General features: G+C 46.1%; 28 non-coding genes and 2 pseudogenes across 28 annotated transcripts; 1 reads left to right on the plus strand and 29 right to left on the minus strand.

Moving 5' to 3' along the window:
- Positions 1-22,283: 22,283 nt before the first annotated feature.
- TRNAN-AUU (transfer RNA asparagine (anticodon AUU)) lies at positions 22,284-22,357 on the minus strand. Its single transcript has one exon. It is a non-coding gene; the product is annotated as a tRNA-Asn (tRNA).
- Positions 22,358-23,917: 1,560 nt separating this feature from the next.
- LOC135007808 (U1 spliceosomal RNA) lies at positions 23,918-24,059 on the minus strand (annotated as a pseudogene).
- A 152-nt stretch (positions 24,060-24,211) lies between these two features.
- LOC135007700 (U1 spliceosomal RNA) lies at positions 24,212-24,375 on the minus strand. The gene has a single exon (XR_010207626.1). It is a non-coding gene; the product is annotated as a U1 spliceosomal RNA (small nuclear RNA).
- A 671-nt stretch (positions 24,376-25,046) lies between these two features.
- Positions 25,047-25,209, minus strand: LOC135007791 (U1 spliceosomal RNA). The gene has a single exon (XR_010207713.1). It is a non-coding gene; the product is annotated as a U1 spliceosomal RNA (small nuclear RNA).
- Positions 25,210-25,361: 152 nt separating this feature from the next.
- On the minus strand, positions 25,362-25,525 carry LOC135007726 (U1 spliceosomal RNA). The gene has a single exon (XR_010207651.1). It is a non-coding gene; the product is annotated as a U1 spliceosomal RNA (small nuclear RNA).
- Positions 25,526-26,196: 671 nt separating this feature from the next.
- On the minus strand, positions 26,197-26,359 carry LOC135007753 (U1 spliceosomal RNA). Its single transcript, XR_010207677.1, has one exon. It is a non-coding gene; the product is annotated as a U1 spliceosomal RNA (small nuclear RNA).
- A 152-nt stretch (positions 26,360-26,511) lies between these two features.
- On the minus strand, positions 26,512-26,675 carry LOC135007679 (U1 spliceosomal RNA). The gene has a single exon (XR_010207606.1). It is a non-coding gene; the product is annotated as a U1 spliceosomal RNA (small nuclear RNA).
- Positions 26,676-27,346: 671 nt separating this feature from the next.
- Positions 27,347-27,509, minus strand: LOC135007800 (U1 spliceosomal RNA). Its single transcript, XR_010207722.1, has one exon. It is a non-coding gene; the product is annotated as a U1 spliceosomal RNA (small nuclear RNA).
- Positions 27,510-27,661: 152 nt separating this feature from the next.
- LOC135007736 (U1 spliceosomal RNA) lies at positions 27,662-27,825 on the minus strand. The gene has a single exon (XR_010207660.1). It is a non-coding gene; the product is annotated as a U1 spliceosomal RNA (small nuclear RNA).
- Positions 27,826-28,496: 671 nt separating this feature from the next.
- On the minus strand, positions 28,497-28,659 carry LOC135007823 (U1 spliceosomal RNA). Its single transcript, XR_010207737.1, has one exon. It is a non-coding gene; the product is annotated as a U1 spliceosomal RNA (small nuclear RNA).
- Positions 28,660-28,811: 152 nt separating this feature from the next.
- Positions 28,812-28,975, minus strand: LOC135007671 (U1 spliceosomal RNA). Its single transcript, XR_010207598.1, has one exon. It is a non-coding gene; the product is annotated as a U1 spliceosomal RNA (small nuclear RNA).
- Positions 28,976-29,648: 673 nt separating this feature from the next.
- LOC135007781 (U1 spliceosomal RNA) lies at positions 29,649-29,811 on the minus strand. The gene has a single exon (XR_010207704.1). It is a non-coding gene; the product is annotated as a U1 spliceosomal RNA (small nuclear RNA).
- Positions 29,812-29,963: 152 nt separating this feature from the next.
- Positions 29,964-30,127, minus strand: LOC135007715 (U1 spliceosomal RNA). The gene has a single exon (XR_010207640.1). It is a non-coding gene; the product is annotated as a U1 spliceosomal RNA (small nuclear RNA).
- Positions 30,128-30,798: 671 nt separating this feature from the next.
- On the minus strand, positions 30,799-30,961 carry LOC135007792 (U1 spliceosomal RNA). Its single transcript, XR_010207714.1, has one exon. It is a non-coding gene; the product is annotated as a U1 spliceosomal RNA (small nuclear RNA).
- Positions 30,962-31,113: 152 nt separating this feature from the next.
- On the minus strand, positions 31,114-31,277 carry LOC135007727 (U1 spliceosomal RNA). Its single transcript, XR_010207652.1, has one exon. It is a non-coding gene; the product is annotated as a U1 spliceosomal RNA (small nuclear RNA).
- Positions 31,278-31,948: 671 nt separating this feature from the next.
- Positions 31,949-32,111, minus strand: LOC135007754 (U1 spliceosomal RNA). The gene has a single exon (XR_010207678.1). It is a non-coding gene; the product is annotated as a U1 spliceosomal RNA (small nuclear RNA).
- A 152-nt stretch (positions 32,112-32,263) lies between these two features.
- On the minus strand, positions 32,264-32,427 carry LOC135007680 (U1 spliceosomal RNA). Its single transcript, XR_010207607.1, has one exon. It is a non-coding gene; the product is annotated as a U1 spliceosomal RNA (small nuclear RNA).
- Positions 32,428-33,098: 671 nt separating this feature from the next.
- On the minus strand, positions 33,099-33,261 carry LOC135007801 (U1 spliceosomal RNA). The gene has a single exon (XR_010207723.1). It is a non-coding gene; the product is annotated as a U1 spliceosomal RNA (small nuclear RNA).
- A 152-nt stretch (positions 33,262-33,413) lies between these two features.
- On the minus strand, positions 33,414-33,577 carry LOC135007737 (U1 spliceosomal RNA). The gene has a single exon (XR_010207661.1). It is a non-coding gene; the product is annotated as a U1 spliceosomal RNA (small nuclear RNA).
- A 671-nt stretch (positions 33,578-34,248) lies between these two features.
- Positions 34,249-34,411, minus strand: LOC135007824 (U1 spliceosomal RNA). Its single transcript, XR_010207738.1, has one exon. It is a non-coding gene; the product is annotated as a U1 spliceosomal RNA (small nuclear RNA).
- A 152-nt stretch (positions 34,412-34,563) lies between these two features.
- On the minus strand, positions 34,564-34,727 carry LOC135007672 (U1 spliceosomal RNA). Its single transcript, XR_010207599.1, has one exon. It is a non-coding gene; the product is annotated as a U1 spliceosomal RNA (small nuclear RNA).
- A 673-nt stretch (positions 34,728-35,400) lies between these two features.
- LOC135007783 (U1 spliceosomal RNA) lies at positions 35,401-35,563 on the minus strand. Its single transcript, XR_010207705.1, has one exon. It is a non-coding gene; the product is annotated as a U1 spliceosomal RNA (small nuclear RNA).
- A 152-nt stretch (positions 35,564-35,715) lies between these two features.
- LOC135007681 (U1 spliceosomal RNA) lies at positions 35,716-35,879 on the minus strand. Its single transcript, XR_010207608.1, has one exon. It is a non-coding gene; the product is annotated as a U1 spliceosomal RNA (small nuclear RNA).
- Positions 35,880-36,571: 692 nt separating this feature from the next.
- LOC135007818 (U1 spliceosomal RNA) lies at positions 36,572-36,713 on the minus strand (annotated as a pseudogene).
- A 152-nt stretch (positions 36,714-36,865) lies between these two features.
- LOC135007738 (U1 spliceosomal RNA) lies at positions 36,866-37,029 on the minus strand. Its single transcript, XR_010207662.1, has one exon. It is a non-coding gene; the product is annotated as a U1 spliceosomal RNA (small nuclear RNA).
- A 670-nt stretch (positions 37,030-37,699) lies between these two features.
- On the minus strand, positions 37,700-37,862 carry LOC135007767 (U1 spliceosomal RNA). Its single transcript, XR_010207690.1, has one exon. It is a non-coding gene; the product is annotated as a U1 spliceosomal RNA (small nuclear RNA).
- A 152-nt stretch (positions 37,863-38,014) lies between these two features.
- Positions 38,015-38,178, minus strand: LOC135007743 (U1 spliceosomal RNA). Its single transcript, XR_010207667.1, has one exon. It is a non-coding gene; the product is annotated as a U1 spliceosomal RNA (small nuclear RNA).
- Positions 38,179-38,849: 671 nt separating this feature from the next.
- On the minus strand, positions 38,850-39,012 carry LOC135007777 (U1 spliceosomal RNA). Its single transcript, XR_010207700.1, has one exon. It is a non-coding gene; the product is annotated as a U1 spliceosomal RNA (small nuclear RNA).
- A 152-nt stretch (positions 39,013-39,164) lies between these two features.
- On the minus strand, positions 39,165-39,328 carry LOC135007707 (U1 spliceosomal RNA). The gene has a single exon (XR_010207633.1). It is a non-coding gene; the product is annotated as a U1 spliceosomal RNA (small nuclear RNA).
- A 15,850-nt stretch (positions 39,329-55,178) lies between these two features.
- TRNAN-AUU (transfer RNA asparagine (anticodon AUU)) lies at positions 55,179-55,252 on the plus strand. Its single transcript has one exon. It is a non-coding gene; the product is annotated as a tRNA-Asn (tRNA).
- Positions 55,253-69,287: the final 14,035 nt, after the last annotated feature.

Below are 69,287 nucleotides of genomic sequence, written 5' to 3' on the forward strand. Positions count from 1 at the left end.
AAGGGATTAGGTACTTGGTTTGTCTTTTTTGGAGGCACAAGTATTATTTATATATTTTTTAAAAGATTATTATTATTATTATTATTATTATTTTTTAAATGGAATGTGAAAAACCCGGAAAAGAAAAATTGCGTGGGGTCCCCCCTCCAAAGCATAACCAGCCTCGGGCTCTTCGAGCCGGTCCTGGTTCTAAAAATCCGGGGGAAAAACGGACAGGGGATCCCCCGTATTTTTAAAACCAGCTCCGGGCTCTGCGCCTGGTGCTGGTGCAAAAAATACGGGGGACAAAAAGAGTAGGGTCCCCCATTATTTTTACACCAGCATCGGGCTCCACTAGCTGGACAGATAATGCCACAGCCGGGGGTCACTTTTATACAGTGCCCTGCGGCCGTGGCATTAAATATCCAACTAGTCACCCCTGGCCGGGGTACTCTGGGGGAGTGGGGACCCCTTCAATCAAGGGCCCCCCCCCCCCAGCCACCCAAGGGCCAGGGGTGAAGCCCGAGGCTGTCCCCCCCATCCAAGGGCTGCGGATGGGAGGCTGATAGCCTTGAGAAAATTGAAAGAATATTGTTTTTTCCAGTAGTACTACAAGTCCCAGCAAGCCTCCCCCGCAATCTGGTACTTTGAGAACCACAAGTACCAGCATGCGGGAGAAAAACGGGCCCGCTGGTACCTGTAGTTCTACTGGGGAAAAAATACCCAAATAAAAACAGGACACAGACACCGTGAAAGTATAACTTTATTTCACACCTGCCGACACACACATACTTACCTATGTTGACACGAAGCAGTCGGTCCTCTTCTCCAAGTAGAATCCACGGGTACCTGAAAATAAAAGATAATTATACTCACCTGATCCAGGTTCCAGATTAACTCCACGTACTTGGCAAAACAACAAACCGAACACCCGGACCAGACGGACTGAAAGGGGTCCCATGTTTACACATGGGACCCCTTTCCACGAATGCAGACATCCGAATCTCGCGGGAATCCGACAGCGGGATGATGACGTTCGGGCGCGCTCGGGTTAGCCGAGCAAGGCGGGAAGGTTCGAACCTGCCTCGGACCCATGTAAAATGGGTGAAGTTCGGGGGGTCCGGATTCCGACGAACCGAACCCACTCATCACTAGTATGTACGTGTGTGTCAGGTGCCGTGCGCGTACGTACGTGTGTGTCAGGTGTCGTGCATGTACGTGTGTGTGTGTGTGTGTGTGTCAGGTGGCGCATACCTACATGTGTGTATGTCAGGTGCTGTGCATGTGTGTACGTACACGCGTGTATGTGTCAGGTGCCGCGCGTGTACGTGTGTGTGTGTGTGTGTGCCAGTGAGCCACGCGTGTACATGCGTGAGGGTGTCAGGAGCCGTGCGTATACGTACATACGTGTAGGTTTCAGGTGCCGCGCGTATACATACGTGTGTGTGTCAGGAGCCGAGCGCGTACGTACATGTGTGTGTGTCAGGAGCAACGCGCGTGTGTGTCAGGAGCCACACGTGTGCATACGTGTGTGTGTCAAGTGCCACACATGTACGTACGTACGTACGTACGTACGTATACGTACGTACGTACGTGTGTGTGTGTGTCAGGTGCCGCGCGTGTACGTGTGTGTGTCAAGTGCCGTGTGTGTACGTACGTATGTGTGTGCCTGGAGCCGCGCGTGTACATACATGTGTGTGTGTGTGTCTCAGGTGCTGTACGTGTATGTGTGTGTCTCAGGTGCTGCACGTGTATATGTGTGTATTTCAGGTGCTGCATTTGTATGCGTCAGCTGCCACGTGGGTGTCAGGTGTTGAGCGTGTATGTGTTTGTGTCAGCTGTCGCATCTGTATGTGTGTGACTGTCAGGTGCTGCGCGTGTATGTGTGTGTCAGGTGCTGTTCATGTATGTGGGAGTGGCAGGTGCTGCATGTGTATATATGTGTGAGTGGCAGGTGCTGCGTGTGTATACGAGTGTGTGTGAGGTGCTGCGAGTGTATGTGTGTGTTAGGTGCTCTGAGTGTATATGATTGTGTGTCAGGTGCTGTGCGTGTGTGCGTTAAATGCCACATGTATATATGTGTGTCAGGCGCTGCATGTCTGTGTGTGTGTGTGTGTCAGGTGCTGCATGTCTGTATATGTGTGTGGGTGTGTCAGGTGATGCATGTCTGTGTGTGTGGGTGTGTCAGGTGATGCATGTGTGTGTGTGTGGGTGTGTCAGGTGCTGCATGTCTGTGTGTGTGTGTGGGTGTGTGTGGGTGTGTGTGTGTCTGTCAGGTGCTGCATGTGTGTGTCAGGTGCTGCATGTCTGCGTGTGTGTGTGTGTGTCAGGTGCTGTATGTCTGCGTGTGTGTGTCAGGCGCTGCATATCTGTGTCAGGTGCTGTGTGTGTGTGTGTGTGTGTGTGCGTGTGTGTCAGGCGCTGCGTGTCTGCGTGTGTGTCAGGCGCTGCGTGTCTGCGTGTGTCAGGCGCTGCGTGTCTGCGTGTGTGTCAGGCGCTGCGTGTCTGCGTGTGTGTCAGGCGCTGCGTGTCTGCGTGTGTGTCAGGCGCTGCGTGTCTGCGTGTGTGTCAGGCGCTGCGTGTGTGTCAGGCGCTGCGTGTGTGTCAGGCGCTGCGTGTCTGCGTGTGTGTCAGGCGCTGCGTGCCTGCGTGTGTGTCAGGCGCTGCGTGTGTGTCAGGCGCTGCGTGTGTGTCAGGCGCTGCGTGTGTGTCAGGCGCTGCGTGTGTGTCAGGCGCTGCGTGTCTGCGTGTGTGTCAGGCGCTGCGTGTCTGCGTGTGTGTCAGGCGCTGCGTGTCTGCGTGTGTGTCAGGCACTGCGTGTCTGCGTGTGTGTCAGGCGCTGCGTGTCTGCGTGTGTGTCAGGCGCTGCGTGTCTGCGTGTTTGTGTGTCAGGTGCTGCGTGTGTGTGTCAGGTGCTGCGTGTGTGTGTGTCAGATGCTGCGTGTCTGCGTGTGTGTCAGGTGCTGCATGTGAGTATGTCAGGTGCTGCGTGTGTCAGGAGCATGTGAGTGTCAGGTGCGTGTGTGTGTCAGGCGCTGCGTGTGTCAGGCGCTGCGTGTGTCAGGCGCTGCGTGTGCGTGTGTGTCAGGCGCTACCTGTGCGTCAGGCGCTGCGTGTCTGTGTGTGTCAGGCGCTGCGTGTCTGTGTGTGTCAGGCGCTGCGTGTCTGTGTGTGTCAGGCGCTGCCTGTGCGTGTGTGCCAGGCGCTGCCTGTGCGTGTGTGCCAGGCGCTGCCTGTGCGTGTGTGTCAGGCGCCGCGTGTGCGTCAGGCGCCGCGTGTGCGTCAGGCGCCGCGTGTGCGCCAGGCGCCGCGTGTCTATGTGCGTCAGGCGCCGCGTGTGAGTGTGTGCGTGTGTGTCAGGTCCGTGTGAGTGTCAGGTGCTGCGTCTGTGTGTGCGTGTGTCAGGTGCTGCGTGTGTGTCAGGTGCTGCGTGTGAGTGTATGCGCGTGTGTCAGGTCCGTGTTAGTGTCAGGTGCTGTGTGTGTGTGTCAGGTGCTGTGTGTGTGCGTGTATGTCAGGTGCTGTGTGTGTGCGTGTGTGTCAGGCGCTGCATATGCGTATGCGTGTCAGGCGTTGCATGTCTGTGTGTGTCAGGCGCTGCGTGTCTGGGGGGGGTGGCCGGACACACAGCAGAGAGGGGGGGGGGTGGCTGGACACACAGCAGAGAGGGGAGGGTGACCGGACACACGGCAGGGAGGGGAGGGGGTAGGGGGTGGCCGAACACAGCAGGAAGAGGGGGGAGTTGCCGAACACACAGAGGGAGGGGAGGGGATGGTGGCCAGACAAACAGCAGGGGAGGGGAGGGGGGGAGGGTAGGCCGGACACACAGCAGGTGAGGGGGGGGGGCTGGACACACAGCAGGGAGGGGGGGTAGGCAGGACACACAGCAGGGAGGGGGGGTAGGCAGGACACACAGCAGGGGAGGGGAGGGTGGCCGGACAAACAGCGGGGGGGGGGGGGGGGGTAGGCCGGACAAACAGCAGGGGAGGGGGGGTGGCTGGACACACAGCAGGTGAGTTGGGGGGGGCTGGACACACAGCAGGTGAGGGGGGGGGGGCTGGACACAGCAGGTGAGGGGGGGCTGGACACACAGCAGGTGAGGGGGGGCTGGACACACAGCAGGTGAGGGGGGCGGGGCTGGACACACAGCAGGTGAGGGGGGGGCTGGACACGCAGCAGGTGAGGGGGGGGGCTGGACACGCAGCAGGTGAGGGGGGAGCTGGACACGCAGCAGGTGAGGGGGGGGCTGGACACGCAGCAGGTGAGGGGGGGGGTAGGCCGGACACACAGCAGGGGAGGGGAGGGTGGCTGGACACACAGCAGGGGAGGGGAGGGTGGCTGGACACACAGCAGGGGAGGGGAGGGTGGCCGGACACACAGCAGGGGAGGGGAGGGTGGCCGGACACACAGCAGGGGAGGGGAGGGTGGCCGGACACACAGCAGGGAGGGGGGGGTAGGCCGGACACACAGCAGGGGAGGAGGGGGGGGCTGGACACACAGCAGGTGAGGGGGGGGCTGGACACACAGCAGGTGAGGGGGGGGTAGGCCGGACACACAGCAGGGAGGGGGGGGGGTAGGCCGCCGGACACACAGCAGGGGAGGGGAGGGTGGCCGGACAAACAGCAGGGAGGGGGGGGTAGGCCGGACACACAGCAGGTGAGGGGGGGGGGGCTGGACACACAGCAGGTGAGGGGGGGTCTGGACACACAGCAGGGAGGGGGGGTAGGCCGGACAAACAGCAGGGAGGGGGGGGGTAGGCCAGACGCACAGCAGGTGAGGGGGGGGGGTGGACACACAGCAGGGAGGGGGGGTAGGCCAGACGCACAGCAGGTGAGGGGGGGGTGGCTGGACACACAGCAGGGAGGGGGGGAGGTAGGCCAGACGCACAGCAGGTGAGGGGGGGGTGGCTGGACACACAGCAGGGAGGGGGGGGTAGGCCGGACACACAGCAGGTGAGGGGGGGGGGGGGCTGGACACACAGCAGGTGAGGGGGGGGGCTGGACACACAGCAGGTGAGGGGGGGGGTAGGCCGGACACACAGCAGGTGAGGGGGGGGGGTGGCTGGACACACAGCAGGGAGGGAAGGGGGTAGGGGGGTGGCCTTATTATAATAACCGTGTGGGGGAGGAGTCTGCGGCGGTGGGTGAATGAGATGTGGGGGCAGGCTGCTAAGGGTGCAGGGGAGGAGGGGAAGGGAGCCGGATGGATCTGAATGTGAGCCGCACGTAAGGGACCATACTGATCCTCCCCACCTCAGCCCGCTGGTGCTGCTGCCTGACTTCTTCCGTGCAGCACAGCTGTCTTCTCCGGCTGCCGCTGCCGCTCCCGCACCCGCTTCAGGTGTGGGGGTACCACACCGCTCAGTAGGCAAGCGCTGTCAGTCAGGAGTCAGCGCTGCACCGGATGTCTCTTCTGGATGTCCTCTGACTTTCTCCTGCGGCGCAACTCCAGCTATTCCTCCCGCTGCGGCTCCCACTTCGGGTAAGGGGACCATATTGCTCAGTAGTGAGCACTTTCGGTAAGCCTGCGGCTGCTATGCCGCTACCCCTCTCCTCCACAGTCCTAATGGGTCGCTGCAGTCTGTAAGGGACCGCAGGTGCACACACCCAGGAACCGCTGGCTCTCCTCCTGCCGCCAGCAGCTACTTTTATAACCTCAGCCTGCACGAGACCCCTTCCCTCACTCACTCTCGCTCTCCTGGCGGCCACTGCGCAGCCGCAACAAATTGAAAAGCCCTATCTCTATAATGGGGCATATTTCTCTTAATTAAAAAAACCCTATAACTTTCTGAAAAACCACAACCCCAAAAGGCACTACACTGGGGCATACTCTATCTAGTAAAACAAACCCCAAGTCTTAATTCGTCCTCTATCCGGAGTTATGCCTTCCCAAAAAATATCTAATTCACTCTATAGGAAAACGGTGTCAAAAAGCCACAAAGGAAGTCACAGAAAAAAACTGACAGTTGGAACTTTAGGTTACTCCCAATTCCTCATTTTTTATTATTTTGCCCTGAAATTTGGCATGCAGCACCGGGTGACGATTCTACACGCCCAGGCCAAATTTCAGCTCAGTACGTCCAATCAGTTTTGAGGTGTAGCCCCTCAAACACCATGCCCCCATCTCAGAAGTTCCCTATGGGAGAATTCCGTTTGTTCGATTCAGCCTTAATATAAGGGCACGACCGTGCCCTTATAATATGTATCTATCTATCTATCTATCTATCTATCGTATGTGTGTGTATATATACATCTATACATACATGCGCTAACACCTGGACATACACTGATGTACCCACACCTAATATCCATACATACACGCCCTGACACCTGGACATACACCAACATTCCCACACCTGCATCTATACATACACATGCTGACACCTGGACATACACCAACATACAAGCACCTGCATCTATATATACACGCGCTGACAAATGGACATACACCGACGTACCCACACTTGCATCTATACATACATGCACTGACATCCGGACATACAAGCACCTGCATCTATACATACACGCGCTGACACCTGAACCTACACTGACCTTCCCACACCTGCATCTATACATACACATTCTGACACCTGGACATACACAGACGTACCCACACCTGCATCTATACATACACGCGTTGACACCTGGACGTACACTGACGTACACACACCTACATCTATATATGCATGGATGCAAATGTGGGTACGTCTGTATACGTCCAGGTGTTAGCATGTGTATGTATAGATGTTAGGTGTGGGTACATCAGTGTATGTCCAGGTGTCAGCACATGTATGTATAGATTCACATGTGGGTAAGCCGGTGTACGTCCACGTGTCAGCATGTGTAGGTATAGATGCAGGTGTGGGTACGTTGGTGTACGTTTAGGGGTCAGCGTGTTAATGTATAGATGTTGGTGTGTGTATGTCAGTGTACGTACAGATATAGGTGTGTGTGTGTGTGTGTGTGTGTGTGTGTGTGTGTGTGTGTGTATGTATGTATGTATATGTATAGAGGAAGGTGTGATACATACATATAACACATACATGATAGATACATACATATATCACACACACGATAGATAGGATAGATAGATAGAACACATACATACAAGTTAGATACATACATACATTATAGATACATATATATACACACACACACACACATACGATAGATAGATAGATAGATAGATAGATAGATAGATAGATAGATAGATAGATAGATAGATACATATATATATATATATATATATATCACAAACATATATGATTCATACATATATCACACACACATACATGATACATACATGAGAAAGACCTGGGATGGTGATGAGGCCAGGGCCCCCTGCTGATGTTGCGTTGAGGAAGGCAGTGTTCCAGGGCGGATGCCAGTCGGGGAGAGCGCCGCGCAGCCCGGGAAAAATACTGCTGAGGAGCTACATCTGGAAGAGCCCCTGGGAGGGAGAGTGCCACATGCCCCATCCTGCGCGGCAGACTCTGCAGGCCTGCACATGGGAAGGGAGGTCTCTGGCCACACGTACTCACCCTTCTGCTGAAGCCCCGCTGCTGTCCCCATCAGCGCTCTCCAGCGGGGAGCGGGTCCAGGATGAACCTCAACCTGTGAGAACTATCTTCATGATCAAGAGATCTCATATGCAAGATAAGTATGTGTTGGGATAGGGCTGGGGAGGGTGGCTGCTCGGGCACACCCCCGTCAAGTTAAGGAGATTTAACTGAGGAAGCACAAGGGAACTCTCGTCTGGGGACAACAACTGCAGGGAGACCACATCTTTTCAGATGAACATGGGAGGGCGGAAGGCTGCCTAATACTGAAGCACCCTCAGACATTAAACCATATGCAACAACTATTGCAAGCATTCCTGGGGGAAGGTCTGCAGCAGACGGATTTGCATACGGTGATGTCATCCAAGCAATGGGCCAAAGTTGGCTGGAACCCTCATCTGTATATGAAAAGAGAAAAGGGGCATGCAGGGCATGGCGGCCTTTTGCGGCGCTTGGATAACCCCAAGTTTGCATTAAACACCCCCACCCTCCTTCGGTGTGGGGCTCATGTTGGCCATGCCCAAGCCCCTGAAGCATTCAAGCTGATTTCTTGCAGCAGCTGGGCACTGTAACAGCTTCAGAGCTGCTCTACAAGACAAGTAAAAGGGTGTGGGCCCTGCAGCACCACCTGTAGTTTGCATACACACATATATAGGACAGCATCTCTTATATGCCCCAGGGTCAATAAAATAGTATCCTTGTCTAGGCTATCCATCCCCTCAGATAAGGTATTTGTCCATGCCGCTACAGCACTACACACCCAGGCCGACGCAATTGCCGGTCTGAGTAAGGTACCTGAATGTGTATAAATGGACTTCAGGGTAATCTCCTGTTTGCGGTCAGCACACTCTTTGAGGGTAGCTGTATCCTGGGACGGGAGGGCTACCTTCTTGGATAAGCGTGTTAATGCTTTGTCCACCCTAGGGGAGGATTCCCATCGTAACCTATCCGTTGATGGGAAAGGATACGCCATAAGAATTCTTTTGGAAATCTGCAGTCTTTTATCTGGAGATTCCCAAGCTTTTTCACATAACTCGTTCAGCTCGTGTGAGGGGGGAAAGGTTACCTCAGGCTTCTTTCCCTTGTACATATGTACCCTCTTGTCAGCGACGGGGTTCCTCTGTGATGTGCAAAACATCTTTTATTGCCATAATCATAAATCGAATGGATTTTGCCAATTTTGGCTGTAACTTTGCATCATCGTAATCGACACTGGAGTCAGAATCCGTGTCGGTATCTGTGTCAACAATCTGGGATAGTGGGCGCTTATGAGACCCTGACAGTCCCTGCAACATAGGATCAGGCATGGGTTGAAACCCTGACTGTCCCAAAGCTTCTGCCTTGTCTAATCTTTTGTGCAATGAGTTTACACTAGCATTTAAAACATTCCACATATCCATCCAATCAGCTGTCGGCGGAGACACCACATTCATTTGCTCCCGCTCCTCTCTAATATAGCCTTCTTCCTCAGACATGTCGACACACGTGTACCGACACACTTCACACACAGGGAATGCTTTTTCTGAAGACAGTTTCCCCACAAGGCCCTTTGGAGAGACAGAGAGAGAGTATGCCAGCACACCCCCCAGCGCTATATAACCCAGGAATAAAACAGTAACTTAATGTTTGCCCAGTAGTGCTGCTGTATGTAATTTGCGAATTATGTGCCCCCCCCCCCCCCTCTTTTCAACCCTCTTGTCTAACGTGGTATAAGCAGGGTAGAGTCCGGGGAGCTTCCTCTCAGCGGTGCTGTGGAGAAAAAATGGCGCTGGTGAGTGCTGAGGGAGAAGCCCCGCCCCCTCGGAGGCGGGCTTCTGTCCCGCTTAAACTGTAAAATTGGTGGGGGCTTATACATATATAAAGTGCCCAGCTGTATATATGTTATATTTTTGCGAAAGAGGTTTATATTGCTGCCCAGGGCGCCCCCCCTGCGCCCTGCACCCTTACAGTGACCGGAGTATGTGAGGTGTATGGGAGCAAAGGCGCACAGCTGCAGTGCTGTGCGTTACCTCAGTGAAGATCATGAAGTCTTCTGCCGCCTCTGAAGTCTTCTTTTCTTCTCATACTCACCCGGCTTCTATCTTCCGGCTCTGCGAGGGGGACGGCGGCGCGGCTCTGGGACGGACGGCGAGGGTGAGATCCTGCGTACCAATCCCATTGGAGCTAATGGTGTCCAGTAGCCTAAGAAGCAGGACCTTGCAACTCAGAGAGTAGGGCTGCTTCTCTCCCCTCAGTCCCTCGATGAGGGAGTCTGTTGCCAGCAGTGCTCCCTGAAAATTAAAAACCTAACAAAATACTTTCTGTCAGAAAGCTCAGGAGAGCTCCTGAAAAGCACACAGTCTCCACTGGGTACAGTATTGTTTTCTTTCAAAAATCCACTTCATTTTCTTTACCCTATTATTAAAATGGTAATTGACAAAAACAAACTACATTGTCACCAGAAGAGCAATACAAAATGTACAAGTGATATATTAAAATCATCTTTCCAGCTTGAATTTCAATGATGCATTGGGTCAACAATTTTGTGAGAAACATCTTCACCCTTAAATAAAGATTTTCTTAATTCCTTACCTGTGTGCTAATTAGATATCACCTTGTGTTCACATTAAACAGACTTCCACATGAGAAAGCAGCAAGGATGCAGTGGCGTTAATGTTTCCTGGTGTCAACCTGTATTATTTCAGTAGACATTGAAATGAGGATACATCTTGCTGCCTTTCCAATGAAGCAAGTTTAATTTAGTAATAGGTGAAAAACCATCCCTACAAAGGTGTTAATCAGAGACTTGGCTTTGTGGACACTTTTCAGAGAACAAATTTGTTAGCATAAAAATAAAGCCAGAAAATGAAGAGCTGTTTAATCACGCAATTTGATTTTTTTGCCAGCATATTTCTTTTTCTCTGCAACCCACTGCTAAATTGTGCTTCCTAGATGTTTTTATAAAATCACTGAATCAAATCTAACTCTGATTACATCAGAGAAGGCCAGGTACCCTACACCATAACAGGGGGTATGAAATTTGACTTGTCTACTTAAAGATCACCAAAATCTGATAACAAGGTCAATTACGTCCCTGGGTGGGATTGAACCACCAACCTTTTGGTTAATAGTCGTACACACTAACTGATTGCGCCACAGAGACACTTTGCAAAACAACATACTGACAAATGCTAATAAGCATTCATCTAAAACGTTTCCTAGAAAAACTTAAAAAAGTCAATAATCTGGAGAGTTTTTGTAAGATGTTTCTTCTATCAACCAACGAAGAAACACATTGGTACTTTCCCATGATGAGTGAGTGCTTCAGGATCTCTTGCACTTACATGTGCAGCAGAGTACAGCAATGGAAGCATGCTGGGCCCATAACCCAGAGGTAGGCAGCTTGAAACTATCCTCTGCTATATGCATTTTTTTGTTTGTTATTTCAAGTAATCCAAAACTGGGATTGATATTTTGGCTCTTTTATTTTTACTTAAAGTACAATAACTTTTACCATTTTAATTTGTTTTAATAGTATATTGACAGTATTGTTTTCTTTCAAAAATCCACTTAATTTTCTTTACCCTATTATTAAAATGGTAATTGACAAAAACAAACTACATTGTCACCAGAAGAGCAATACAAAATGTACAAGTGATATATTAAAATCATCTTTCCAGCTTGAATTTCAATGATGCATTGGGGCAACGATTTTGTGAGAAACATCTTCACCCTTAAATAAAGATTTTCTTAATTCCTTACCTGTGTGCTAATTAGATATCACCTTGTTTTCATATTAAACAGACTTCCACATGAGAAAGCAGCAAGGATGCAGTGGCGTTAATATTTCCTGGTGTCAACTTGTATTATTTCAGTAGACATTGAAATGAGGATGCATCTTGCTGCCTTTCCAATGAAGCAAGTTTAATTTAGTAATAGGTGAAAAACCATCCTTACAAAGGTGTTAATCAGAGACTTGGCTTTGTGGACACTTTTCAGAGAACAAATTTGTTAGCATAAAAATAAAGCCAGAAAATGAAGAGCTGTTTAATCACTCAATTGGATTTTTCTGCCAGCATATTTTTTTTCTCTGCAACCCACTGCTAAATTGTGCTTCCTAGCTGTTTTTATAAAATCACTGAATCAAATCTAACTCTAATTACATCAGAGAAGGCCAGGTACCCTACACCGTAACAGGGGGTTTGAAATTTTGACTTGTCTACTTAAAGATCACCAAAATCTGATAACAAGGGAAATTAGGTCCCTGGGTTGGATTGAACCACCAACCTTATGGTTAATAGCCGTACATACTAACTGATTGCGCCACAGAGACACTTTGCAAAAGCCCGTACTGACAAAGGCTAATAAGCATTAATCTAAAACGTTTCCTAGAAAAACTTTAAAAAGTCAATAATCTGGAGAGTTTTTGTAAGATGTTTCTTCCATCAACCAACGAAGAAACACATTGGTACTTTCCCATGATGAGTGAGTGCTTCAGGATCTCTTGCACTTACATGTGCAGCAGAGTACTGCAATGGAAGCATGCTGGGCTCATAACCCAGAGGTAGGCAGATTGAAACTATCCTCTGCTATATGCATTTTTTTTTGTTAATTAAAGTAATCCAAAACTGGGATTGATATTTTGTCTCTTTTATTTTTACTTAAAGTACAATAACTTTTACCATTTTAATTTGTTTTAATAGTATATTGACAGTATTGTTTTCTTTCAAAAATCCACTTCATTTTCTTTACCCTATTATTAAAATGGTAATTGACAAAAACAAACTACATTGTCACCAGAAGAGCAATACAAAATGTACAAGTGATATATTAAAATCATCTTTCCAGCTTGAATTTCAATGATGCATTGGGTCAACAATTTTGTGAGAAACATCTTCACCCTTAAATAAAGATTTTCTTAATTCCTTACCTGTGTGCTAATTAGATATCACCTTGTTTTCACATTAAACAGACTTCCACATGAGAAAGCAGCAAGGATGCAGTGGCGTTAATGTTTCCTGGTGTCAACCTGTATTATTTCAGTAGACATTGAAATGAGGATACATCTTGCTGCCTTTCCAATGAAGCAAGTTTAATTTAGTAATAGGTGAAAAACCATCCCTACAAAGGTGTTAATCAGAGACTTGGCTTTGTGGACACTTTTCAGAGAACAAATTTGTTAGCATAAAAATAAAGCCAGAAAATGAAGAGCTGTTTAATCACGCAATTTGTTTTTTTTTGCCAGCATATTTCTTTTTCTCTGCAACCCACTGCTAAATTGTGCTTCCTAGATGTTTTTATAAAATCACTGAATCAAATCTAACTCTGATTGCATCAGAGAAGGCCAGGTACCCTACACCATAACAGGGGGTATGAAATTTGACTTGTCTACTTAAAGATCACCAAAATCTGATAACAAAGTCAATTACGTCCCTGGGTGGGATTGAACCACCAACCTTTTGGTTAATAGCCGTACACACTAACTGATTGCGCCACAGAGACACTTTGCAAAAGTACATACTGACAAATGCTAATAAGCATTCATCTAAAACGTTTCCTAGAAAAACTTAAAAAAGTCAATAATCTGGAGCGTTTTTGTAAGATGTTTCTTCTATCAACCAACGAAGAAACACATTGGTACTTTCCCATGATGAGTGAGTGCTTCAGGATCTCTTGCACTTACATGTGCAGCAGAGTACAGCAATGGAAGCATGCTGGGCCCATAACCCAGAGGTAGGCAGATTGAAACTATCTTCTGCTATATGCATTTTTTTTTTTGTTAAAGTAATCCAAAACTGGGATTGATATTTTGGCTCTTTTATTTTTACTTAAAGTACAATAACTTTTACCATTTTAATTTGTTTTAATAGTATATTGACAGTATTGTTTTCTTTCAAAAATCCACTTAATTTTCTTTACCCTATTATTAAAATGGTAATTGACAAAAACAAACTACATTGTCACCAGAAGAGCAATACAAAATGTACAAGTGATATATTAAAATCATCTTTCCAGCTTGAATTTCAATGATGCATTGGGGCAACGATTTTGTGAGAAACATCTTCACCCTTAAATAAAGATTTTCTTAATTCCTTACCTGTGTGCTAATTAGATATCACCTTGTTTTCACATTAAACAGACTTCCACATGAGAAAGCAGCAAGGATGCAGTGGCGTTAATGTTTCCTGGTGTCAACTTGTATTATTTCAGTAGACATTGAAATGAGGATGCATCTTGCTGCCTTTCCAATGAAGCAAGTTTAATTTAGTAATAGGTGAAAAACCATCCCTACAAAGGTGTTAATCAGAGACTTGGCTTTGTGGACACTTTTCAGAGAACAAATTTGTTAGCATAAAAATAAAGCCAGAAAATGAAGAGCTGTTTAATCACTCAATTGGATTTTTTTGCCAGCATATTTCTTTTTCTCTGCAACCCACTGCTAAATTGTGCTTCCTAGCTGTTTTTATAAAATCACTGAATCAAATCTAACTCTGATTACATCAGAGAAGGCCAGGTACCCTACACTATAACAGGGGGTTTGAAATTTTGACTTGTCTATGTAAAGATCACCAAAATCTGATAACAAGGTCAATTAGGTCCCTGGGTGGGAATGAACCACCAACCTTTTGGTTAATAGCCGTACATACTAACTGATTGTGCCACAGAGACACTTTGCAAAAGTCTATACTGACAAAGGCTAATAAGCATTCATCTAAAACGTTTCCTAGAAAAACTTTAAAAAGTCAATAATCTGGAGAGTTTTTGTAAGATTTTTCTTCCATCAACCAACGAAGAAACACATTGGTACTTTCCCATGATGAGTAAGTGCTTCAGGATCTCTTGCACTTACATGTGCAGCAGAGTACTGCAATGGAAGCATGCTGGACCCATAAACCAGAAGTAGGCAGATTGAAACTATCCTTTGCTATATGCATTTTTTTTGTTAATTTAAGTAATCAAAACTGGGATTGATATTTTTGCTCTTTTATTTTTACTTAAAGTACAATAACTTTTACCATTTTAATTTGTTTTAATAGTATATTGACAGTATAGTTTTCTTTCAAAAATCCACTTAATTTTCTTTACCCTTTTATTAAAATGGTAATTGACAAAAACAAACTACATTGTCACCAGAAGAGCAATACAAAATGTACAAGTGATATATTAAAATCATCTTTCCAGCTTGAATTTCAATGATGCATTGGGGCAACGATTTTGTGAGAAACATCTTCACCCTTAAATAAAGATTTTCTTAATTCCTTACCTGTGTGCTAATTAGATATCACCTTGTTTTCACATTAAACAGACTTCCACATGAGAAAGCAGCAAGGATGCAGTGGCGTTAATGTTTCCTGGTGTCAACTTGTATTATTTCAGTAGACATTGCAATGAGGATGCATCTTGCTGCCTTTCCAATGAAGCAAGTTTAATTTAGTAATAGGTGAAAAACCATCCCTACAAAGGTGTTAATCAGAGACTTGGCTTTGTGGACACTTTTCAGAGAACAAATTTGTTAGCATAAAAATAAAGCCAGAAAATGAAGAGCTGTTTAATCACTCAATTGGATTTTTTTGCCAGCATATTTCTTTTTCTCTGCAACCCACTGCTAAATTGTGCTTCCTAGCTGTTTTTATAAAATCACTGAATCAAATCTAACTCTGATTACATCAGAGAAGGCCAGGTACCCTACACTATAACAGGGGGTTTGAAATTTTGACTTGTCTATGTAAAGATCACCAAAATCTGATAACAAGGTCAATTAGGTCCCTGGGTGGGAATGAACCACCAACCTTTTGGTTAATAGCCGTACATACTAACTGATTGTGCCACAGAGACACTTTGCAAAAGTCTATACTGACAAAGGCTAATAAGCATTCATCTAAAACGTTTCCTAGAAAAACTTTAAAAAGTCAATAATCTGGAGAGTTTTTGTAAGATTTTTCTTCCATCAACCAACGAAGAAACACATTGGTACTTTCCCATGATGAGTAAGTGCTTCAGGATCTCTTGCACTTACATGTGCAGCAGAGTACTGCAATGGAAGCATGCTGGACCCATAAACCAGAAGTAGGCAGATTGAAACTATCCTTTGCTATATGCATTTTTTTTGTTAATTTAAGTAATCAAAACTGGGATTGATATTTTTGCTCTTTTATTTTTACTTAAAGTACAATAACTTTTACCATTTTAATTTGTTTTAATAGTATATTGACAGTATAGTTTTCTTTCAAAAATCCACTTAATTTTCTTTACCCTTTTATTAAAATGGTAATTGACAAAAACAAACTACATTGTCACCAGAAGAGCAATACAAAATGTACAAGTGATATATTAAAATCATCTTTCCAGCTTGAATTTCAATGATGCATTGGGGCAACGATTTTGTGAGAAACATCTTCACCCTTAAATAAAGATTTTCTTAATTCCTTACCTGTGTGCTAATTAGATATCACCTTGTTTTCACATTAAACAGACTTCCACATGAGAAAGCAGCAAGGATGCAGTGGCATTAATGTTTCCTGGTGTCAACCTGTATTATTTCAGTAGACATTGAAATGAGGATGCATCTTGCTGCCTTTCCAATGAAGCAAGTTTAATTTAGTAATAGGTGAAAAACCATCCTTACAAAGGTGTTAATCAGAGACTTGGCTTTGTGGACACTTTTCAGAGAACAAATTTGTTAGCATAAAAATAAAGCCAGAAAATGAAGAGCTGTTTAATCACTCAATTGGATTTTTCTGCCAGCATATTTCTTTTTCTCTGCAACCCACTGCTAAATTGTGCTTCCTAGCTGTTTTTATAAAATCACTAAATCAAATCTAACTCTGATTACATCAGAGAAGGCCAGGTACCCTACACAATAAGAGGGGGTTTGAAATTTTGACTTGTCTACTTAAATATCACCAAAATCTGATCATAAGGTCAATTACGTCCCTGGGTGGGATTGAACCACCAACCTTTTGGTTAATAGTCGAACACACTAACCGATCGCACCACAGAGACACTTTGCAAAAAGTACATACTGACAAAGGCTAATAAACATACATCTAGAACGTTTCCTAGAAAAACATTAAAAAATAAATAATCTGGAGAGTTTTTGTAAGATGTTTCTTCCATCAACCAACGAATAAACACATTGGTACTTTCCCATGATGAGTGAGTGCTTCAGGATCTCTTGCACTTACATGTGCAGCAGAGTACTGCAATGGAAGCATGCTGGACCCATAACCCAGAGGTAGGCAGATTGAAACTATCCTTTGCTATATGCATTTTTTTTTGTTAATTTAAGTAATCAAAACTGGGATTGATATTTTTGCTCTTTTATTTTTACTTAAAGTACAATAACTTTTACCATTTTAATTTGTTTTAATAGTATATTGACAGTATAGTTTTCTTTCAAAAATCCACTTAATTTTCTTTACCCTATTATTAAAATGGTAATTGACAAAAAAAACTACATTGTCACCAGAAGAGCAATACAAAATGTACAAGTGATATATTAAAATCATCTTTCCAGCTTGAATTTCAATGATGCATTGGGGCAACAATTTTGTGAGAAACATCTTCACCCTTAAATAAAGATTTTCGTAATTCCTTACCTGTGTGCTAATTAGATATCACCTTGTTTTCACATTAAACAGACTTCCACATGAGAAAGCAGCAAGGATGCAGTGGCGTTAATGTTTCCTGGTTTCAACCTGTATTATTTCAGTAGACATTGAAATGAGGATGCATCTTGCTGCCTTTCCAATGAAGCAAGTTTAATTTAGTAATAGGTGAAAAACCATCCCTACAAAGGTGTTAATCAGAGACTTGGCTTTGTGGACACTTTTCAGAGAACAAATTTGTTAGCATAAAAATAAAGCCAGAAAATGAAGAGCTGTTTAATCACGCAATTTGATTTTTTTGCCAGCATATTTCTTTTTCTCTGCAACCCACTGCTAAATTGTGCTTCCTAGATGTTTTTATAAAATCATTGAATCAAATCTAACTCTGATTACATCAGATAAGGCCAGGTACCCTACACAATAACAGGGGGTATGAAATTTGACTTGTCTACTTAAAGATCACCAAAATCTGATAACAAGGTCAATTACTTCCCTGGGTGGGATTGAACCACCAACCTTTTGGTTAATAGCCGTACACACTAACTGATTGCGCCACAGAGACACTTTACAAAAGTACATACTGACAAATGCTAATAAGCATTCATCTAAAACGTTTCCTAGAAAAACTTAAAAAAAGTCAATAATCTGGAGAGTTTTTGTAAGATGTTTCTTCTATCAACCAACGAAGAAACACATTGGTACTTTCCCATGATGAGTGAGTGCTTCAGGATCTCTTGCACTTACATGTGCAGCAGAGTACAGCAATGGAAGCATGCTGGGCCCATAACCCAGAGGTAGGCAGATTGAAACTATCCTTTGCTATATGCTTTTTTTTTGTTAATTAAAGTAATCCAAAACTGGGATTGATATTTTGGCTCTTTTATTTTTACTTAAAGTACAATAACTTTTACCATTTTAATTTGTTTTAATAGTATATTGACAGTATTGTTTTCTTTCAAAAATCCACTTAATTTTCTTTACCCTATTATTAAAATGGTAATTGACAAAAACAAACTACATTGTCACCAGAAGAGCAATACAAAATGTACAAGTGATATATTAAAATCATCTTTCCAGCTTGAATTTCAATGATGCATTGGGGCAACGATTTTGTGAGAAACATCTTCACCCTTAAATAAAGATTTTCTTAATTCCTTACCTGTGTGCTAATTAGATATCACCTTGTTTTCGCATTAAACAGACTTCCACATGAGAAAGCAGCAAGGATGCAGTGGCGTTAATGTTTCCTGGTGTCAACCTGTATTATTTCAGTAGACATTGAAATGAGGATGCATCTTGCTGCCTTTCCAATGAAGCAAGTTTAATTTAGTAATAGGTGAAAAACCATCCCTACAAAGGTGTTAATCAGAGACTTTGCTTTGTGGACACTTTTCAGAGAACAAATTTGTTAGCATAAAAATAAAGCCAGAAAATGAAGAGCTGTTTAATCACTCAATTGGATTTTTCTGCCAGCATATTTCTTTTTCTCTGCAACCCACTGCTAAATTGTGCTTCCTAGCTGTTTTTATAAAATCACTGAATCAAATCTAACTCTGATTACATCAGAGAAGGCCAGGTACCCTACACCATAACAGGGGGTTTGAAATTTTGACTTGTCTACTTAAAGATCACCAAAATCTGATAACAAGGTCAATTACGTACCTGGGTGGGATTGAACCACCAACCTTTTGGTTAATAGCCGTACACACTAACTAATTGCGCCACAGAGACACATTGCAAAAGTATATACTGACAAGGGCTAATAAGCATTCATCTAAAACGTTTCCTAGAAAAACTTTAAAAAGTCAATAATCTGGAGAGTTTTTGTAAGATGTTTCTTCCATCAACCAACGAAGAAACACATTGGTACTTTCCCATGATGAGTGAGTGCTTCAGGATCTCTTGCACTTACATGTGCAGCAGAGTACAGCAATGGAAGCATGCTGGGCCCATAACCCAGAGGTAGGCAGATTGAAACTATCCTTTGCTATATGCTTTTTTTTTGTTAATTAAAGTAATCCAAAACTGGGATTGATATTTTGGCTCTTTTATTTTTACTTAAAGTACAATAACTTTTACCATTTTAATTTGTTTTAATAGTATATTGACAGTATTGTTTTCTTTCAAAAATCCACTTAATTTTCTTTACCCTATTATTAAAATGGTAATTGACAAAAACAAACTACATTGTCACCAGAAGAGCAATACAAAATGTACAAGTGATATATTAAAATCATCTTTCCAGCTTGAATTTCAATGATGCATTGGGGCAACGATTTTGTGAGAAACATCTTCACCCTTAAATAAAGATTTTCTTAATTCCTTACCTGTGTGCTAATTAGATATCACCTTGTTTTCACATTAAACAGACTTCCACATGAGAAAGCAGCAAGGATGCAGTGGCGTTAATGTTTCCTGGTGTCAACCTGTATTATTTCAGTAGACATTGAAATGAGGATGCATCTTGCTGCCTTTCCAATGAAGCAAGTTTAAATTAGTAATAGGTGAAAAACCATCCTTACAAAGGTGTTAATCAGAGACTTGGCTTTGTGGACACTTTTCAGAGAACAAATTTGTTAGCATAAAAATAAAGCCAGAAAATGAAGAGCTGTTTAATCACTCAATTGGATTTTTCTGCCAGCATATTTTTTTTCTCTGTAACCCACTGCTAAATTGTGCTTCCTAGCTGTTTTTTATAAAATCACTGAATCAAATCTAACTCTGATTACATCAGAGAAGGCCAGGTAGCCTACACAATAAGGGGGGGTTTGAAATTTTGACTTGTCTACTTAAATATCACCAAAATCCGATCACAAGGTCAATTACGTCCCTGGGTGGGATTGAACCACCAACCTTTTGGTTAATAGTCGAACACACTAACCGATCGCGCCACAGAGACACTTTGCAAAAAGTTCATACTGACAAAGGCTAATAAGCATACATCTAGAACGTTTCCTAGAAAAACATTAAAAAATAAATAATCTGGAGAGTTTTTGTAAGATGTTTCTTCCATCAACCAACGAATAAACACATTGGTACTTTCCCATGATGAGTGAGTGCTTCAGGATCTCTTGCACTTACATGTGCAGCAGAGTACTGCAATGGAAGCATGCTGGACCCATAACCCAGAGGTAGGCAGATTGAAACTATCCTTTGCTATATGCATTTTTTTTTGTTAATTTAAGTAATCAAAACTGGGATTGATATTTTTGCTCTTTTATTTTTACTTAAAGTACTATAACTTTTACCATTTTAATTTGTTTTAATAGTATATTGACAGTATAGTTTTCTTTCAAAAATCCACTTAATTTTCTTTACCCTATTATTAAAATGGTAATTGACAAAAAAAACTACATTGTCACCAGAAGAGCAATACAAAATGTACAAGTGATATATTAAAATCATCTTTCCAGCTTGAATTTCAATGATGCATTGGGGCAACAATTTTGTGAGAAACATCTTCACCCTTAAATAAAGATTTTCGTAATTCCTTACCTGTGTGCTAATTAGATATCACCTTGTTTTCACATTAAACAGACTTCCACATGAGAAAGCAGCAAGGATGCAGTGGCGTTAATGTTTCCTGGTTTCAACCTGTATTATTTCAGTAGACATTGAAATGAGGATGCATCTTGCTGCCTTTCCAATGAAGCAAGTTTAATTTAGTAATAGGTGAAAAACCATCCCTACAAAGGTGTTAATCAGAGACTTGGCTTTGTGGACACTTTTCAGAGAACAAATTTGTTAGCATAAAAATAAAGCCAGAAAATGAAGAGCTGTTTAATCACGCAATTTGATTTTTTTGCCAGCATATTTCTTTTTCTCTGCAACCCACTGCTAAATTGTGCTTCCTAGATGTTTTTATAAAATCATTGAATCAAATCTAACTCTGATTACATCAGAGAAGGCCAGGTACCCTACACAATAACAGGGGGTATGAAATTTGACTTGTCTACTTAAAGATCACCAAAATCTGATAACAAGGTCAATTACGTCCCTGGGTGGGATTGAACCACCAACCTTTTGGTTAATAGCCGTACACACTAACTGATTGCGCCACAGAGACACTTTGCAAAAGTACATACTGACAAATGCTAATAAGCATTCATCTAAAACGTTTCCTAGAAAAACTTAAAAAAGTCAATAATCTGGAGAGTTTTTGTAAGATGTTTCTTCTATCAACCAACGAAGAAACACATTGGTACTTTCCCATGATGAGTGAGTGCTTCAGGATCTCTTGCACTTACATGTGCAGCAGAGTACAGCAATGGAAGCATGCTGGGCCCATAACCCAGAGGTAGGCAGATTGAAACTATCCTCTGCTATATGCATTTTTTTTTGTTAATTAAAGTAATCCAAAACTGGGATTGATATTTTGGCTCTTTTATTTTTACTTAAAGTACAATAACTTTTACCATTTTAATTTGTTTTAATAGTATATTGACAGTATTGTTTTCTTTCAAAAATCCACTTAATTTTCTTTACCCTATTATTAAAATGGTAATTGACAAAAACAAACTACATTGTCACCAGAAGAGCAATACAAAATGTACAAGTGATATATTAAAATCATCTTTCCAGCTTGAATTTCAATGATGCATTGGGGCAACGATTTTGTGAGAAACATCTTCACCCTTAAATAAAGATTTTCTTAATTCCTTACCTGTGTGCTAATTAGATATCACCTTGTTTTCACATTAAACAGACTTCCACATGAGAAAGCAGCAAGGATGCAGTGGCGTTAATGTTTCCTGGTGTCAACCTGTATTATTTCAGTAGACATTGAAATGAGGATGCATCTTGCTGCCTTTCCAATGAAGCAAGTTTAATTTAGTAATAGGTGAAAAACCATCCTTACAAAGGTGTTAATCAGAGACTTGGCTTTGTGGACACTTTTCAGAGAACAAATTTGTTAGCATAAAAATAAAGCCAGAAAATGAAGAGCTGTTTAATCACTCAATTGGATTTTTCTGCCAGCATATTTTTTTTCTCTGCAACCTACCGCTAAATTGTGCTTCCTAGCTGTTTTTATAAAATCACTGAATCAAATCTAACTCTGATTACATCAGGGAAGGCCAGGTACCCACACCATAACCGGGGGTTTGAAATTTTGACTTGTCTACTTAAATATCACCAAAATCTGATCACAAGGTCAATTACATCCCTGGGTGGGATTGAACCACCAACCTTTTGGTTAATAGCCAAACACACTAACCGATTGCGCCACAGAGACACTTTGCAAAAAGTTCATACTGACAAAGGCTAATAAGCATTCATCTAGAACGTTTCCTAGAAAAACTTTAAAAAGTCAATAATCTGGAGAGTTTTTGTAAGATGTTTCTTCCATCAACCAACGAAGAAACACATTGGTACTTTCCCATGATGAGTGAGTGCTTCAGGATCTCTTGCACTTACATGTGCAGCAGAGTACTGCAATGGAAGCATGCTGGGCCGATAACCCAGAGGTAGGCAGATTGAAACTACCCTCTGCTATATGCATTTTTTTTTTATTAAAGTAATCCAAAATTGGGATTGATATTTTAGCTCTTTTATTTTTACTTAAAGTACAATAACTTTTACCATTTTAATTTGTTTAATAGTATATTGACAGTATTGTTTTCTTTCAAAAATCCACTTAATTTTCTTTACCCTATTATTAAAATGGTAATTGACAAAAACAAACTACATTGTCACCAGAAGAGCAATACAAAATGTACAAGTGATATATTAAAATCATCTTTCCAGCTTGAATTTCAATGATGCATTGGGGCAACGATTTTGTGAGAAACATCTTCACCCTTAAATAAAGATTTTCTTAATTCCTTACCTGTATGCTAATTAGATATCACCTTGTTTTCACATTAAACAGACTTCCACATGAGAAAGCAGCAAGGATGCAGTGGCGTTAATGTTTCCTGGTGTCAACCTGTATTATTTCAGTAGATATTGAAATGACGATGCATCTTGCTGCCTTTCCAATGAAGCAAGTTTAATTTAGTAATAGGTGAAAAACCATCCCTACAAAGGTGTTAATCAGATACTTGGCTTTGTGGACACTTTTCAGAGAACAAATTTGTTAGCATAAAAATAAAGCCAGAAAATGAAGAGCTGTTTAATCACTCAATTGGATTTTTTTGCCAGCATATTTCTTTTTCTCTGCAACCCACTGCTAAATTGTGCTTCCTAGCTGTTTTTTTTTATAAAATCACTTAATCAAATCTAACTCTGATTACATCAGAGAAGGCCAGGTACCCTACACCACAAGAGGGGGTTTGAAATTTTGACTTGTCTACTTAAAGATCACCAAAATCTGATAACAAGGTAAATTACGTCCCTGGGTGGGATTGAACCACCAACCTTTTGGATAATAACCGAACACGCTAACTGATTGCGCCACAGTGACACTTTGCAAACTTACATTCTGACAAACGCTAATAAGCATTCATCTAGAACGTTTCCTAGAAAAGCTTTAAAAAGTCAATAATCTGGAGAGTTTTTGTAAGATGTTTCTTCCATCAATCAACGAAGAACATTCAAGCTGATTTCTTGCAGCAGCTGGGCACTGTAACAGCTCCAGAGCTGCTCTGTAAGGCAACTAAAAGGGTGTGGGCCCTGCAGCACTACCTGTAGTTCGCATTGTGCGTTGGAAGGCACAAAGTAAGCAGACGGGAGAAGTCAGGATAGTGCGCAAGGGCATAGAAAGGAGCGGCTCAAGAAAAGAGAAGTGGAAACAGACAGCAAACTAGGCTGGAGAGAGACCTGAGACAAAGAGATCTGAATTATATGAGAGCCGACCAGGGGAAACACAAATTATGCAGTCGAGTTTCCCACATTTGGGGAAATCGCTGGAGCAGCACACACAGAGTGCAATGGGTGAGCCTTGCCCTGGGAGAAGCACCTTCATGATCATAGTATCTCACCTGGCAGGTAAGTAGGAGTTGGGCAAGAGCTGAGGAGGGTCGCTGCTCGGGCACCCCCCTGTCAAGTGAAGGAGATCCAACTGAGGCAGCACAAGAGAACTCTCGAAAGAAGAACAAGGCTAGAGGAAGATCTGAGACACAGAAATCTGGCTTTTACCAGAGCTGACCAGAGGAAAGCACAAACACAGTCCCCCTCTACCACAAATAATGCAGTCGAGTTTCCCACATTTGGGGAAATCACAGGGGTCAGCATACCCAGAATGCAATGAATGAACCTCACCCTGGGAGAACAATCTTCATGACCATGGTATCTCCTATGCAAAATAAGTATGATTTGGGATAGGGCTGGGGAGGGCCGCTGCTCAGGCACATCTCTGTCAAGTAAAGGAGATTCAACTGAGGCAGCACAAGGGAACTCTCATCTGGGGACAACAACTGCAGGGAGAACACATATTTTCAGATGAACATGGGAGGGCAGAAGGCTGCCTAATACTGAAGCACCCCCAAACAACAAACCAAATGCAACAACTAGTACAAGCATTCCTGGGGGAAGGCCTGCAGCAGATGGATTTGCATATGGTGATGTCATCCAAGCAGTGGGTCAAAGTTGGCTTCAACCCTCGTCTGCATATGAAAAGAGAAAAGGGGCGTGCAGGGCATGGCGGCCTTTTGCGGCGCTTGGATGACCCCTAGTTCGCATTAAACACCTCCACCCTACTTCGGTGTGGGGCTCATGTTGGCTATGCCCCAGCCCATGAAGCATTCAAGCTGATTACTTGCAGCAGCTGGGCACTGTAATAGCTCCAGAGCTGCTATGTAAGGCAAGTAAAAGGGTGTGGGCCCTGCAGCACTACCTGTAGTTCGCATTGTGCATTGGAAGGCACAAAGTAAGCAGATGGGAGAAGTCAAGATAATGCGCAAGGGCATAGAAGGGAGCGGCTCAAGAAAAGAGAAGTTTAAACAGACAGCAAACTAGGCTGGAGAGAGACCTGAGACAAACAGATCTGAATTATACGAGAGCTGACCAGGGGAAACACAAATTATGCAGTCAAGTTTCCCACATTTGGGGAAATCGCAGGAGCAGCACACCCAGAGTGCAATGGGTGAGCCTTGCCCTGGGAGAAGCACCTTCATGATCATAGTATCTCACTTGGCAGGTAAGTAGGAGTTGGGCTTGAGCTGGGGAGGGTTGATGCTAGGGCACCCCCCTGTCAAGTGAAGGAGATCCAACTGAGGCAGCACAAGGGAACTCTCGAAAGAAGAACAAGGCTAGAGGAAGATCTGAGACAAATAAATCTGACTTTTACCAGAGCTGACCAGAGGAAAGCACAAACACAGTCCCCCACTACCACAAATAATGCAGTCGAGTTTCCCACATTTGGGGAAATCATAGGAGTCAGCATACCCAGAATGCAATGAATGAACCTCACCCTGGGAGAACAATCTTCATGACCATGGTATCTCCTATGCAAAATAAGTATGATTTGGGATAGAGCTGGGGAGGGCCGCTGCTCAGGCACATCTCTGTCAAGTAAAGGAGATTCAACTGAGGCAGCACAAGGGAACTCTCATCTGGGGACAACAACTGCTGGGAGAACACATATTTTCAGATGAACATGAGAGGGCAGAAGGCTGCCTAATACTGAAGCACCCCCAAACAACAAACCAAATGCAACAACTAGTACAAGCATTCCTGGGGGAAGGCCTACAGCAGATGGATTTGCATATGGTGATGTCATCCAAGCAGTGGGTCAAAGTTGGCTTCAACCCTCGTCTGCATATGAAAAGAAAAAAGGGATGTGCAGGGCATGGCGTCCTTTTGTGGCGCTTGGATGACCCCTAATTCACATTAAACATCTCCACCCTCCTTCGGTGTGGGGCTCATGTTGGCTATGCCCCAGCCCCTGAAGCATTCAAGATGATTTCTTGCAGCAGCTGGGCACTGTAACAGCTCCAGAGCTGTTCTGTAAAGCATGTAAAAGGGTGTGGGCCCTGCAGCACTACCTGTAGTATGCATTGTGCGTTGGAAGGCACAAAGTAAGCAGACGGGAGAGGTCAGGATAGTGCGCAAGGGCATAGAAGGGAGCGGCTCAAGAAAAGAGAAGTGGAAACAGACAGCAAACTAGGCTGGAGAAAGACCTGAGACAAAGAGATCTGAATTATACGAGAGCCGACCAGAGGAAACACAAATTATGCAGTCAAGTTTCCCACATTTGGGGAAATCGCAGGAGCGGCACACCCAGAGTGCAATGGGTGAGCCTTGCCCTGGGAGAAGCACCTTCCTGATCATAGTATCTCACCTGGCAGGTAAGTAGGAGTTGGGCTAGAGCTGGGGAGGGTCGCTGCTCGGGCACCCCCCTGTCAAGTGAAGGAGATCCAACTGAGGCAGCACAAGGGAACTCTCGAAACAAGAACAAGGCTAGAGGAAGATCTGAGACAAAGAAATCTGACTTTTACCAGAGCTGAGCAGAGGAAAGCACAAACACAGTCCCCCACTACCACAAATAATGCAGTCGAGTTTCCCACATTTGGGGAAATCACAGGGGTCAGCATACCCAGAATGCAATGAATGAACCTCACCCTGGGAGAACAATCTTCATGACCATGGTATCTCCTATGCAAAATAAGTATGATTTGGGATAGGGCTGGGGAGGGCCGCTGCTCAGGCACATCTCTGTCAAGTAAAGGAGATTCAACTGAGGCAGCACAAGGGAACTCTCATCTGGGGACAACAACTGCAGGGAGAACACATATTTTCAGATGAACATGGGAGGGCAGAAGGCTGCCTAATACTGAAGCACCCCCAAACAACAAACCAAATGCAACAACTAGTGCAAGCATTCCTGGGGGAAGGCCTGCAGCAGATTGATTTGCATATGGTAATGCCATCCAAGCAGTGGGTCAAAGTTGGCTTCAACCCTCGTCTGCATATGAAAAGAGAAAAGGGGCATGCAGGGCATGGCGGCCTTTTGCGGCGCTTGGGTGACCCTTAGTTCGCATTAAACACCCCCACCCTCCTTCGGTGTGGGGCTCATGTTGGCAATGCCCCAGCCCCTGAAGCATTCAAGCTGATTTCTTGCAGCAGCTGGGCACTGTAACAGCTCCAGAGCTGCTCTGTGAGGCAAGTAAAAGGGTGTGGGCCCTGCAGCACTACCTGTAGTTTGCATTGTGTGTTGGAAGGCACAAAGTAAGCAGACGGGAGAAGTCAGGATAGTGCGCAAGGGCATAGAAGGGAGCGGCTCAAGAAAAGAGAAGTGGAAACAGACAGCAAACTAGGCTGGAGAGAGACCTGAGACAAAGAGATCTGAATTATACGAGAGCCGACCAGGGGAAACACAAATTATGCAGTCAAGTTTCCCACATTTGGGGAAATCACAGGGGCAGCACACCCAGAGTGCAATGGGTGAGCCTTGCCCTGGGAGAAGCACCTACATGATCATAGTATCTCACCTGGCAGGTAAGTAGGAGTTGGGCTAGAGCTGCGAAGGGTCGCTGCTCGGGCACCCCCCTGTCAAGTGAAGGAGATCCAACTGAGGCAGCACAAGGGAACTCTCGAAAGAGGAACAAGGCTAGAGGAAGATCTGAGACAAAGAAATCTGATTTTTACCAGAGTTGACCAGAAGAAAGCACAAACACAGTCCCCCACTACCACAAATAATGCAGTTGAGTTTCCCACATTTGGGGAAATCACAGGGGTCAGCATACCAAGAATGCAATGAATGAACCTCACCCTGGGAGAACAATCTTCATGACCATGGTATCTCCTATGCAAAATAAGTATGATTTGGGATAGGGCTGGGGAGGGCCGCTGCTCAGGCACATCTCTGTCAAGTAAAGGAGATTCAACTGAGGCAGCACAAGGGAACTCTCATCTGGGGACAACAACTGCAGGGAGAACACATATTTTCAGATGAACATGGGAGGGCAGAAGGCTGCCTAATACTGAAGCACCCCCAAACAACAAACCAAATGCAACAACTAGTGCAAGCATTCCTGGGGGAAGGCCTGCAGCAGATGGTTTTGCATATGGTGATGTCATCCAAGCAGTGGGTCAAAGTTGGCTTCAACCCTCGTCTGCATATGAAAAGAAAAAAGGGATGTGCAGGGCATGGCGTCCTTTTGTGGCGCTTGGATGACCCCTAATTCGCATTAAACATCTCCACCCTCCTTCGGTGTGGGGCTCATGTTGGCTATGCCCCAGCCCCTGAAGCATTCAAGATGATTTCTTGCAGCAGCTGGGCACTGTAACAGCTCCAGAGCTGCTCTGTAAAGCATGTAAAAGGGTGTGGGCCCTGCAGCACTACCTGTAGTATGCATTGTGCGTTGGAAGGCACAAAGTAAGCAGACGGGAGAGGTCAGGATAGTGCGCAAGGGCATAGAAGGGAGCGGCTCAAGAAAAGAGAAGTGGAAACAGACAGCAAACTAGGCTGGAGAAAGACCTGAGACAAAGAGATCTGAATTATATGAGAGCCGACCAGAGGAAACACAAATTATGCCGTCAAGTGTCCCACATTTGGGGAAATCGCAGGAGCAGCACACCCAGAGTGCAATGGGTGAGCCTTGCCCTGGGAGAAGCACCTTCCTGATCATAGTATCTCACCTGGCAGGTAAATAGGAGTTGGGCTAGAGCTGGGGAGGGTCGCTGCTCGTGCACCCCCCTGTCAAGTGAAGGAGATCCAACTGAGGCAGCACAAGGGAACTCTCGAAAGAAGAACAAGGCTAGAGGAAGATCTGAGACAAAGAAATCTGACTTTTACCAGAGCTGACCAGAGGAAAGCACAAACACAGTCCCCCACTACCACAAATAATGCAGTTGAGTTTCCCACATTTGGGGAAATCACAGGGGTCAGCATACCCAGAATGCAATGAATGAACCTCACCCTGGGAGAACAATCTTCATGACCATGGTATCTCCTATGCAAAATAAGTATGATTTGGGATAGGGCTGGGGAGGGCCGCTGCTCAGGCACATCTCTGTCAAGTAAAGGAGATTCAACTGAGGCAGCACAAGGGAACTCTCATCTGGGGACAACAACTGCAGGGAGAACACATATTTTCAGATGAACATGGGAGGGCAGAAGGCTGCCTAATACTGAAGCACCCCCAAACAACAAACCAAATGCAACAACTAGTGCAAGCATTCCTGGGGGAAGGCCTGCAGCAGATTGATTTGCATATGGTAATGCCATCCAAGCAGTGGGTCAAAGTTGGCTTCAACCCTCGTCTGCATATCAAAAAAGAGAAAAGGGGCGTGCAGGGCATGGCGGCCTTTTGCGGCGCTTGGATGACCTCTAGTTCGCATTAAACACCTCCACCCTCCTTCGGTGTGGGGCTCATGTTGGCTATGCCCCAGCCCCTGAAGCATTCAAGCTGATTTCTTGCAGCAGCTGGGCACTGTAACAGCTCCAGAGCTGCTCTGTAAGGCAAGTAAAAGGGTGTGGGCCCTGCAGCACTACCTGTAGTTTGCATTGTGCATTGGAAGGCACAAAGTAAGCAGACGGGAGAAGTCAGGATAGTGCGCAAGGGCATAGAAGGGAGCGGCTCAAGAAAAGAGAAGTGGAAACAGACAGCAAACTTTACTGGAGAGAGACCTGAGACAAAGAGATCTGAATTATACGAGAGCCGACCAGGGGAAACACAAATTATGCAGTCAAGTGTCCCACATTTGGGGAAATTGCAGGAGCAGCACACCCAGAGTGCAATGGGTGAGCCTTGCCCTGGGAGTAGCACCTTCATGATCATAGTATCTCACCTGGCAGGTAAGTAGGAGTTGGACTAGAGCTGGGGAGGGTCGCTGCTCGGGCACCCCCCTGTCAAGTGAAGGAGATCCAACTGAGGCAGCACAAGGGAACTCTTGAAAGAGGAACAAGGCTAGAGGAAGATCTGAGACAAAGAAATCTGACTTTTACCAGAGCTGACCAGAGGAAAGCACAAACACAGTCCCCCCCTACCACAAATAATGCAGTCGAGTTTCCCACATTTGGGGAAATCACAGGGGTCAGCATACCCAGAATGCAATGAATGAACCTCACCCTGGGAGAACAATCTTTATGACCATGGTATCTCCTATGCAAAATAAGTATGATTTGGGATAGGGCTGGTGAGGGCCGCTGCTCAGGCACATCTCTGTCAAGTAAAGGAGATTCAACTGAGGCAGCACAAGGGAACTCTCATCTGGGGACAACAACTGCAGGGAGAACACATATTTTCAGATGAACATGGGAGGGCAGAAGGCTGCCTAATACTGAAGCACCCCCAAACAACAAACCAAATGCAACAACTAGTACAAGCATTCCTGGGGGAAGGCCTGCAGCAGATGGATTTGCATATGGTGATGTCATCCAAGCAGTGGGTCAAAGTTGGCTTCAACCCTCGTCTGCATATGAAAAGAGAAAAGGGGCGTGCAGGGCATGGCGGCCTTTTGCGGCGCTTGGATGACCCCTAGTTCGCATTAAACACCTCCACCCTACTTCGGTGTGGGGCTCATGTTGGCTATGCCCCAGCCCATGAAGCATTCAAGCTGATTACTTGCAGCAGCTGGGCACTGTAATAGCTCCAGAGCTGCTCTGTAAGGCAAGTAAAAGGGTGTGGGCCCTGCAGCACTACCTGTAGTTCGCATTGTGCATTGGAAGGCACAAAGTAAGCAGATGGGAGAAGTCAAGATAATGCGCAAGGGCATAGAAGGGAGCGGCTCAAGAAAAGAGAAGTTGAAACAGACAGCAAACTAGGCTGGAGAGAGACCTGAGACAAACAGATCTGAATTATACGAGAGCTGACCAGGGGAAACACAAATTATGCAGTCAAGTTTCCCACATTTGGGGAAATCGCAGGAGCAGCACACCCAGAGTGCAATGGGTGAGCCTTGCCCTGGGAGAAGCACCTTCATGATCATAGTATCTCACTTGGCAGGTAAGTAGGAGTTGGGCTTGAGCTGGGGAGGGTTGATGCTAGGGCACCCCCCTGTCAAGTGAAGGAGATCCAACTGAGGCAGCACAAGGGAACTCTCGAAAGAAGAACAAGGCTAGAGGAAGATCTGAGACAAATAAATCTGACTTTTACCAGAGCTGACCAGAGGAAAGCACAAACACAGTCCCCCACTACCACAAATAATGCAGTCGAGTTTCCCACATTTGGGGAAATCATAGGAGTCAGCATACCCAGAATGCAATGAATGAACCTCACCCTGGGAGAACAATCTTCATGACCATGGTATCTCCTATGCAAAATAAGTATGATTTGGGATAGAGCTGGGGAGGGCCGCTGCTCAGGCACATCTCTGTCAAGTAAAGGAGATTCAACTGAGGCAGCACAAGGGAACTCTCATCTGGGGACAACAACTGCTGGGAGAACACATATTTTCAGATGAACATGGGAGGGCAGAAGGCTGCCTAATACTGAAGCACCCCCAAACAACAAACCAAATGCAACAACTAGTACAAGCATTCCTGGGGGAAGGCCTACAGCAGATGGATTTGCATATGGTGATGTCATCCAAGCAGTGGGTCAAAGTTGGCTTCAACCCTCGTCTGCATATGAAAAGAAAAAAGGGATGTGCAGGGCATGGCGTCCTTTTGTGGTGCTTGGATGACCCCTAATTCACATTAAACATCTCCACCCTCCTTCGGTGTGGGGCTCATGTTGGCTATGCCCCAGCCCCTGAAGCATTCAAGATGATTTCTTGCAGCAGCTGGGCACTGTAACAGCTCCAGAGCTGTTCTGTAAAGCATGTAAAAGGGTGTGGGCCCTGCAGCACTACCTGTAGTATGCATTGTGCATTGGAAGGCACAAAGTAAGCAGACGGGAGAGGTCAGGATAGTGCGCAAGGGCATAGAAGGGAGCGGCTCAAGAAAAGAGAAGTGGAAACAGACAGCAAACTAGGCTGGAGAAAGACCTGAGACAAAGAGATCTGAATTATACGAGAGCCGACCAGAGGAAACACAAATTATGCAGTCAAGTTTCCCACATTTGGGGAAATCGCAGGAGCGGCACACCCAGAGTGCAATGGGTGAGCCTTGCCCTGGGAGAAGCACCTTCCTGATCATAGTATCTCACCTGGCAGGTAAGTAGGAGTTGGGCTAGAGCTGGGGAGGGTCGCTGCTCGGGCACCCCCCTGTCAAGTGAAGGAGATCCAACTGAGGCAGCACAAGGGAACTCTCGAAACAAGAACAAGGCTAGAGGAAGATCTGAGACAAAGAAATCTGACTTTTACCAGAGCTGAGCAGAGGAAAGCACAAACACAGTCCCCCACTACCACAAATAATGCAGTCGAGTTTCCCACATTTGGGGAAATCACAGGGGTCAGCATACCCAGAATGCAATGAATGAACCTCACCCTGGGAGAACAATCTTCATGACCATGGTATCTCCTATGCAAAATAAGTATGATTTGGGATAGGGCTGGGGAGGGCCGCTGCTCAGGCACATCTCTGTCAAGTAAAGGAGATTCAACTGAGGCAGCACAAGGGAACTCTCATCTGGGGACAACAACTGCAGGGAGAACACATATTTTCAGATGAACATGGGAGGGCAGAAGGCTGCCTAATACTGAAGCACCCCCAAACAACAAACCAAATGCAACAACTAGTGCAAGCATTCCTGGGGGAAGGCCTGCAGCAGATTGATTTGCATATGGTAATGCCATCCAAGCAGTGGGTCAAAGTTGGCTTCAACCCTCGTCTGCATATGAAAAGAGAAAAGGGGCGTGCAGGGCATGGCGGCCTTTTGCGGCGCTTGGGTGACCCTTAGTTCGCATTAAACACCCCCACCCTCCTTCGGTGTGGGGCTCATGTTGGCAATGCCCCAGCCCCTGAAGCATTCAAGCTGATTTCTTGCAGCAGCTGGGCACTGTAACAGCTCCAGAGCTGCTCTGTGAGGCAAGTAAAAGGGTGTGGGCCCTGCAGCACTACCTGTAGTTTGCATTGTGTGTTGGAAGGCACAAAGTAAGCAGACGGGAGAAGTCAGGATAGTGCGCAAGGGCATAGAAGGGAGCGGCTCAAGAAAAGAGAAGTGGAAACAGACAGCAAACTAGGCTGGAGAGAGACCTGAGACAAAGAGATCTGAATTATACGAGAGCCGACCAGGGGAAACACAAATTATGCAGTCAAGTTTCCCACATTTGGGGAAATCACAGGGGCAGCACACCCAGAGTGCAATGGGTGAGCCTTGCCCTGGGAGAAGCACCTACATGATCATAGTATCTCACCTGGCAGGTAAGTAGGAGTTGGGCTAGAGCTGCGAAGGGTCGCTGCTCGGGTACCCCCCTGTCAAGTGAAGGAGATCCAACTGAGGCAGCACAAGGGAACTCTCGAAAGAGGAACAAGGCTAGAGGAAGATCTGAGACAAAGAAATCTGATTTTTACCAGAGTTGACCAGAAGAAAGCACAAACACAGTCCCCCACTACCACAAATAATGCAGTTGAGTTTCCCACATTTGGGGAAATTACAGGGGTCAGCATACCCAGAATGCAATGAATGAACCTCACCCTGGGAGAACAATCTTCATGACCATGGTATCTCCTATGCAAAATAAGTATGATTTGGGATAGGGCTGGGGAGGGCCGCTGCTCAGGCACATCTCTGTCAAGTAAAGGAGATTCAACTGAGGCAGCACAAGGGAACTCTCATCTGGGGACAACAACTGCAGGGAGAACACATATTTTCAGATGAACATGGGAGGGCAGAAGGCTGCCTAATACTGAAGCACCCCCAAACAACAAACCAAATGCAACAACTAGTGCAAGCATTCCTGGGGGAAGGCCTGCAGCAGATGGTTTTGCATATGGTGATGTCATCCAAGCAGTGGGTCAAAGTTGGCTTCAACCCTCGTCTGCATATGAAAAGAAAAAAGGGATGTGCAGGGCATGGCGTCCTTTTGTGGCGCTTGGATGACCCCTAATTCGCATTAAACATCTCCACCCTCCTTCGGTGTGGGGCTCATGTTGGCTATGCCCCAGCCACTGAAGCATTCAAGATGATTTCTTGCAGCAGCTGGGCACTGTAACAGCTCCAGAGCTGCTCTGTAAAGCATGTAAAAGGGTGTGGGCCCTGCAGCACTACCTGTAGTATGCATTGTGCGTTGGAAGGCACAGAGTAAGCAGACGGGAGAGGTCAGGATAGTGCGCAAGGGCATAGAAGGGAGCGGCTCAAGAAAAGAGAAGTGGAAACAGACAGCAAACTAGGCTGGAGAAAGACCTGAGACAAAGAGATCTGAATTATATGAGAGCCGACCAGAGGAAACACAAATTATGCCGTCAAGTGTCCCACATTTGGGGAAATCGCAGGAGCAGCACACCCAGAGTGCAATGGGTGAGCCTTGCCCTGGGAGAAGCACCTTCCTGATCATAGTATCTCACCTGGCAGGTAAATAGGAGTTGGGCTAGAGCTGGGGAGGGTCGCTGCTCGTGCACCCCCCTGTCAAGTGAAGGAGATCCAACTGAGGCAGCACAAGGGAACTCTCGAAAGAAGAACAAGGCTAGAGGAAGATCTGAGACAAAGAAATCTGACTTTTACCAGAGCTGACCAGAGGAAAGCACAAACACAGTCCCCCACTACCACAAATAATGCAGTTGAGTTTCCCACATTTGGGGAAATCACAGGGGTCAGCATACCCAGAATGCAATGAATGAACCTCACCCTGGGAGAACAATCTTCATGACCATGGTATCTCCTATGCAAAATAAGTATGATTTGGGATAGGGCTGGGGAGGGCCGCTGCTCAGGCACATCTCTGTCAAGTAAAGGAGATTCAACTGAGGCAGCACAAGGGAACTCTCATCTGGGGACAACAACTGCAGGGAGAACACATATTTTCAGATGAACATGGGAGGGCAGAAGGCTGCCTAATACTGAAGCACCCCCAAACAACAAACCAAATGCAACAACTAGTGCAAGCATTCCTGGGGGAAGGCCTGCAGCAGATTGATTTGCATATGGTAATGCCATCCAAGCAGTGGGTCAAAGTTGGCTTCAACCCTCGTCTGCATATCAAAAAAGAGAAAAGGGGCGTGCAGGGCATGGCGGCCTTTTGCGGCGCTTGGATGACCTCTAGTTCGCATTAAACACCTCCACCCTCCTTCGGTGTGGGGCTCATGTTGGCTATGCCCCAGCCCCTGAAGCATTCAAGCTGATTTCTTGCAGCAGCTGGGCACTGTAACAGCCCCAGAGCTGCTCTGTAAGGCAAGTAAAAGGGTGTGGGCCCTGCAGCACTACCTGTAGTTTGCATTGTGCATTGGAAGGCACAAAGTAAGCAGACGGGAGAAGTCAGGATAGTGTGCAAGGGCATAGAAGGGAGCGGCTCAAGAAAAGAGAAGTGGAAACAGACAGCAAACTATACTGGAGAGAGACCTGAGACAAAGAGATCTGAATTATACGAGAGCCGACCAGGGGAAACACAAATTATGCAGTCAAGTGTCCCACATTTGGGGAAATTGCAGGAGCAGCACACCCAGAGTGCAATGGGTGAGCCTTGCCCTGGGAGTAGCACCTTCATGATCATAGTATCTCACCTGGCAGGTAAGTAGGAGTTGGGCTAGAGCTGGGGAGGGTCGCTGCTCGGGCACCCCCCTGTCAAGTGAAGGAGATCCAACTGAGGCAGCACAAGGGAACTCTTGAAAGAGGAACAAGGCTAGAGGAAGATCTGAGACAAAGAAATCTGACTTTTACCAGAGCTGACCAGAGGAAAGCACAAACACAGTCCCCCACTACCACAAATAATGCAGTCGAGTTTCCCACATTTGGGGAAATCACAGGGGTCAGCATACCCAGAATGCAATGAATGAACCTCACCCTGGGAGAACAATCTTCATGACCATGGTATCTCCTATGCAAAATAAGTATGATTTGGGATAGGGCTGGTGAGGGCCGCTGCTCAGGCACATCTCTGTCAAGTAAAGGAGATTCAACTGAGGCAGCACAAGGGAACTCTCATCTGGGGACAACAACTGCAGGGAGAACACATATTTTCAGATGAACATGGGAGGGCAGAAGGCTGCCTAATACTGAAGCACCCCCAAACAACAAACCAAATGCAACAACTAGTACAAGCATTCCTGGGGGAAGGCCTGCAGCAGATGGATTTGCATATGGTGATGTCATCCAAGCAGTGGGTCAAAGTTGGCTTCAACCCTCATCTGCATATGAAAAGAGAAAAGGGGCGTGCAGGGCATGGCGGCCTTTTGCGGCGCTTGGATGACCCCTAGTTCGCATTAAACACCTCCACCCTCATTCGGTGTGGGGCTCATGTTGGCTATGCCCCAGCCCCTGAAGCATTCAAGCTGATTTCTTGCAGCAGCTGGGCACTGTAACAGCTCCAGAGTTGCTCTGTAAGTCAAGTAAAAGGGTGTGGGCCCTGCAGCACTACCTGTAGTTCGCATTGTGCGTTGGAAGGCACAAAGTAAGCAGACGGGAGAAGTCAGGATAGTGCGCAAGGGCATAGAAGGGAGCGGCTCAAGAAAAGAGAAGTGGAAACAGACAGCAAACTAGGCTGGAGAGAGACCTGAGACAAAGAGATCTGAATTATATGAGAGCCGACCAGGGGAAACACAAATTATGCAGTCAAGTTTCCCACATTTGGGGAAATCAAAGGGGCAGCACACCCAGAGTGCAATGGGTGAGCCTTGCCCTGGGAGAAGCACCTACATGATCATAGTATCTCACCTGGCAGGTAAGTAGGAGTTGGGCTAGAGCTGGGGAGGGTCGCTGCTCGGGCACCCCCCTGTCAAGTGAAGGAGATCCAACTGAGGCAGCACAAGGGAACTCTCGAAAGAAGAACAAGGCTAGAGGAAGATCTGAGACAAAGAAATCTGACTTTTACCAGAGCTGACCAGAGGAAAGCACAAACACAGTCCCCCACTACCACAAATAATGCAGTCGAGTTTCCCACATTTGGGGAAATCACAGGGGTCATCATACCCAGAATGCAATGAATGAACCTCACCCTGGGAGAACAATCTTCATGACCATGATATCTCCTATGCAAAATAAGTATGATTTGGGATAGGGCTGGGGAGGGCCGCTGCTCAGGCACATCTCTGTCAAGTAAAGGCGATTCAACTGAGGCAGCACAAGGGAACTCTCATCTGGGGACAACAACTGCAGGGAGAACACATATTTTCAGATGAACATGGGAGGGCAGAAGGCTGCCTAATACTGAAGCACCCCCAAACAACAAACCAAATGCAACAACTAGTGCAAGCATTCCTGGGGGAAGGCCTGCAGCAGATGGATTTGCATATGGTGATGTCATCCAAGCAGTGGGTCAAAGTTGGCTTCAACCCTCGTCTGCATATGAAAAGAAAAAAGGGATGTGCAGGGCATGGCGGCCTTTTGCGGCGCTTGCATGACCCCTAATTCGCATTAAACACCTCCACCCTCCTTCGGTGTGGGGCTCATGTTGGCTATGCCCCAGCACCTGAAGCATTCAAGCTGATTTCTTGCAGCAGTTGGCACTGTAACAGCTCAAGAGCTGCTCTGTAAGGCAACTAAAAGGGTGTGGGCCCAGCAGCACTACCTGTAGTTCGCATTGTGCGTTGGAAGGCACAAAGTAAGCAGACGGGAGAAGTCAGGATAGTGCGCAAGGGCATAGAAGGGAGCGGTTCAAGAAAAGAGAAGTGGAAACAGACAGCAAACTAGGCTGGAGAGAGACCTGAGACAAAGAGATCTGAATTATACGAGAGCCGACCAGAGGAAACACAAATTATGCAGTCAAGTGTCCCACATTTGGGGAAATCGCAGGAGCAGCACACCCAGAGTGCAATGGGTGAGCCTTGCCCTGGGAGAAGCACCTTCCTGATCATAGTATCTCACCTGGCAGGTAAGTAGGAGTTGGGCTAGAGCTGGGGAGGGTCGCTGCTCGGGCACCCCCCTGTCAAGTGAAGGAGATCCAACTGAGGCAGCACAAGGGAACTCTCGAAAGAAGAACAAGGCTAGAGGAAGATCTGAGACAAAGAAATCTGACTTTTACCAGAGCTGACCAGAGGAAAGCACAAACACAGTCCCCCTCTACCACAAATAATGCAGTCGAGTTTTCCACATTTGGGGAAATCACAGGGGTCATCATACCCAGAATGCAATGAATGAACCTCACCCTGGGAGAACAATCTTCATGACCATGATATCTCCTATGCAAAATAAGTATGATTTCGGATAGGGCTGGGGAGGGCCGCTGCTCAGGCACATCTCTGTCAAGTAAAGGCGATTCAACTGAGGCAGCACAAGGGAACTCTCATCTGGGGACAACAACTGCAGGGAGAACACATATTTTCAGATGAACATGGGAGGGCAGAAGGCTGCCTAATACTGAAGCACCCCCAAACAACAAACCAAATGCAACAACTAGTACAAGCATTCCTGGGGGAAGGCCTGCAGCAGATGGATTTGCATATGGTGATGTCATCCAAGCAGTGGGTCAAAGTTGGCTTCAACCCTCGTCTGCATATGAAAAGAAAAAAGGGATGTGCAGGGCATGGCGTCCTTTTGTGGCGCTTGGATGACCCTTAATTCGCATTAAACATCTCCACCCTCCTTCGGTGTGGGGCTCATGTTGGCTATGCCCCAGCCCGTGAAGCATTCAAGATGATTTCGTGCAGCAGCTGGGCACTGTAACAGCTCCAGAGCTGTTCTGTAAAGCATGTAAAAGGGTGTGGGCCCTGCAGCACTACCTGTAGTATGCATTGTGCGTTGGAAGGCACAAAGTAAGCAGACGGGAGAGGTCAGGATAGTGCGCAAGGGCATAGAAGGGAGCGGCTCAAGAAAAGAGAAGTGGAAACAGACAGCAAACTAGGCTGGAGAAAGACCTGAGACAAAGAGATCTGAATTATATGAGAGCCGACCAGAGGAAACACAAATTATGCAGTCAAGTGTCCCACATTTGGGGAAATCGCAGGAGCAGCACACCCAGAGTGCAATGGGTGAGCCTTGCCTTGGGAGAAGCACCTTCCTGATCATAGTATCTCACCTGGCAGGTAAGTAGGAGTTGGGCTAGAGCTGGGGAGGGTCGCTGCTCGTGCACCCCCCTGTCAAGTGAAGGAGATCCAACTGAGGCAGCACAAGGGAACTCTCGAAAGAAGAACAAGGCTAGAGGAAGATCTGAGACAAAGAAATCTGACTTTTACCAGAGCTGACCAGAGGAAAGCACAAACACAGTCCCCCACTACCACAAATAATGCAGTCGAGTTTCCCACATTTGGGGAAATCACAGGGGTCAGCATACCCAGAATGCAATGAATGAACCTCACCCTGGGAAAACAATCTTCATGACCATGGTATCTCCTATGCAAAATAAGTATGATTTGAGATAGGGCTGGGGAGGGCCGCTGCTCAGGCACATCTCTGTCAAGTAAAGGAGATTCAACTGAGGCAGCACAAGGGAACTCTCATCTGGGGACAACAACTGCAGGGAGAACACATATTTTCAGATGAACATGGGAGGGCAGAAGGCTGCCTAATACTGAAGCACCCCCAAACAACAAACCAAATGCAACAACTAGTGCAAGCATTCCTGGGGGAAGGCCTGCAGCAGATTGATTTGCATATGGTAATGCCATCCAAGCAGTGGGTCAAAGTTGGCTTCAACTCTCGTCTGCATATGAAAAGAGAAAAGGGGCGTGCAGGGCATGGCGGCCTTTTGCGGCGCTTGGATGACCCCTAGTTCGCATTAAACACCTCCACCCTCCTTCGGTGTGGGGCTCATGTTGGCTATGCCCCAGCCCCTGAAGCATTCAAGCTGATTTCTTGCAGCAGCTGGGCACTGTAACAGCCCCAGAGCTGCTCTGTAAGGCAAGTAAAAGGGTGTGGGCCCTGCAGTACTACCTGTAGTTTGCATTGTGCATTGGAAAGCACAAAGTAAGCAGACGGGAGAAGTCAGGATAGTGCGGAGGGCTGGGTCAGTTGATTGTGGGCGAGTTTGTAAGCCATTGGCGGTGGCAGCGGGTATCGGCTCAGAGGCAGTAGCGGGCATTGGCTAAGGGTCATGGGCAGGATTCGGCGGACATTATGGCTGTAGTGCCTCACTAGCCACTGACCTCACCGCACGCCACTGTGGGACAGATGTAACATGCAGAGAGAGGTAGATTTGGGAGGGGGAATGTCCTAGCATAACTGTTAATTGCAGTGTAATACTGTAATTCAGCTGTGCAGCATTTGTGGCTAAATGTCAAAGAAGCCAGTATTTACCCTGCATGCAAAACAATAAATGTATTTGAACATACCTCCCAACTATCCCAATTTTTGCAGGACAGTCACTTTTTTGGGGAATGTCCAGCTAACCCAAACACCCCCCCCCCCCTTCCCATGGGGAAGGGGGTGGATGGGGGGTGGAAGGCTCCCTGTAGCTTGTTGCTCTGCAAATATGCACATTGTGGGTAATTCAGACCTGATCGCTAGGGTGTGTTTTTTGCATCCCTGTAATCAGGTAGTTGTCGCCTACAGCGGAAGGGAAAATTTGCTGTGCAGGTGTGTGATCACATGTGCACAAGAGCTGCACAGCTCAGCACTTACTCAGCCATTGAGGTGACGTCACAAATCCTCCCACAAAACGCCGGGTCCCTCCAGTGTTTTTCCGGACACTCCCTAGACACATTCAGTTGCCACCCACACAAACACCCTCTTCTTGTCAATCTTCTTGTGATCTCCGGGCCGTCGCACTTACGCATTGTGGCGCATACGCATGTGCAATGCAAACCAGATTGCCCGCTGGGTGAAAATAAATTGAAGCGATCTGGTCTGAATAAGCCTCAATCTCTATTCACGGGAGACAGAGGGGCTGGGGCATGGCCAGCAGCTCACAGAGCACCTATAATGACAAAAATGGGAGACATGGCTCATGATCGCGATATACCTGCGAAGGTACGCCCTCTACTGATTGACAGGCAGAGGCATTCGTATTTTCTGCGGGGCACCCGGAGAAAATGTAGGCACATGCACAGGATGGACCCTGCGTATATGCCCCCATCCTCTTCATAGTTTTTGCGGTTGGAACGCGTATTACGATCCAAACTGAATTAGGCCCTATGTCTTATATACACGAGCAGTGTGAAAACATCAATCGATGGGGGTAATTCCAAGTTGATCGCAGCAGGAATTTTGTTAGCAGTTGGGCAAAACCATGTGTACTGCAGGGGAGGCAGATATAACATGTGCAGAAAGAGTTAGATTTGGGTGAGTTATTTTGTTTCTGTGCAGGGTAAGCCCCACACATTAATGCCCTTTGGAACATATTATGTCACTCACCACAATATCTGTGATACACTATGCCCTACAGTAAAGCTTCTAATTACTTTTACAAAAACTGCTCAATGCCAAGAGTTTCACGTGCTGGGTGTCATGCTCATTGCCAGGGGTTTCACTCTCTGGGTGTCATGCTCATTGCCAGGGGGAACGCAGTAGGGGGTGTTATATAGTAAGCACCACTATGGCATAGTATATAGCATTATATATATTGTGAGCACTGGTGATGTTGAGTGCAGTAGAGCTGCTGCTGGGTAATTACAATTTACTACAACCACCAATATATTCTGCTGCACTATATATATGCAAAGCTAATTCTGCTGGGTAATTACAATTGACTACAACCACCAATATATTCTGCTGCACTATATCTATATTTGCAAAGCTAATTCTGCTGGGTAATTACAATTGACTACAACCACCAATATATTCTGCTGCACTATATCTATATATGAAAAGCTAATTCTGCTGAGTAATTACAATTGACTACAACCACCAATATATTCTGCTGCACTATATCTATATATGCAAAGCTAATTCTGCTGGGTAATGCAAATTGAAACATTATTGCATAGTATGTGATTTTTAAGTACTTTTTTAAAGTTTTGAATGATATAGACCCAGTTTAATCTTTGTGGAATGCCTGGTTGTTGTTTTTAAGGTAATTTATTGCCTGGCATTTGAGGGGGTGGGGTGTGGTTACAGATTTCAATTATTGGTTTCACTTGTAATAGTCTTCTACTTAAGTCCAATGGTGTAGGCTGTGCAAAGCCGTTTGGCTGTGCATTTATTGATCCAAGCGTGCATTTTTATCAAAGCGTGATAAAATTGACACATAACAGCAGCGTTCAATCAGCGTTAATTTATCTTCAGCTGATATCGATTGTGAATTGACGTTTCTTCTCTTCTTGTCACCTACAGGTAATTACAATTGACTACAACCACCAATATATTCTGCTGCACTATATCTATATATGCAAAGCTAATTCTGCTGGGTAATGCAAATTGAAACATTATCGCATAGTATGTGATTTTTAAGTACTTTTTTAAAGTTTTGAATGATATAGACCCAGTTTAATCTTTGTGGAATGCCTGGTTGTTGTTTTTAAGGTAATTTATTGCCTGGCATTTGAGGGGGTGGGGTGTGGTTACAGATTTCAATTATTGGTTTCACTTGTAATAGTCTTCTACTTAAGTCCAATGGTGTAGGCTGTGCAAAGCCATTTGGCTGTGCATTTATTGATCTAAGCGTGCACTCCCCAAACAGCACATGACGCAAAGAAAAAAAGAGGCGCAATGAGGTAGCTGTGTGAGTAAGATTAGCGACCCTAGTGGCCGACACAAACACCGGGCCCATCTAGGAGTGGCACTGCAGTGTCACGCAGGATGGCCCTTCCAAAAAACCCTCCCCAAACAGCACATGACGCAAAGAAAAAAAGAGGCGCAATGAGGTAGCTGTGTGAGTAAGATTAGCGACCCTAGTGGCCGACACAAACACCGGGCCCATCTAGGAGTGGCACTGCAGTGTCACGCAGGATGGCCCTTCCAAAAAACCCTCCCCAAACAGCACATGACGCAAAGAAAAAAAGAGGCGCAATGAGGTAGCTGACTGTGTGAGTAAGATTAGCGACCCTAGTGGCCGACACAAACACCGGGCCCATCTAGGAGTGGCACTGCAGTGTCACGCAGGATGTCCCTTCCAAAAAACCCTCCCCAAACAGCACATGACGCAAAGAAAAAAAGAGGCGCAATGAGGTAGCTGTGTGAGTAAGATTAGCGACCCTAGTGGCCGACACAAACACCGGGCCCATCTAGGAGTGGCACTGCAGTGTCACGCAGGATGTCCCTTCCAAAAAACCCTCCCCAAACAGCACATGACGCAAAGAAAAAAAGAGGCGCAATGAGGTAGCTGTGTGAGTAAGATTAGCGACCCTAGTGGCCGACACAAACACCGGGCCCATCTAGGAGTGGCACTGCAGTGTCACGCAGGATGTCCCTTCCAAAAAACCCTCCCCAAACAGCACATGACGCAAAGAAAAAAAGAGGCGCAATGAGGTAGCTGACTGTGTGAGTAAGATTAGCGACCCTAGTGGCCGACACAAACACCGGGCCCATCTAGGAGTGGCACTGCAGTGTCACGCAGGATGTCCCTTCCAAAAAACCCTCCCCAATCAGCACATGATGCAAAGAAAAAGAAAAGAAAAAAGAGGTGCAAGATGGAATTGTCCTTGGGCCCTCCCACCCACCCTTATGTTGTATAAACAAAACAGGACATGCACACTTTAACCAACCCATCATTTCAGTGACAGGGTCTGCCACACGACTGTGACTGATATGACGGGTTGGTTTGGACCCCCCCCAAAAAAGAAGCAATTAATCTCTCCTTGCACAAACTGGCTCTACAGAGGCAAGATGTCCACCTCATCTTCACCCTCCGATATATCACCGTGTACATCCCCCTCCTCACAGATTATCAATTCGTCCCCACTGGAATCCACCATCTCAGCTCCCTGTGTACTTTGTGGAGGCAATTGCTGCTGGTCAATGTCTCCGCGGAGGAATTGATTATAATTCATTTTAATGAACATCATCTTCTCCACATTTTCTGGATGTAACCTCGTACGCCGATTGCTGACAAGGTGAGCGGCGGCACTAAACACTCTTTCGGAGTACACACTTGTGGGAGGGCAACTTAGGTAGAATAAAGCCAGTTTGTGCAACGGCCTCCAAATTGCCTCTTTTTCCTGCCAGTATAAGTACGGACTGTGTGACGTGCCTACTTGGATGCGGTCACTCATATAATCCTCCACCATTCTATCAATGTTGAGAGAATCATATGCAGTGACAGTAGACGACATGTCCGTAATCGTTGTCAGGTCCTTCAGTCCGGACCAGATGTCAGCATCAGCAGTCGCTCCAGACTGCCCTGCATCACCGCCAGCGGGTGGGCTCGGAATTCTGAGCCTTTTCCTCGCACCCCCAGTTGCGGGAGAATGTGAAGGAGGAGATGTTGACAGGTCGCGTTCCGCTTGACTTGACAATTTTGTCACCAGCAGGTCTTTCAACCCCAGCAGACCTGTGTCTGCCGGAAAGAGAGATCCAAGGTAGGCTTTAAATCTAGGATCGAGCACGGTGGCCAAAATGTAGTGCTCTGATTTCAACAGATTGACCACCCGTGAATCCTTGTTAAGCGAATTAAGGGCTGCATCCACAAGTCCCACATGCCTAGCGGAATCGCTCCGTGTTAGCTCCTCCTTCAATGCCTCCAGCTTCTTCTGCAAAAGCCTGATGAGGGGAATGACCTGACTCAGGCTGGCAGTGTCTGAACTGACTTCACGTGTGGCAAGTTCAAAGGGCATCAGAACCTTGCACAACGTTGAAATCATTCTCCACTGCACTTGAGACAGGTGCATTCCACCTACTATATCGTGCTCAATTGTATAGGCTTGAATGGCCTTTTGCTGCTCCTCCAACCTCTGAAGCATATAGAGGGTTGAATTCCACCTCGTTACCACTTCTTGCTTCAGATGATGGCAGGGCAGGTTCAGTAGTTTTTGGTGGTGCTCCAGTTTTCTGTACGTGGTGCCTGTACGCCGAAAGTGTCCCGCAATTCTTCTGGCCACCGACAGCATCTCTTGCACGCCCCTGTCGTTTTTTAAAAAATTCTGCACCACCAAATTCAAGGTATGTGCAAAACATGGGACGTGCTGGAATTGGCCCAGATTTAATGCACACACAATATTGCTGGCGTTGTCCGATGCCACAAATCCACAGGAGAGTCCAATTGGGGTAAGCCATTCCGCGATGATCTTCCTCAGTTGCCGTAAGAGGTTTTCAGCTGTGTGCGTATTCTGGAAAGCGGTGATACAAAGCGTAGCCTGCCTAGGAAAGAGTTGGCGTTTGCGAGATGCTGCTACTGGTGCCGCCGCTGCTGTTCTTGCGGCGGGAGTCCATACATCTACCCAGTGGGCTGTCACAGTCATATAGTCCTGACCCTGCCCTGCTCCACTTGTCCACATGTCCGTGGTTAAGTGGACATTGGGTACAGCTGCATTTTTTAGGACACTGGTGACTCTTTTTCTGCGGTCTGTGTACATTTTCGGTATCGCCTGCCTAGAGAAATGGAACCTAGATGGTATTTGGTACCGGGGACACAGTACCTCCAACAAGTCTCTAGTTGGCTCTGCAGTAATGATGGATACCGGAACCACGTTTCTCACCACCCAGGATGCCAAGGCCTCAGTTATCCGCTTTGCAGTAGGATGACTGCTGTGATATTTCATCTTCCTCGCAAAGGACTGTTGAACAGTCAATTGCTTACTGGAAGTAGTACAAGTGGGCTTACGACTTCCCCTCTGGGATGACCATCGACTCCCAGCGGCAACAACAGCAGCGCCAGCAGCAGTAGGCGTTACACGCAAGGATGCATCGGAGGAATCCCAGGCAGGAGAGGACTCGTCAGAATTGCCAGTGACATGGCCTGCAGGACTATTGGCATTCCTGGGGAAGGAGGAAATTGACACTGAGGGAGTTGGTGGGGTGGTTTGCGTGAGCTTGGTTACAAGAGGAAGGGATTTACTGGTCAGTGGACTGCTTCCGCTGTCACCCAAAGTTTTTGAACTTGTCACTGACTTATTATGAATGCGCTGCAGGTGACGTATAAGGGAGGATGTTCCGAGGTGGTTAACGTCCTTACCCCTACTTATTACAGCTTGACAAAGGGAACACACGGCTTGACACCTGTTGTCCGCATTTCTGGTGAAATACCTCCACACCGAACTGACCGAAGAGCTGATTTTTTTGGTATTTTCACCTGGCATGTCAACGGCCATATTCCTCCCACGGACAACAGGTGTCTCCCCGGGTGCCTGACTTAAACAAACCACCTCACCATCAGAATCCTCCTGGTCAATTTCCTCCCCAGCGCCAGCAACACCCATATCCTCCTCATCCTGGTGTACTTCAACACTGACATCTTCAATCTGACTATCAGGAATTGGACTGCGGGTGCTCCTTTCAGCACTTGTAGGGGGCGTGCAAATGGTGGAAGGCGCATGCTCTTCACGTCCAGTGTTGGGAAGGTCAGGCATCGCAACCGACACAATTGGACTCTCCTTGTGGATTTGGGATTTCGAAGAATGCACAGTTCTTTGCTGTGCTGCTTTTGCCAGCTTGAGTCTTTTCATTTTTCTAGCGAGAGGCTGAGTGCTTCCATCCTCATGTGAAGCTGAACCACTAGCCATGAACATAGGCCAGGGCCTCAGCCGTTCCTTGCCACTCCGTGTGGTAAATGGCATATTGGCAAGTTTACGCTTCTCCTCCGACAATTTTATTTTAGGTTTTGGAGTCCTTTTTTTACTGATATTTGGTGTTTTGGATTTGACATGCTCTGTACTATGACATTGGGCATCGGCCTTGGCAGACGACGTTGCTGGCATTTCATCGTCTCGGCCATGACTAGTGGCAGCAGCTTCAGCACGAGGTGGAAGTGGATCTTGATCTTTCCCTAATTTTGGAACCTCAACATTTTTGTTCTCCATATTTTAATAGGCACAACTAAAAGGCACCTCAGGTAAACAATGGAGATGGATGGATTGGATACTAGTATACAATTATGGACGGGCTGCCGAGTGCCGACACAGAGGTAGCCACAGCCGTGAACTACCGCACTGTACTGTGTCTGCTGCTAATATATAGACTGGTTGATAAAGAGATAGTATACTTGTAACTAGTATGTATGTATAAAGAAAGAAAAAAAAACCACGGTTAGGTGGTATATACAATTATGGACGGGCTGCCGAGTGCCGACACAGAGGTAGCCACAGCCGTGAACTACCGCACTGTACTGTGTCTGCTGCTAATATAGACTGGTTGATAAAGAGATAGTATACTCGTAACTAGTATGTATGTATAAAGAAAGAAAAAAAAACCACGGTTAGGTGGTATATACAATTATGGACGGGCTGCCGAGTGCCGACACAGAGGTAGCCACAGCCGTGAACTACCGCACTGTACTGTGTCTGCTGCTAATATATAGACTGGTTGATAAAGAGATAGTATACTCGTAACTAGTATGTATGTATAAAGAAAGAAAAAAAAACCACGGTTAGGTGGTATATACAATTATGGACAGGCTGCCGAGTGCCGACACAGAGGTAGCCACAGCCGTGAACTACCGCACTGTACTGTGTCTGCTGCTAATATATAGACTGGTTGATAAAGAGATAGTATACTCGTAACTAGTATGTATGTATAAAGAAAGAAAAAAAAAACACGGTTAGGTGGTATATACAATTATGGACGGGCTGCCGAGTGCCGACACAGAGGTAGCCACAGCCGTGAACTACCGCACTGTACTGTGTCTGCTGCTAATATAGACTGGTTGATAAAGAGATAGTATACTACTAATATTATATACTGGTGGTCAGGTCACTGGTCACTAGTCACACTGGCAGAGGCACTCCTGCAGCAAAAGTGTGCACTGTTTAATTTTAATATAATATTATGTACTCCTGGCTCCTGCTATAACCTATAACTGGCACTGCAGTAGTGCTCCCCAGTCTCCCCCACAATTATAAGCTGTGTGAGCTGAGCAGTCAGACAGATATATAATATATATAGATGATGCAGCACACTGGCCTGAGCCTGAGCAGTGCACACAGATATGGTATGTGACTGACTGAGTCACTGTGTGTATCGCTTTTTTCAGGCAGAGAACGGATATATTAAATAAACTGCACTGTGTGTCTGGTGGTCACTCACTATATAATATATTATGTACTCCTGGCTCCTGCTATAACCTATAACTGGCACTGCAGTAGTGCTCCCCAGTCTCCCCCACAATTATAAGCTGTGTGAGCTGAGCAGTCAGACAGATATATATAATATTATATATAGATAATAGATGATGCAGCACACTGGCCTGAGCCTGAGCAGTGCACACAGATATGGTATGTGACTGAGTCACTGTGTGCTGTGTATCGCTTTTTTCAGGCAGAGAACGGATTATATTATGTACTCCTGGCTCCTGCTATAACCTATAACTGGCACTGCAGTAGTGCTCCCCAGTCTCCCCCACAATTATAAGCTGTGTGAGCTGAGCAGTCAGACAGATATATATAATATTATATATAGATAATAGATGATGCAGCACACTGGCCTGAGCCTGAGCAGTGCACACAGATATGGTATGTGACTGAGTCACTGTGTGCTGTGTATCGCTTTTTTCAGGCAGAGAACGGATTATAAATAAAAGTGGTGGTCACTGGTCACTATCAGCAAAACTCTGCACTGTACACTACTGAGTACTCCTAATGCTCCCCAAAATTAGTAAATCAAGTGTCTCTCTAATCTATTCTAATTCTAAATGGAGAGGACGCCAGCCACGTCCTCTCCCTATCAATCTCAATGCACGTGTGAAAATGGCGGCGACGCGCGGCTCCTTATATAGAATCCGAGTCTCGCGATAGAATCCGAGCCTCGCGAGAATCCGACAGCGTCATGATGACGTTCGGGCGCGCTCGGGTTAACCGAGCAAGGCGGGAAGATCCGAGTCGCTCGGACCCGTGAAAAAAAACATGAAGTTCTGGCGGGTTCGGATTCAGAGAAACCGAACCCGCTCATCTCTAGTTCATACAGTAATTAAATGTTTTCATATTGAGAACTACATCTCCCAGCATATACAGTGTGCTGGGGATGCATTGCTAACAAGCTTTATTTAAAAGTTTAAAAAACATTGCTTTTATGACTGCAATGGTTAAAAAGGGAGAGCTATAAATCAATTTATCAGTGAATGATCGCAGTTTGAGCTGTTACATTTTACTGAACCACCTATCCCTCCACACTCACTACCTGTCCTCAGGATACATTTACCATCCCGGCAGACGGTATACCGGCGGTCATTTGACCGATGTTGGAATCCTGACACCACTTGGGAGACTGGTGCCGGCACACAGACAGCCAACATCCCGAAGGCGAGTATTGGAGGGAGGGTTAGGACCGGGGGAGCGGGTGTTAGGGAAGGCACTAGGAGGGGGGGGGGGGTTAGTCCTAGCTGCCACCCCCTGAGGGTTAGCCCTATCCGCCACCCCCCCAGAGGGTTAGGATTAGGTATCATGTGACTGCTGGAATCCCGAGCGCCGGATGCCATACCCAACCCCCTTTACTTTTTCAGGCATTTCTATCTCTCCTCTCTCTATGGTGTTCCGATTGCCCACTTTCCCTTGTGCTTTTCTCTCTCTCTCCTTTGTTTAGAGCATCAGTTTCTGTAGTCCACTTTATCCTTATTTTTTCCAGTGTTTCACTATCTCTCTGATGTAATGAGGATGTATGGTCTAGAGGGATCAGTAATGCATTGTACTGTATAGAGGCGTCAGGGATGTAGCGTAGGGTATAGAGGCGTCAGGGATGTAGCGTAGGTTATAGAGGCATCAGGAATGTAGCGTAGGGAATAGAGGCATCAGGGATGTAGCGTAGGGTATAGAGGCGTCAGGGATGTAGCATAGGGAATAGAGGCGTCAGGGATGTAGCGTAGGGAATAGAGGCATCAGGGATTTAGCTTAGGGAATATAGGCATCAGGGATGTACTAGCAGGTATATAGAGGTCAGTGTACTGTATAGAGGGGTCAGTAATGCAGTGATGGTTATAGAAAGGTCAGTGATGTAGTGTAGGGTATAGAGGGGTCAGTTATGTAGTGTGGGGTAAAGAGGGGTCAGTAAAGATACTAAGCTGAAGTACTTAGAACACTTCTTGAATTAAGACACAACCTGCAAGAAAAAGTATGCAATATGGGTGAAAAGGCAAATGTCAGAGGTCTGATACAAGTAACCAGCTCCACACCTTGCACCACATAGCGTTATGTTAAACTGGGATATGTTCTTTTTTGGTGTGTGTGTATGTGTGTGGGGGGGGGGGGGTGCCAAAGGAAATTTTTGCCATTGGCTCCTTTGGTCTAGAACCAGCCCTGATCACAAAATATTTTTGTCTAAGCAGACTGGACATTGATCAGCGTTGGCTCATTCTCAGCCCCCCGCCCAGCCTCTGCTGCCAACAGACTGCTATTAGCTAGTTAACCTTCTGCCTTCCCTATCTATGACACAGACTGCTGCTAATGCTACCAGACTGTTCCCAGTGGCTTCACACCAACAGTGAATCCCAGCCGATGATGTAGGGCAGCGTGTGGGGGAGGGGGTCAGTTGCTGTGGCTCCAACATGGTAACCGCCAATGGACTGCAATGCTTTATCGAAAGGGGGGGCGCCAGTCCCTTACTTTGCCAGGGGCGCTTGGACCCCTAGCTACACCTCTGTTGACCCTAACCGATACCCCTAAACTAACCATAATTCCTGCAGTAAAAAATCCATGTTTCTATGTATATAGGGGGTCATTCCGAGTTGATCGCATGCTGCCGTTGTTCGCTGCGTAGCAATCAGTTGAAAAAAAATGGCTAATCTGTGCATGCGCATGCTCCGTAATGTGCATGCGCATCGTACGGGTACAAAGTCCATTGTGGTTTTGCACTAGTTCTAGCGATTATTCCAATCACAGAACAGGCCACAAGGAGATTGACAGAAAGAGGGCGTTTCTGGGTGGCAACTGACCGTTTTCAGGGAGTGCTTGGAAAAATGCAGGCGTGGCAGAAGAAATGCAGACGTGGCTGGGCATTCGCTGGATGGGTGTGTGACATCAAAAGCCGTCCCTCGGTTGTTAGAATCAACGCACACGAAGTGTAACTACAGTGCTGGTCTTATTTTGAAACGATTTTGCAGGCGCTCTGCTGCTCAAGTGTTCGCACTTCTCCAAAGTGAATATACACTCTCCAGTGGGCAGCGACAATGCGTTTGCATGGCTGCTAAAAACTGCTAGCGAGCAATCAACTCAGAATGACCCCCATAGTGTATTGCAAGAAAATATCTGTAAATCCAATGGTACCGTAAGTGCGGTATATACTCGCACTTCTTTGCGGGGTGAGAACATCTCCCCTAAGTGAAGTCAGCCCTATGAATAGAGTTTGTGTGATCCCTGTGCAGCAGTCACAGAAAGGGTTCATCTCTGCAGTTTGTCACTCAAATTACATTGCTGCATTTTTTTCTAGAAGTGGATCTGAGAGCTGTTACCCGCAGACCAGCTACAATAATTATCCTGGGTACTCACTAGACCAGTGGTTCTCAAACTGCACCCTGGGGTGCCTCAGGACACTTGCAGGGGTGCCTTGGATTGGTGGTCCAGGACCAATTCAAAATATTTATAGTTAGTGTTATAGGCAAAACCAGTGCTGTTGGCTGGCAATCATAACATATGTGCACAAGCAGAAGCAAATCCTGTCCCCTACCAAAGGGCCAGTGCTAGGGTGTTTGGCGCCTCCCTGCAAACTATTAATTTGGGCCCTCTCTCCAATACTTAATAAAGGGACAGTGCGCTCCTTAAAAAAAGAAGGTGTGGTATCACAAGGAAGGGGCATGGCCACACAATAGCACCCCAAATCAAAATACGCCACACAGTAGCACTATCTTATTGTCATTACACCGCATGTAATAATAATAATAATAATACCCACAGTCGCAGTGCCCTTTATACACATAACCACCATATCAGTGCAGCTTACACACATAATGCCAACAGTAGCAGTGCCCCTTCTACACATGCCCACGGTGGCAATCCTTTACATGGCAAATATCAACCTGGTTTTGCCATGTAAAGGATTGCCACTTTAAAAACAAACAATCAAACAAAAAAAAAAAAACAACAGGAAAAAACACAAAATCTCTCACTTTCTGATTCTCACACCCTATTACATTCCTCTCTATATATTTAAATGTTTCTATTACTGTATGTTCCCTCTTCCCTTCTCCAAACTATACACATCAACATTTTTTAGTATTTCCAGGTAAGTTTTGTGATGTAGGCCATGCACAATTTTAGTTGCCCTAATGTATTTACAGCCTTCTGGAGATATGGCTTCTGGAACTGAACACAGGATTCTAAATGTGGCTGTACCAAGGACCTATACAGTGGCATTACAGGTTGAGTATCCCTTATCCAAAATGCTTGGGACCAGAGGAATTTTGGATATCGGATTTTTCTGTATTTTGGAATAATTGCATACCATAACGAGATATTATGGTGATGGGACCTAAATCTAAGCACAGAAGGCATTTATGTTTCATATACACCTTATACACACAGCCTGAAGGTCATTTTAGCCAATATTTTTTATAACTTTGTGCATTAAACAAAGTGTGTGTACATTCACAGAATTCATTTATGTTTCATATACACCTTATACACACAGTCTGAAGTTCATTTAATACAATATTTTTAATAACTTTGAGTATTAAACAAAGTTTGTGTACACTGAGCCATCAAAACACAAAGGTTTCACTATCTCAGTCTCACTCAAAAAAGTCCGTATTTCGGAATATTCCGTATTTCGGAATATTTGGATATGGGATACTCAACCTGTATTACTTTTTTCTGCTACTGGTTCTTTAACCTATGCAAACAAGCATCTGACTTGCCTTTCCTATTGCTTTGTTACATTGCTTACCTGAAATAGTAATACTTAGATAGCTTTCCTCTTGCCATTATAATGCCCTTAATATTATAGTTAGCCTTTGCATTTTTGAGACGTGTATGATTTTGCATTTTTTGGCATTAAATGTTGCCATGTTCTTGACCATTCCTCTAGTCCAGGGGCGGAACTGCCAGAGACAACGGAGTCAGTTGCCGCCGGGCTCCAGCCCTAAAGGGGCTTCCTCCATTGCCCCCCGGCTGTTACGTGCCCTTCCTACTAAATAGACAAAGGCGCTACCAGCAGGGTCTCGCAGTTTGTACATTCCATGCCGTAACACCCTTCTTTCCACCTTCACAATGAAGCTATTGGTACTTTGCAAAAAAAAAAAATATTAGCATTGCAACTCAGCAGATCAATGCAGTGTGCAGCCACACACTCCATATATCTGCTCAGCCACAAAGCTGATTATTTCTTCACAAAGTACAAGGTGAGCTCCAAATAGAATTCTCTAGCTTAGATTATACCTTTCTATGCAAGGGTAAATAGCTCAATTGTTTGACTGCAATGCCACAGGAAATGGTTTGGATCCAAGACAGTGTGACTGAATAATAAAGAAACCTTAAGATGAGTTCATGAATGTTGTATAAGTATTAGTGAGAGAAGGGGTCAGGAGCATGCTAGGCTGCAAAAAATAAGGTAGGCTGCAAGTGAAAGTAATGATCTCCTATATATTTTCCCAGATCTGTCACTCTGTGTGGCTAACTCTGGGGGAAGTCACAGCAATGGGCGGAGACGGCAACTGCAGGACGATACACCAGTGCCAGCAGCAGACCGTAACAAAGTGACAGATCAGGGAGAATATATAGGAGGTAGGGAGGTGGCCATGGTACATGGCTGGCCAAGGGACACTAGCTCATGTACCCCTTTGCCACTGAGGCTGGCCACCAAGGATAGACCTGTCACCAGTGCACATGCAATAACCTCTTCTGCTGCCCTCTTTGCAACTCAGATTGCCCAGTGCTCCCCTTCGCTAACAGTCCACAAAGTTTCCCCATCTCACGATCTGCCTCCTCACCCCCACTTTCATCTCTACAGCACACGCGCATATCATACAAGATCCCATCATGCGTACGTAGGTCTGAAATGCAAGAGGGAGGTTGGGGGGAGATTGGCATGCGCCAGCAACACCACACAGCTCACTGTGACCACAGTGGAGAGGCGCTGCAACAGGACAATACACCAACCTCGGAGCAAGGAACTGCGTCGGTCAGGAGGAGAACTATTTCAATAGCATAAAAAGGTTAATGCGTCCCACCCTATGGACACCAGACTCATCAAGTCACTGTTGCCAGAGTCTCATACAATGACTCTGAACCTCTAAGCACACTATTTGACTGTCCACACCCTGCTGTGCCTATTAACCATCTCCTCCACCACCCTCAACACTGACCCACACATCATTCACCCACAAAGATACAATAAAGGTAGTTTGGATAAATTAGCTAAATGAAATGGATTTAACCAATTTATCTAAATGACCATTTTTGGATGTTTTCCAGTGTTTGTGAACAAATGGTCAATTGTAATTTGCTGCCACATATTAGCATAATTTTGTTTCAACTAGAAAAAAAAATTGGACAGATAATCTAAGTGTGGATCCAGTTTAAAGGTCCGTATTCACGGCCCGATTTTGGGGAGAGATGTGTGCTGAGCGAACTGCTCAGCACACATCTCTCCCCCCGCTCAGCACAGCGTGATGTGTGCTGAACGTACGGGGGGTGGGGGTGGCGCTCATTTAACCCCCTGTGTAGGGCATTCTGTGTGTATCCAGCTTAACAGGTGTGAGCATCATACAACTACTGACTTGCGAGTAACTATACAGCAGCTCCATACCTTGTGACTTGAAGAAACACCAGTTAACCCCGGGAATGCTGCAGTCAAAGCAACAATTCCTCTTCTTCAATTACCATTTTAATAATAGGGTAAAGAAAATGAAGTGGATTTTTGAAAGAAAATAATACTGTCAATATACTATTAAAACAAATTAAAATGGTAAAAGTTATTGTACTTTAAGTAAAAATAAAAGAGACAAAATATCAATCCCAGTTTTGGATTACTTTAATTAACAAAAAAAATGCATATAGCAGAGGATAGTTTAAATCTGCCTACCTCTGGGTTATGGGCCCAGCATGCTTCCATTGCAGTACTCTGCTGCACATGTAAGTGCAAGAGATCCTGAAGCACTCACTCATCATGGGAAAGTACCAATGTGTTTCTTCGTTGGTTGATGGAAGAAACATCTTACAAAAACTCTCCAGATTATTGACTTTTTAAAGTTTTTCTAGGAAACGTTTTAGATGAATGCTTATTAGCCTTTGTCAGTATGGACTTTTGCAAAGTGTCTCTGTGGCGCAATTGGTTAGTGTGTTTGGCTATTAACCAAAAGGTTGGTGGTTCAATCCCACCCAGGGACGTAATTAACCTTGTGATCAGATTTTGGTGATATTTAAGTAGACAAGTCAAAATTTCAAACCTCCTCTTATGGTGTAGGGTACATGGCCTTCTCTGATGTAATCAGAGTTAGATTTGATTCAGTGATTTTATAAAAAACAGCTAGGAAGCACAATTTAGCAGTGGGTTGCAGAGAAAAAAAATATGCTGGCAGAAAAATCCAATCGAGTGATTAAACAGCTCTTCATTTTCTGGCTTTATTTTTATGCTAACAAATTTGTTCTCTGAAAAGTGTCCACAAAGCCAAGTCTCTGATTAACACCTTTGTAAGGATGGTTTTTCACCTATTACTAAATTAAACTTGCTTCATTGGAAAGGCAGCAAGATGCATCCTCATTTCAATGTCTACTGAAATAATACAAGTTGACACCAGGAAACATTAACGCCACTGCATCCTTGCTGCTTTCTCATGTGGAAGTCTGTTTAATGTGAAAACAAATGTGTGTGTTTTTTTCAACCTGGAAGCCCAACATCGATTAAGATCGATCTTAAATAGACCCCTGGGTTTTAAGGATAACCATGGTTGAGTCCAATGGTTAATTCACATTGACCGAAGTTCTAATTAAGTCACCTGTGCTCAAGCATGATATCCTTAAAATCTGGATTGCAATGACAGCATTTTGGAACTATGCCTAAGGGTTTAATTTTTACATTTATCCACTGACAATAAATCTACCTACAATATCCCTGTAACTGTTATGATTACAGTATTTCACTAAATAATTTAATTTGCTGAACCTTCTGTAAAAAGAAATATTAAGCTGCTGTAATTCCCAGATGCAGCAAATTTGTTAGCTAGTGGGCAAAACCATGTGCACTGCAGGGATGGGGGGGGGGGGGGGGGGGGGGGCAGATATAACATTTGCAGAGAGATTTAGGTGGGTTATATTGTTTGTGTGCAGGGTAAATACTGGCTGTTTTGTTTTTACACTGCAATTTAGATTTCAGTTTGAACACACCGCACCAAAATCTAACTCTCTCTGCACATATTATACACCCCCCCCCCTGCAGTGTACATGGTTTTAGCTAATAAATTTGCTGCTGTGATCAGATCTGAGTTAAGCCCTATGTATTTGGCACTGGCAAAGGGTTAGAGGCCTTGCTGTAGAGCTCACACCTTTCTTATCATGCATTGTAATATTTCCTATGTCCTGATGTTGTGCTCTCTGCTCCATCCAAGTAAACAGCAATGTAGCATGGCTATCAAAGAGCGTGAAGATTGCAGATTTCCTGGGATTAATGCTAAGGAATGCTATTCCAGAGGCTGCTGCTTTAATTCAAGTGTCACTGGGGTTAAATGGTGTTTTTACCTTAAAAACACAGGTAGAGTATATAGTACAGTGGTAAAGTGGGAGCATGTAGTGCTATTGATTACAGATTTGATGGAGCTTAAACATGGATAAGGTCCATGGCTCTAAGAGTTTATCTTGTGTATCCTTTATTCTTAGTCATGGTCAGATAAGATTAGAAAATACCATTTAAGTGGAAATTTCCTGTTAGCTGTTTTTCAGTTTGCTCAACTGTCTGATTAACTGGTCCTAAAAAAGGACCAAAGGAGCTAAATTGCCCTGTGATCTAGCTAAATTGCCCCAGTTAAAAAAAAAAAAAACTAAGCTGCTGTAATTCCTGGATGTTTCCTTACTGCATCAACAGGAAGTGACAAGAAACAATGTAATGTGGAACCGTACAGCAGAAGGGATTGCGGCTACCCCACAATAAGTGCAGCGGAATGTAAGAAGAGGCATATACAGTGTGGTGTGGCTGTAGATGAGCTTAGTGGTTTCTGTTAGAGTTCTTCTACTTCTAACTACTCGTACATAAATGAGTAAGCCGCCGATTTATTAAACCTGGTGAAATGATAATTTGCATGGTGATAAAGTACCAGCCAATCAGCTCCTAATTGCCATGTCACAGGCTGGGTTTGAAAAATGACAGTTAGGAGCTGACTGGCTGGTACTTTATCACCTTGCACTTTATCAGTTCACCAGGCTTAATAGATCTGCCCCAATGTTTCAAAATGGAATGCATCAAGAGAACGGTGTTGGTAGTATAAAACTACCTACAGCACCTGGTATTCCCAGGTGGTCTCACATCCAAGAACAAACCAGGCCTAAAATCAGGTGATATTGGGCATATACAGTGTGGTGTGGCTGTAGATGAGCTTAGTGGTTTCTGTTAGAGTTCTTCTACTTCTAACTACTCGTACATAAATGAGTAAGCAGCCGATTTATTAAACCTGGTGAAATGATAATTTGCATGGTGATAAAGTACCAGCCAATCAGCTCCTAATTGCCATGTCACAGGCTGGGTTTGAAAAATGACAGTTAGGAGCTGACTGGCTGGTACTTTATCACCTTGCACTTTATCAGTTCACCAGGCTTAATAGATCTGCCCCAATGTTTCAAAATGGAATGCATCAAGAGAACGGTGTTAGTATTGTAAAAATACACACAGCTCCTGGTATTTCCTTGTGGTCTCCCATCCAATTACTAAAACCAGGACCAACACTGCTCAGCTTCCATGATCAGGAGAGATTGGGCAAATCCAGTGTGCTGTGGCTGTAGATGAGCTGGTGGTTTCTGTTACAGCTCTTCTACTTCTAACTTCTGGTACATAAAAGAATACATGTAAAAATTAAATGTACCAAGAAAATGGTGTTGGTAGTTTAAAAACACCTAAAGAATCTGATACTACCAAGCAGTCTCCCATCCATGTATTAACAAAGTCCAATACTGCTTTGCTTCAAAAATCAAATGAGATTGGACATATCCAGTGTGGTGTGGCTTTAGATAAGCTTTGTGGTTTCTGTTAGAGCTCTTCTACTTCTAACTACTGGTACATTAATGAATATGTATAAGGTTGTAGTTTATCCAATATGCCTTTACTACCTTACCTTTCAACCCCCCTCCCTCCCCTCTACTCCTTATAGCTTCCTTAGTTCTCTCCTCCTCGTGTGTGCGTTATTTGTTTTCTCATACGTCCTAGAGGATGCTGGGGTCACATTAAGAACCATGGGGTATAGACGGGATCCGCAGGAGACATGGGCACTTTAAGACTTTCAAAGGGTGTGAACTGTCTCCTCCCTCTATGCCCCTCCTCCAGACTCCAGTTTTAGTATTGTGCGCAGTGATACTGGATGCACTACAGGGGAGCTCTACTGAGTTTCTCTGAAAAGACTTGTTAGTTTTTTTTATTTTCAGGGAGGCTGCTGGCAACAGTCTCCCTGCTTCGTGGGACTTAGGGGAGAGAAGTATGACCAACTTCTAGTGAGTTCAATGGCTCTGCTTCAGGCTGACAGGACACCATTAGCTCCTGAGGGTGCTGATCGCTGGGTACGCCTAGATGCACACTCCCGCAGCCTGCCGTCACCCCCTTACAGAGCCAGAAGACAGGTGAGTAGCAGAAGAACAGAAGACTTCTTCTTCAGTGACGGCATTCTGAGGTACCGAGCAGCGAGCGGAACGCTGCGCGCCATGCTCCCACACAAACACAGGCACTGCAGGGTGCAGGGCACGGGGGGGGGGGGGGGGCACCCTGGGCAGCATAAATTCCTCACAAAAGGCTGGAAAAAGTGGACATTAGTGCCTGGGCACTGTCCTTACCCCGCTAGCGTAATTAATTATTTCTGAGCGGGACAGATACGCGCCATTACAGCGGCGGGGCTTCTTCCTCACCTCACCAGAACATCTTTAGAGCATTACAAGTCTATCACTATAGAGTTTATTATTTCCCAGACTGTGTACTTTTGGCGCTGGATTGTGAGCTGAAAAATCCTCTGTGTCCCTCTGACAGATTTACTGACGGTCTGTCCCCCATAAGCCGGTGTGTCTGTGGGTACTTGGTATATGTGTGTCAACATGTCGGTGGCTGAATGTTTTTCCCAAGAGGAAACTATATTAGGAATGCAGACATATGATGGTGGCCCTGTTGGCACCACCAATAACTGACTGGGTAAATGTTTCAGTAATATCAGAGTAAGGTTGGATAAATCTGTGTCCCAGACACAGACGTAGAGAATAGATGTGATATTCATGGCTATGTTTCTTTTCCCTCAGGCCCCGCTGGGTCGCAAAAATGTTATTTTGCCCAGTTACTACACACTGATACTGACACGGATACTGATACTTATGTCGACCATAATGTTTCCTGATTAGATCCAATATTGGCAAGGAGCATTCAGTACATGATTGTGGATATTAAGGACATATTAAAATCACTGAAGACCCTGCTGTTCCTGACAAAGGGGTCTATATGTATGTATATATAGATATATAATGAAAGCTGATGTAACGTTCCTCCATCTCTGTTTGAGAAAGTCTGGGCCAGCTCGACAAGATGGTTTCAAATCCCCAAAAGGATTCTGGTTGTTTATTCATTTCCCGCCGCGGACAGAATAAAGTGGGAGTCACCCCCTGTTCTGCACGGGGCCCTGTCACAAATCCAGCGGATCGTATGCAGGAAGCTACATTATTTCTAGTTATGTAACCACGGGTACATTACTTAGACCTGCCATTACATGTGCATGGGTGAGTAGTAGTATTCAAGAATTGGTCGAATACCTTGTCATCCGATATAGATACCCTGGAGAGATGGGATACTCCTTACGTTGTATCATATCAAGGACACTGCAGCATACTTACGTGAGACTGCAAGGGATATAGGACTCTTGAGTTCACGGGCCAATTTCATGGCAGTGTCGGATAGGAGGGCATTGTGGATTCACCAAGAGAATGCTGATGCTGACTCCAAGAAGAAAGGGAGTCTCTTCCCTATGAAGGTGAAGCCTTGTTTGGTGACTGCCTAGTTAATTTGATCTCGGCAGCTCCCGCAGGTAAGTCAACCTTCTTGCCCTATGTTCCCTCCCAACGGATGAAGACGCATCATTATCTGATGCAGTCATTTCGGCCCAATAGATATGCAAGAAGTTAAGATTCCCCTTTCTTTGCAGGTAGAGGAAGGAGAAGAGAGAAGAGGTCTGCATCCTCTTCAAGATCGCAGGAGCAGAGATCATCCTCTGCTTCTGCCAAATCCACTGCATGACGCTGGGGCTCTCTTGCAGGAGCCCGCACCAGTGGGGGCACGTCTAAAACTCTTCAGTCAGTTCTGGATTCATTCGGACATGGACTCGTGTGTTTTACAAATAGTGTCCCAAGGGTACAAACTGGGGTTTCAAGATGTTCCCCCTCACCGATTGTTCAAACATTAAGTTACTGTGCTATTCCTGGGTTATATAGCGCTGGGGTATGTGCTGGCATACTCTCTCTCTGTCTCTCCAAAGGGCCTTGTGGGGGAAATGTCTTCAGTAAAAGTATTCCCTGTGTGTGTGGTGTGTCGGTACGCGTGTGTCGACATGTCTGAGGAAGAAGGCTATATTAGAGAGGAGCGGGAGCAAATGAACGTGGTGTCTCCGCCGACACCTGATTGGATGGATATGTGGAATGTTTTAAATGCTAGTGTAAACTCATTGCACAAAAGATTAGACAAGGCAGAAGCTTTGGGACAGTCAGGGTCTCAACCAATGCCTAATCCTATGTCGCAGGGACTGTCAGGGTCTCATAAGCGCCCACTATCCAGATGTTGACACAGATACCGACACGGATTCTGACTCCAGTGTCGATTACGATGATGCAAAGTTACAGCCAAAATTGGCAAAATACATTTGATATATGATTATGGCAATAAAAGATGTTTTGCACATCATAGAGGAGCCCCCTATCCCTGACAAGAGGGTACATATGTACAAGGGAAAGAAGCCTGAGGTAACCTTTCCCCCCTCACACGAGCTGAACGAGTTATGTGAAAAAGCTTGGGAATCTCCTGCAGATTTCCAAAAGGATTCCCCTTTCCCATCAACGGATAGGTTACGATGGGAATCCTCCCCTTGGGTGGACAAAGCATTAACACGCTTATCCAAGAAGGTAGCCCTCCCGTCCCAGGATACGGCTACCCTCAAAGAGTCTGCTGACCGCAAACAGGAGATTACCCTGAAGTCCATTTATACACATTCAGGTACCTTACTCAGACAGGCAATTGCGTCGGCCTGGGTGTGTAGTGCTGTAGCGGCATGGACGGATACCCTAGATAAGGCTACTATTTTATTGCCCCTGGGGCATATAAGAGATGCTGTCCTATATATGTGTGTATGCAAACTACAGGTGGTGCTGCAGGGCTCACACCCTTTTACTTGTCTTGTAGAGCAACTCTGGAGCTGTTACTGGGTCCAGCTGCTGCAAGAAATCAGCTTGAATGCTTCAGGGGCTTGGGCATGGCCAACATGAGCCCCACACTGATGGGGGTGTATAAAGCGATCTAGGGGTCATCCAAGCGCAACCCCACAAAGGCCGCCATGCCCTGCGTGACCATTTTCTCTTTTCATATGCAGACGAGGGTTGCAGCGAGCGGAATGCTGTGCGCCATGCTTCCACACAAACACAGGCACTGCAGGGTGCACTGCAGGCGACGTCAGATGCCAATTTGGGTCGACATAGGAATCAGTATCCGAGTCAGTATCAGTGTGTAGTAACATTTTTGCGGGCCTGAGGGAAAAGAAGCATAGCCATGAACATCACATCTATTCTCTACGTCTGTGTCTGGGACACAGATTTATCCAACCTCACTCTGATATTATTGAAACTTTCACCCAGTCAGTTATTGGTGGTGCCAACAGGGCCACCATAATATGTCTGCATTCCTAATATAGTTTCCTCTTGGGAAAAACATTCAGCCACCGACATGTTGACACACATGTACCAAGTACCCACAGACACATCGGCTTATGGGGGATAGACCTACAGTAAATCTGTCAGAGGGACAGAGAGGATTTTTCAGCTCACAACCCAGCGCCAAAAGTACACAGTCTGGGAAATAATAAACTCTATAGTGATAGACTTGTAACGCTCTATAGATGTGCTGGTGAGGTGAGGAAGAAGCCCCGCCGCTGTAATGGCACGCTTCTGTCCCGCTCAGAAACAAATAATTAATTACGCTGGCGGGGTAAGGACAGTGCCCAGGCACTAATGTCCACTTTTGCCAGCCTTTTGTGAGGAATTTATGCTGCCCAGGGTGCCCCACCCACCCACACTGATGGGGGTGTATAAAGCGATCTAGGGGTCAGCCAAGCGCAACCCCACAAAGGCCGCCATGCCCTGCGTGACCATTTTCTCTTTTCATATGCAGACGAGGGTTGCAGCCAACTATGCCCATTGCTTGGATGACATCACCGTATGCAAATCCGTCTGCTGCAGACCTTTCCCCAGGAATGCTTGTACTAGTTGTTGCATATGGTTTGATGTTTGAGGGTGCTTCAGTATTAGGCAGCCTTCCGCCCTCTCATGTTCATCTGAAAATATGTGGTCTCCCTGCAGTTCCCTTGTGCTTCCTCAGTTGAATCTCCTTAACTTGACGGGTGTGTGCCCGAGCAGCCGCCCTCCACAGCCCTATCCCAGCACATGCTTTTCTTGCGTATGAGATCTCTTGATCATGAAGATAGTTCTCACAGGGTGAGGTTCATCCATTACATTTTAAAGTAGGAAGGTACAAATTACATATTCAAATTACATATATGTGCTGGATTCAAATGTTTTCCCCCCTTCCTTTCTCAATTGTGCCCATCAGCAGCTATTCTAATGTTGCTGCCAATGGGTGTGACACATTCATTTCTTCTGTGGGGTACACTGGACTCCACAAGGATTCACATTGGGGTGTAGAGTAGGATCTTGATCTGAGGCACCAACAGGCTCAAAGCTTTTGACTGTTCCCAAGATGCTCAGCGCCCCCTCCTCTATAACCTCGCTTCCATGAACAGGGAGCTCAGTTTGTAGTTGGTGCCTTCAGTAGCAGGCCACTTAAGAGGGGGCTGCCTCAGGCAGCCTATTCTTAGCTATTAATTTTGACAAGAAAAGAAGAACTTTTTTTTATAAGAATCTACAAGGGCTGCAGCAGGCTAGGTCTAATAGACATCTTTACTGCAGCTCCATCACTCCCAGCGGCGTAGTATACTCCCGCGCCCTGGTTGCTGGGTCACTGCAGCGGAGGCTCCGGTTTCTTCCTAAGGTAAGTCACACACACAGCGCCCTCCGGGATCACGAGGCCGCTGATGAAAGGGAGGTAAGGGACTTCTGTGCCCACACTATACCGTGATCCAGCGTGGCTGTAGGGGGCGGGCCATGTGCGCACTGGCGTGGACACTGATTACTGGGCAGCTGCTCCACTAGCCACCAGGGACAGTTAAGGAGCACAGCTCTGGGGGGTTTTCTCTTATATTAACCCCATTTTGTACTACCCGCAGTGCATTGTGATAGGTAATAGAGCCTGATTCAGGTTGGATTGCAATCGCAATAAGCAGTCCAACTGCAAAAATTGCTAAGAGCATACACATGCGCCTGCATTTTCTGCGGCACCCCGCAGTTAATGCGATCGCCTCTGACTGTCAATCGGTGCTGGGGGGGGGGTCAGCAACACTCCATTTCCAAGTCGGAGATGGAGCGGTGCGTGGGCAGGGCTTCAAAATGGGGTCGGCAACGGAGAAACAGGAGGCGTGGTCAGAGCGGTTGTATGACATCACATGCAGCAGCTGCGATCACAAAAATGGTGGCGGCTTCCTGCGCACACATACAGTCTGCACCAACAGGAGGCTAACCCATTTTTTATGATCACGCTAAACTGCACTGCGACTGCAATTTCAGCATGGTCAAGAAGGGAGGCGGCATGCTGGGTGGCCCCAGCATGCGAACCAAAGGATTGCAAATTCTGTTACTTAGCAGAATTTGCAATCCTTACTGAATTAGGCCCATTGATTACAAAATTTATTTGTAAATATTTGAAGTTTTTCTTCAGGGACTAACACAAAAGATGCTTGGGGCTACTAACACATGGGTAAGCCACGTAAAGCTTCCCATGGGTCAGTGGCATCACAACGGGGTTGCGGCCCACACCCGAGTGTCACCCGCCAAGGGGGGTGACACCAAAGTGCCGGCTCCTCTTCAGTGACAGAATATGGGTGTTTCACTGTGACATTACGTGCAACACCCAGTTTCTGTCACTGTGCAGGAGCCAGCACCACTCACACACTAGTCCCCGGGTGCAGCACTCAACCCCCGGGATACCCGGAGCAACAAAATGGAGATTCAGGCCAACAGGCCACACCCCTACCTATGAGACCATGCCTCCATTTTACCATTGCGCTGCTTATCTGCGCGCACTGCATTACAATCTCCCTCGCTGCCTCTCTGGGTGTCACCAATGATAGTGACACCTTTGCCATGCTTGTAGCAGCTGGTCCTAAGATCTACGCCTCCAGCCCTGAGTGTTTGCCCTTGTGACTTGTTGATCATCATAGCGAAGCAGATTCTTACAGAAAACTGCAGGGGCTTAGATTGAAAAGAAAAACATTGACGAACCCATCATTTCAGCAACAGGGTCTGCCACACGGCTGACTGAAATGACTGGTTGGTTTGGACCCCCACCAAAAAAGAAGCAATCAATCTCTCCTTGCACAAACTGGCTCTACAGAGGCAAGATGTCCACCTCATCATCCTCCGATTCCTCACCCCTTTCACTGTGTACATCGCCCTCCTCACAGATTATTAATTCGTCCCCACTGGAATCCACCATCTCAGATCCCTGTGTACTTTCTGGAGGCAATTGCTGGTGAATGTCTCCACGGAGGAATTGATTATAATTCATTTTGATGATCATCATCTTCTCCACATTTTCTGGAAGTAACCTCGTACGCCGATTGCTGACAAGGTGAGCGGCTGCACTAAACACTCTTTTGGAGTACACACTGGAGGGAGGGCAACTTAGGTAGAATAAAGCCAGTTTGTGCAAGGGCCTCCAAATTGCCTCTTTTTCCTGCCAGTATACATACGGACTGTCTGACGTGCCTACCTGGATGCGGTCACTCATATAATCCTCCACCATTCTTTCAAAGGTGACAGAATCATATGCAGTGACAGTAGACGACATGTCAGTAATCGTTGCCAGGTCCTTCAGTCCGGACCAGATGTCAGCACTCACTCCAGACTGCCCTGCATCACCGCCAGCGGGTGGGCTCGGAATTCTTAGCCTTTTCCTCGCACCCCCAGATGCAGGAGAATGTGAAGGAGGAGCTGTTGACGGGTCACGTTCCGCTTGACTTGACAATTTTCTCACCAGCAGGTCTTTGAACCTCTGCAGACTTGTGTCTGCTGGAAAGAGAGATACAATGTAGGTTTTAAATCTAGGATCGAGCACGGTGGCCAAAATTTATTGCTCTGATTTCAACAGATTGAATCCTGGTTAAGCGAATTAAGGGCTCCATCCACAAGTCCCACATGCCTAGCGGAATCGCTCTGTTTTAGCTCCTCCTTCAATGTCTCCAGCTTCTTCTGCAAAAGCCTGATGAGGGGAATGACCTGACTCAGGCTGGCTAGGAAGGATGTAACGTTAAAACATTACACCGTATATGGCGAAATTATATTTCTTGGTGTGAGGCCAGGAATGCTCCTACGGAAGAATTCCATCTGGGCCGTTTCCTTCACTTCCTACAAACTGGAGTGAATTTGGGCCTAAAATTAGGCTCTATTAAGGTCCAGATTTCGGCCTTATCCATTTTCTTTCAAAAAGAATTGGCTTCTCTTCCAGAAGTTCAGACTTTTGTAAAAGGAGTGCTGCATATTCAGCCTCCTTTTGTGCCTCCGGTGGCACCTTGGGACCTTAACGTGGTGTTAAGTTTTCTAAAATTACACTGGTTTGAACCACTTAAAACAGTGGAGTTAAAATATCTCACATGGAAGGTGGTCATGTTATTAGCCTTGGCTTCGGCTAGGCGAGTGTCGGAATTAGCGGCTTTGTCACATAAAAGCCCATATTTGGTATTCCATGTGGATAGAGCGGAATTGCAGACCCGTCCTCAATTCCTACCAAAAGTGGTCTCATCTTTTCATATGAACCAACCTATTGTGGTGCCTGTGGCTACGCGTGACTTGGAGGATTCCGAGTTACTTGATGTGGTTAGGGCTTTGAAAATTTACGTGGCCAGGACGGCTAGAGTCAGGAAAACTGAAGCGCTGTTTGTCCTGTATGCAACCAACAAGATTGGTGCCCCTGCTTCAAAGCAGGCTATTGCTCGCCGGATTTGTAACACGATTCAGCAAGCGCATTCTATGGCTGGATTGCAGTTACTGAAATCAGTCAAGGCCCATTCCACGAGGAAAGTGGGCTCTTCTTGGGCGGCTGCCCGAGGGGTCTCGGCACTACAGCTGTGTCAAGCTGCTACTTGGTCGGGTTCACACACCTTTGCAAAATACTATAAGTTTGATACCCTGGCTGAGGAGGAACTCATGTTTGCTCAATCGGTGCTGCAGAGTCATCCGCACTCTCCCGCCCGTTTTGGAGCATTGGTATAATCCCCATGGTCCTTACGGAGTCCCCAGCATCCTCTAGGACGTTAGAGAAAATAAGATTTTAAACCTACTGGTAAATCTTTTTCTCGTAGTCCGTAGAGGATGCTGGGCGCCCGTCCCAAGTGCGGACTACTTCTGCAATACTTGTATATAGTTATTGCTTCAATAAGGGTTATGTTATAGTTGCATCGGTCCTGCACTGATGCTATGTTGTTTTTTCATACTGATAACTGGGTAGTTTATCACAAGTTATACGGTGTGATTGGTGTGGCTGGTATGAATCTTGCCCTGGATTAACAAAATCCTTTCCTCATACTGTCCGTCTCCTCTGGGCACAGTTTCTCTAACTGTGGCATAGAGGGAGGAGCCAGTGCACACCCAGAACTAAAGTCTTTCTTAAAGTGCCCATGTCTCCTGTGGAGCCCGTCTATCCCCATGGTCCTTACGGAGTCCCCAGCATCCTCTACGGACTACGAGAAAAAGATTTACCGGTAGGTTTAAAATCTTATTTTCTACTTTATTCTTTTCTATCCTAGTTTATTACGACCAACTCTCATCCAAGGAGTTTGATATTCTACTACCTGCATGCAATTTAAATTGCTTAAATTGTTTATATGGTTGATTTGTCCTTCACAATCCATAATCTGCAACTTGGATGTACTTGTGTCATTGAAAATCTTATAATAAAAATGTATATACAGATACTCAACCTGTATATTGAAAAAAAAAAAAGTTATAAGACATATGCATTCAATATTTGAAGAAGCAAAATAAAATAAAGCTATCTATTGGGTTTCACTAACAAGCACATTGGAAGACTTGACTACTGTTAAAAGACATGCATTACATGGTATAGAGCCACAAACCACAATGTAGTAAAATAAAAACAAACTTACATGTGTATCAAACCTATGTGAGGCTTACATTGATAGTGCAAGATCAACACTCTATCAACTGTGCAAACTAGACTGCACATAAATGCCATAAAATTTATCTGAGATTTTAGTAAATAAGGCCCGTTGCTGTCCGGGTCACGCAGCCGTCACGGCCCGCCCCCATACGGTCCGGTCATGTCTGCGTTGTCCTGACTGTGCCCCCAAAATGGCGGCACAACGCCGCTGGCCCGACTCCTCCTGCCCAGTGACCGCCTCTGCCTGTCAATCAGGCAGAGGCGCTCATTGGGCAGAGATGCTGATCGCATCTCTGGCATGTGCCGGTGCACTGCGGCACCAGCACACATGCACTTCAGACCTGATCTCCTGTTGTGTGAATATGCACAGCAGGGATCAGGTCTGAATTAGGCCCTATATACAGCTGTCAGTAAGGCAGGGATGTGCTGCTGCCAGTGAGGCAGGGATGTGCTGCTGGTAGTGAAGCAGTGATGTGCTGCTGTCAGCGAAGCAGTGCTGTGCTGCTGTCAGCGAGACAGGGATGTGCTGCTGTCAGCGAGGCAGGGATGTGCTGCTGTCAGCGAAGCAGGGATGTGCTGCTGTCAGCGAAGCAGGGATGTGCTGCTGTCAGCGAGGCAGGGATGTGCTGCTGTCAGCGAGGCAGGGATGTGCTGCTGTCAGCGAGGCAGGGATGTGCTGCTATAAGTGAGGTAGGGATGTGCTGCTGTCATTGAAGCAGGAATGTGCTGCTGCAGTGAGGCAGAGATATGCAGCCCACTATCTCCCTATCACCCCTGCCTGAGTCACACACTTTCCCTGTCACCCCTGCCTCAGTTACCCACTATCTCCCAGTCACCGCTGCCTCAGTCAACCACTATATCTGCGATCCCTGCCTCAGTCACCCACTATACCAGTCACCCCTGCTTTAGTCACCCACTGTCACCCTATCACCCCTGCTTCAGTCACCCACTATCCCTGTCAACCCTGCCTCAGTCACCCACTATCTCCCAGTCACCCCTGCCTCAGTCAGCCACTATCCCTGTCACCCCTGCCTCAGTCTCTTACTGTCCCTGTCACCCCTGCCACAGTCATCCACTATCTCCCTATCACCCCTGCCTTAGTCATTTATTATACCTGTCACCCACTTTCTTCCCATACTTACCCAACCCCTTCCTATCACCCCTCCCTCAGTAACCCACTATCTCCCTGTCACCCACTATCTCCCAGTCACCCCGGCCTCAGTCACCCACTATCTCCCACTCATACATGCTTCAGTCATCCACTATCTCCCAGTCATCCCTGCCTCAGTCACCTACTGACACCAGTGCTGACATTTCTGCTGCGGCCTCTCCACTCTCCAGCGTGAACGTCCTGACGACTGAGGAAATCCGCTTCCTAGTTGAGGACTCCGGGAATGAACACTGCCGATATTGCTGTCAGATGACTTTCTACCCAACGGAGGATTTTTGATACTTCCAGCTTTGCCATGCAGTTTCGAGTGCCGCCTTGATGATTTGTGTACACTACCGTGGTGGCGTTGTCAGATTGTACTTGAACAGGCCTGTTCTGTACTAGAGGCAGGGCCAGTGTCAATTAATTGAACACTGCCTGCAATTCCAGAATGTATATCAGGAGGAGAGATTCCTCCCTGGTCCACCGACCCTGGAGAAAGTGTTGCTCCAACACCATGGCCCAGCCCAAAAGACTGGCATCCATTGTCAGGA

The sequence above is a fragment of the Pseudophryne corroboree genome, unplaced genomic scaffold (genome assembly GCF_028390025.1).
Source record: "Pseudophryne corroboree isolate aPseCor3 unplaced genomic scaffold, aPseCor3.hap2 scaffold_221, whole genome shotgun sequence".
Classification (NCBI taxonomy): Eukaryota; Metazoa; Chordata; class Amphibia; order Anura; family Myobatrachidae; genus Pseudophryne; species Pseudophryne corroboree.